This window comes from Lygodium microphyllum, chromosome 2, assembly GCF_053477565.2.
Source record: "Lygodium microphyllum isolate KBCC chromosome 2, Lygodium_microphyllum_v1.1.10, whole genome shotgun sequence".
NCBI lineage: Eukaryota > Viridiplantae > Streptophyta > Polypodiopsida > Schizaeales > Lygodiaceae > Lygodium > Lygodium microphyllum.
Genome location: NC_141136.1, coordinates 151515799 through 151587887, shown reverse-complemented (window position 1 = coordinate 151587887; position 72089 = coordinate 151515799). Strand labels below are relative to the sequence as shown.

General features: G+C 39.3%; 1 protein-coding gene and 1 pseudogene across 1 annotated transcript; both read right to left on the bottom strand.

The window, feature by feature from the left end:
- Window positions 1-16147: 16147 nt before the first annotated feature.
- LOC148040469 (histone-binding protein MSI1-like) lies at window positions 16148-63007 on the bottom strand. The gene is made up of 6 exons (XM_087699656.1): window positions 62479-63007; window positions 61551-61880; window positions 61320-61469; window positions 24688-24812; window positions 24477-24572; window positions 16148-17035 (listed from the first exon to the last, which is right to left on the bottom strand). Exons 1-6 carry the CDS (start codon window positions 62821-62823, stop codon window positions 16816-16818), a joined length of 1266 nt encoding a protein of 421 aa, XP_087555782.1. The 5' UTR covers window positions 62824-63007; the 3' UTR covers window positions 16148-16815.
- Window positions 31203-32426, bottom strand: LOC148040470 (uncharacterized; annotated as a pseudogene).
- Window positions 63008-72089: the final 9082 nt, after the last annotated feature.

Sequence of the window (72089 nt, the reverse complement as noted above, 5' to 3'; positions counted from 1 at the left end):
AAGTGCCAAGAAGCACTACGTTAGTATCAAGAGATACTAGCTTGATGTCAGGATTTATGATGCTTGGTCTTATTGATCTTTAGGTGGGCTACTCCAAAACTTCTGCACTTGCTAGAAACTGACCAAACCTGAATGACAGAGGATTGCTTGAGCTGGGAACCATGAGCGATTGGAGTGGAAAAGAGCTTGAGCTTGGTGGCTATGCAGTCTTTGTTAGGGTTTGTAGGACAGACTAGTTCTTTGTTTTGTGCAGCAACAGCTATAGTGGATCATTTTACCACAATATTTATGTGGGAGGTAGCTTATGTATAGGCCTTCAAAAGCCCTATATGCATAGGGTGAATTGTGGGCACGTTGAGTGGTGTAGACCATACAACAGGCTACCAGTGTAGATTAGGCAATGAGCTGAACTTTCAAAATGTAAGGCAATGAAGCACACAATGTTGACATGTAAAGTAATACAAAGAACCGCATTGAACTATATAGCAACTCTCCAGAAGAAATTGAGTTGAGACATGGCTTGTAGAGAGAGTTATGAAAGCTCAAAGTGATGTAGGTCCTATTGGCTATGGCTGCCAAATAGTGAGTGCAAGATTCAAATGAAGAAATGAGATAATGAGCTGGGACTAAGCCAACCACAGATGGAGAGAGACCGGAGGAGCAAAGAAGAGAGCTAAGCCATGCTCAGTTGAGCTCTAATACCATGCCAAAAACATAGATCTGGAGCATGGCAGCTATGGAGGTTGGAAGATGAAGACTAGACTCGTAGTGACATGGATAATGAATAGACCAATTGTTACACAAGTGAATTAGGTTCCAAGATGGAAGCTTGGACTCATAAATACAATCTTGTGTAAGAGACTGATAATGACAATGATGCTAACTGAAAGTACAAAGCATCACGATATTGCATTACTCATTGAAATTGATGGTCAAGTACAATGCTTTATAGTAGTTGGATAGTAGCATTCTACCTCATTGTGCATATGGGATTCAGGGCATCTCTTCCTACAGGATACATCATTTGTCATATCTTTCAATAGAAATAGCCTTTATAATCTTTTCATATAGTGTAATGGGTTGAAATTGAAGAGGTTAATGTTGGGATATAAGTGGGATTACCAATATAATTAGTGACTCGCTGATCTATCACTTACCACTTTTTACAAAGGATAATATCTCTCCAATTTTTTAATTAAACCAAATTAGAGTTAGGAGTAAAGCAAATGGATCAATGAAGATAACTTTTATATTAGCAAGTAATCAATCGGAAGTTGAGAAAAACCTTTTTTGGTCACTGTTTTACATGCGTGAAGCATTCCAATGATAGAGTTGCAATTAAAGCATGAAGAAGATTCAATTCTTGAATCCCCAAGCAATAGGATTATTGCCAAGAAATTGAATAAGAAGGAGGAATCAAGACTTTGAAGGCTACCGCTATCAATAGTTTTCGACAACTTCCAAGATGCTTTGGATTAAAAAGATTTAGCTTTAGAGAACAACAACCCCAAATCAAGGTGGCAATTGAAGAAGAAAATTCACCCCATAATGCTCTCGGTTCATGAATCTTGCTCAGTGCTTGGAAGTAGCTGATGTAGAAGGCTTCCCATATCAAGATTGAATGCCTTTCTTCAAAAAAATTTCAACATTCAAGTAAAAATTGAAAATACCCTATTGTCCATAGAAGGTCGATGAAGAAAATGGCTCTAATGAAGAGGAGAAATGATTGAATGTTGTCCTATTTTCACATAGCTATTAGTAAAGCTTCCAATGATAAAGTTTAGTTCAATATTGGCCCATAAATCCATGTTGGGGCTAAACCTCAATCCATGTGACCAAAGAAGATCAAAAGCGGCTTGAAATAGTCAAGAAAACCTTCCATTCAATTGTTGACCCTATTCATAATAGTCATAAAAGATGACATCTCATAGCTTCAAAGATGAAGAATAATCTTTAATGCTTGCACAGAAGCTCCAAATGTCCAACAAAGCTTGATAGAATGACTATATGGCAAGAAATCTTGATTATGTCTTAGTTGAATAGGTGTTGTTCTGTTCACACTAGCTCAAGAAATGAAGAGTAAGGTTAATGAGGAGTAATCAAGCCTTGAATTCTTGAAGAGGGAGCTTTCCATGGCTATTTGGAAGGATTAGAAGCCATATAGAATTGGAGCTTGTTGAAGAAGCAAGTCCTTTTTGTTGCTATTCATGGCTATAACAGACGGTGTGAATTGCGCTGAGAGGACTACATTCCACATGGCTATTATCCCCTACAATATGTTTCTCTATGGCCTTCAAATGAGGGAAGGGATCAAGCTTGAGTGGCCATTAGAGAGGGAAAACAATGGGAGAAGGATAGAAGGTAAAATCTTCCATGGAAGCTTGAAGAAGAGTCTGAGAAAGTAAAGATGAAATGTTGTGCTCAAAAGTAGTGACTCATTTAGTTGTCTTCTACTCCCTATAGCCCTCCTTTTGACCAATAACCTCCAAAATGCTTTGGGAAATGGTCATGACTTGCTAAAATGGAAAGGACTCCACCATTTTACTCTAGATCTTATCCATACCCTTTAAGAATAGCCAAATTTTGTTGTAGAAATCCTCTTCAATCATTACGAGGGTATAAGCAAGTACTATGACCAAGTATCTAACTACATTAACCTACCTTATGATTGTAACTAGTTTGTGACATGAAAATGACTCCATTAATAGGATACCAATGTAAAATAGGCCTGCTCTAATCTAACTCAGTGCTCCTAGAAAACAATAAATTGCACAAGAGATTACTCAATCATGGCCATGCCATGGAAAATACTTCCATTAATTCCATAGCACAACAAAGCCATGGCTACTACAAGAAAGTGTAAGAAGAACAACTAATGGTAATGCTAGGTTGAGAACTTGTTGTTTTGTTAAATGAGACAAAAGTCATTTACGATGGCAGCTTGTCCCCTTTTATACTCATCCTAAATCCCACTAATGTTCCCCAATGGATTTCTTCTTCAAATGCTAAAAAGGCTCCTTGAAACCATTTACATGAGCAATTTCTCCTTCATTACAAGTTTTACGAGTCTCACAAATACTTAAAGGTGTTGCTTTGAATAGTGTTTCCATCTTCGTAAGGATCCTATTTTTCACTTAGGCCTTTCATGAGTCTCGTTGCCCTAGTAAATTGTATAGTTTGAGCAACCTTCAAAATCTTCTCTTTGTAAGGGATAAGTGCATATGATCCTAGTCTAGATGGCATGTGCCATATGTAGAGGATGGTACATATGACTACAAAGTAATGTATACAAGCCTACCATCTAATGACCTACAAGAGCATTTCCACGTGTAGCATATATCCATGGCATATATATTGGGAGCTCTACGTCAGTTGGGTTTCTAAAAAGACAAACATATATCAATCTTGTAGATCTGCCTCTTGCAAGGACTCCATCTCTTTTTGCAGATCAAGAAATAAAAACATAAGTATTTACAACTCATGAAAGGAAAGCTTTCTACACATCGTGCTATGAAATTCGAGCCATACTAAAGTACATTTACAAATTCCCCAACATAATAGGAGTAGAGGACATCTCACATGTTAACAAGCCAATCACAAATTACTATAACTATGATGACAAAGTTGTTAAGGTAAGGAAAAACTTTAGAAAACATGTCCACATCTTGTTGTATCTTAACTACGATGACAAATTTGTTAAGGAAAGGACAAACTTATTTAGCAAGTAGTTAAGGAAACATATCTGCATCATATTCTACATTAACTACATATCAATGTAGTTTGTGATTTCCTACGTACACTAAGTTCTACCTTAAGTAATAGTCATTGTACTTTTTCCTTACCTAAGTAGTCAAAAATTGACCTTGCATTTCCATTGTAGTTTTTGACCTAGGTAAGTGTGCTTTTACCCTCAACTACTTGTCATGTAGTCTTCTACCTTAAAGACTTGTCATTGTAGTATGTTATTATCAAGGCAGTCTACAATCTAACTTAACTACCTACCATTGCAATTTGTCATTACCTAGATAGTCTAAATTCAACCTTAGCTACTACTGGTACAATTTGGGCTTACCTGGGTGTACCTTGGATTCTATCTTTACTACTTGTCAGTTTGTGATTGCCTAGTACTCTGTAGAACTTGAAATAGAACATGAACAAGATGTTTTTTTTTTCCTTGCATAACATAGGCATTAACACAGAAAAGAGATAACTTTTACCTCTAGGTTTTGCATATCATGCTTTGCACTTGTAGTGGCATCAATTCCTAATAAAGCTAAGGTTTCATGGAGGGAGGAGATTTTGACATCAATCTTCATTTTGTCTCCTGTCAAGGAGGAAAATGCTTACTTTATTTAAAGTAGCTCTATCTTTGACATCATCACTATAGCAAACATTTGAGACTCCCTCACTTCTCAACACACTATCACATTTCTCGTGAAACTTTACTATTTTTTCTTTTGAAGTAGCATATTGAATTCATGAAGCCTAGCCTTTGATTTTACAGCCTAGTGATGTAGCATATGCCAATTGTGTAGCATTGGATATCTCATTATAATAAGGATATGGCACTTGACCTCTTGTGCTCTTCTTGCTTATTGGCTAACATTACGGGAACATTGTATCTTTTGTCTCACCCCTTGACATGTGAATTGATGAGCTTGTAGTTGGAGTATTTGAAAGTCTCCACGTTTCCATCTTTTCTTTTATGCCCCCAAGTTTACTTTGGTAAAGCTCTAAAACTAATGCTCCAAATACTACCGAAGCAATTTTATGGGAAGAGGGATTTCCTTGGGTTACTATACATCTCTCATATGCAAAAGATACTACAAATTTATGAGTGACTTTGTTGTTCAATGATGGTGCCTAGTAGACCTTGTTGTATAATGGTTTACAATCATCAACAAATTTTTGCATGAGATAATACTAGTCAGCATGAAACTTCAAAGAGACCCTTTCAAAATAAAACTATGTAAGCATAGGCAATGTATATCCCTCTTGTTCTTCCCCCACTAAAGACTCTTCTATTCTAAAGTACATTTGGGGTTGCACTTGTGGGATGGAGTTCTCATGTTGCTTCTTTTTGTGCATAACAAATGAGGTTTAGACAATACAAACCATGTGTGGAGAAGCATGCATGCATTTATTCAAGCAACAAAGTATGTCAATTTATAAGTGCTTTAACCTTAGCAAATAGATTACAAATATGCCAAACATTCATTTATTAGCATTCACCATGATCATGATGAGTGCACACACTAGACTAATAGATTGCATTGGCTAAATTTATATATTGCTCACAATGCCTTTGAATGTAAATATCAAAGTAATAGGCATTGTTCTAGAGCAAATGAGTCACACAAACCTATCAAATCCATTGTGAGTTAAATGGCCAGTATAAAGACAATAAATCAAATATTAATTATAAACATGTGCATGCAAAGTATTCTATTTAAGATCGCATACATGAAAATACTTATATTTAGTGATATCAAATCTTATATGCCATGCAAATTATTCTATATAAAATGTTAGAAATTTCAAAACACAATAGAAAATTAATCTTTCAGTTATTACATGTAATGCATGATCAACCTATACACACACAAAATAAATAAATAAATAAATCTTTCAGTTAATGCATGTAATGCATGATCAACCTACACACATATGCACACCCCTACTCTTAGTTTTAGACCAATGTAAATTTCATTTTTTGCAGCACGCACGCACACACACATGCACGCACGCACGCATGTGCGCACACACACATACACAACTCCAACATACCAGTAACATGCCATCCAATTCTTGTAGACAAAATGTGAGATTCTTGAAATATTATTTTTACTTTAAAAAAATCTTGTCGCCCACTTTTTTGGGTTTAAAAATTCCCACCTCCAAGATAAAAGCACCTTTGTATGCTTTCACCCAAATCTTGATGAAGCTTGATGGACTCAGTGATGTCCTCCCCAATGATGATGAACCCTCCAATAGCACTAAAAGAAGTTCCAATAAATGACTAGTGGTGATAAAAATCACAATTATCATCACTTAATGAGTGAGTAGAGTTTACAACCTTGAAGCTTTATGGAGCTTTCATGGTAGCTTCAAGGTTGTATATCCTTGTTCAAAGGTTTCCTTCTCACACACTCCTTAAGTTGAACTAGGTTAAATGTTTTTAGATATGAATTCCTGCCTATTTCCTTGTCTCATTCCCAAGTAACTTTGAAGAGATTAACACAGTAGAGGGAGAATATCCTCAGGCCGGTGCTTCCAAGAATTACCAATACTAACGAGGTTATCAAATGGCCTTTTTTGGGTCTTTTTTGCAAAACACGGGGATAGGCGGGTGTTGTGAGGGTTTAAATTTGACCGACGGGAAGTTGTGCCATCAGGAAATTAGGCATGGAGCAAGAGTTTTTTAATCTATAAATCCAAAGCTTCTTCAAAAGCATAGTAAAGTGCAGCAGAATGGTTGGTTGATGATCCTCAAGAGGAAGTCCCCCCATTTGGAGATGGTTCTTCAAAGACTTCAAACCCACATGGTTTAAATTTTAATTCTTGTTTGTTATGTTGAGATTACACTTCCATCCGATAAGGATATTAGGTGTCTCTATTTGAAATTACATTTGCTTTTAACCAAGATATTAAGTATATATATTTCGAAAGTCAACTAAAAGCTACTTATTATGGTAGATTACAAACAACAATCTACAAATAAATCAAATATATACGTAATCGCAAAGCACAAATATTAGGTAGAAAATGAAAGATGATATAGTTTGCTCGAAAATGTAGCCAAGCCAAGCCGACAACGGGCAGTTCAAAGAACTGATCAACACGCATCATATTATGGAATAACAACGTTCTCATTGAAAGAATGACGACATTCAGGATGGACGGCTTGCATGCAAGAACCTCACCTTGCCTAGATATCACCATGGAAAATGTAGTGTTTTCGTTCTTATTCCCACTTAGCCATGGCGCCTATGACCAAAAGAAATGTAAACATTTAAAATCACGATTAGTGACTCGAACTACATATGCATACATATTCTCCTTTCGACATCTTCCATGTATTTAAACAACGCAAAAACTTATCTACAAATGTACTCCGCTTTGAAATACAATGCGTGTCTAAACACCATCAGTAAAACTACTACATAACAAACATGCATGAACTGCATATGGAACTTCAAACTCCTTTACTGAGCTGCACATGTCAACCTAGTTGTAGATAGTAGGGTACTTATGGGAATGGAGATTGGCAAATATAGCTACAAAGTTTGTGCATGTACAAGGCATCTATTCATAGCCCACGCTTTTTCTCCCTCATAGCATGAAGTCATGCTACCTTCAATTGGGATGCTTCATTAGGAACATGCAAGGCTAGCAAACAAACGTTCTCCACTTCTTGCCCTTCCCAAAGGACTGCTCTCATGTACTTCTCCACCCCCATAAGTTGTGTCTCCCACTGCTTCCTCTCCTTCCTTCTTTTCTTTTCCTCATCTCGCTTCCTCTTCTTAGCTTCAATGGTGACCATCTTAGCCTTCTTGAGTTCTAGCCTCTCATTTCATCTTTCCTTCGTTTGGTGCTTCAATTCTAGCTTCTTTGCATTTTTTGCCCTCATGGACTCCATGCATTAATTATATGTAAGTATGAACGAGTGAGAATAGTCAACAAATACCTCTCCATTGATCCTATTGATGACAACATCCTCTCTTAGTACATTTAAAAGCTCAAGCAAGTTAGGGTTGATTCTTACATTGGATTATTGCATTGTGCTTGGTTCCAAAGGAGGTTTTAGTGATTGAGGCTATTCGCATCCATGCTTGATAAGAGTTCAATTGCATCTCCTTCATAGTCCTCATGTGTGGGGGTATCGGGCACTTGGCTACAACAAAGGAGTCTTGGACTATTGTATTGCTATCCACATGTGGTGCCCCTACTTCTAAAAACCCCTCATGAATATCCATGTTATGAGATGGCATGTGGTCGTACCCCAAGACATCATGATTGAATGGCCATATTTTCGTAGCATGGAATCCAACTTTTATGTTTGATTCTGAACATGCAATGGCTAGTGCCCTTGAGGCAACACCAGCAAGCTCCCCCTTTGATGCTTGATTGGAGTGTGTTCATAGCTACCACAAATTCCTCTCCTTTGTAAAATAGGACTTAAAAGGGCTTAAACATTGAGACATCCAAAGGTTGTAGCTTGTGTGAGGTATGGGCTAAAAGAGTGATAATATCTATGTTGACATCCTTTGCCCTTGCCACAACTTCAAGTCTTGTGTGGCTACCATGCCCATTCACAATAAGTCAATGTCGAGAAGGAGGATGGTTTGGGACAACCTCCATGAAGTGCTTCAACCACACTTCAAATAATTTCCATTCATCCATGCCTTGCTTTGCATGGACATTACAACCCCTTCTTCGCCGTCCAACAAATAATTTTGCATAGCCTTTTTATCTCTGAAGATGTAGTAGCCTGACAATCCATACCAAGCAACATTTACACAACACAATATAGTTGCTCACACCCTATTGTCAAGAGTCATATTAGAGACGTTCTTGGAACCCTTCCCAATATCGGGGGTAGTGATGCTCATTGTACATGGTGGTGGCCAAGTTATCATGAGATGTTCTTACCACTTCAGACTACAAAGCAATTGCACGAGACCTATCAAGGGTCTCACATACGTGGATAATGAGCTATTGGTGCCGTTTGTGAAATCCATCCTGCCAACCATTTTTAGGGATGCCATTACTAAAGGGTTTGTTGCGGGATTGAACAATCTCAGTAGCCTTCAACTTCATGGTGTTTAAAGATACTCCATGACCAATGTCTTGCATGCAAAGCGACCAGCTAACAAGTGCCTTTTCTTCTTTAGTAGACAATCCAGTTTTGCTAGATCCTTCCTCCTTTTCTTGGTACTAACCATCTGCCCACTTCCTCAATGCCATTGTACTCACTCCATATTGCCTGCTACACTCCTGCATTGTCATGCCATACTCATGAGCTACAATTTCCTTTAGCACATCACCTCTTGTCCTTGTTGGTTGTTTCCTTTTCTTATTGGAAATCTTTGTAGGGGACTTGGGAGGAGTTGGAAGAGACAATGTGGAAGCCTCATTGGATTGGTTGCCAAGTGATGGAGTGGATGGATCACTTTTGTTATTTGTAGGTTTAGAAGGATGTGTCCTTTTGTAATGCAAATCAGTTGGCTTGGGTGGAGCTCTAGTTATATGAATTTGTGCTTTGCAAATAGCCTTGTTGGGTCACCTTCGTGCATTTGTCCTCTTACTTGGCATACTGTATAAGAAGGAGAATTGTGTGTTAAAAAACACAGCATTAAAGAAGACGAGTGTGCATTAAGAAATGTAGCAAAGGATTGATTGATAGCCTTAAAGATGTAGTTGTTGGGGAGTGGCATGCCAAACATAACAAAAAATATTGCATGTTTCTTTATGGACAATGCCAGTCTAAGTAGCCCACTAAGGTTGACTATACCTTAGTCAAGTAAAAAGTGTCGTCACAACATCAAACCCTCTTTTTTGATTGGCTGTTACATGGGCAAATCTATAGGAATTTGATCCTCTCCTTCAGCTTTGGGCAACTTGGTAAGCTAGGTTTTTGGTGGTGGAATGAGGGGCCAAGTTGGTTTGACCTCTTTCTTAACAAGGCAAAACACAAGATATATCACAAGGATTCCTCCACATTGATAAAATCTATGCCCTTTATTATCTAACATCATGTTGGTGCATAAAATATGGGAAATAAAGGGATATCTTGAAGATAGACATGCTTTGCACTCACATGCTCGCAACATGCTAGGATAAGAAAAGCTTTTTGAGTCTAGCAATTAAGAAGTTAGACTTTTGCAAGGTGGTTTGGGTAGTTCTGTGCAAAGGAAAGTACTAAGAGTAGTAACAACCTTGAGTATAATATGCACATAGCATGGTAATTAGTAGCATTAGAATCAAGCACACTACAATTGTGTGTACTACAAGGTGCACAACAACAAGGCACACTCTCAAACACGTGAGACATGGCATAGCAAGGTACTTAGCAGTAGCGAAATTGAGGACCATAAAATTGAGCACACAACAGGTCACACAGTAGCAGGGTATTTAGCAAAAGCAGAATTGAGTACATTAAAATTCTGTGCTATAGGGTACATGGCAACAAGGCACACTTGAGACATGGCAGACTTAGGAATGAGATGATAGTTGCATAGCACTTACCTATCCATGGTAGGGTACTTCAAAGTAAGAAGATTCTTGGGTACACAAGCATGAGATTACAAAAGCAAAGTACTTAGGAAAGAGACAGGCACCATTACGATTCAGAAACTGCTGCAAAAGGCAGGGATTTTATAGGCAAAGGATGGGGTGGACAAATAGTCACATGCTTCAATTATTAAGTTTAGTTTTGAATACAAATAGGGCGGGATTAATCATGATTGGGGGTATTCAATGTGGTATATTTGTGATTCATATGTCAAATGTGCTCAGGAAAGAGAGCCTTTCTTGATGAATTAGTGTGTTGTGTAGGATTGGGAAGAACAAAGGCAGAATCGAAAGAGGCAGTTGTGGAGACCAAAATAAGCATAGGCACTTTGCACAGGTTTCTAGGATGCGATGGGTGTCGTGTATCTCTTTTGGGTTGCTACCTAAAGTCTATTTGGATCATGTGGCATAATTTTGATAAGTAGCCATTTGTTATGTCTTTCGGCCTTGACTGTAACATTTAAATGCCACTCTTTTGGGGACCATGACCTTTTCGGCCCCCTTACCCTATTGACTCGTGCTCCATTTACTCTGTGGACTTTGAACACACGACTTTGTGTCATTGTGTCGAGTCAACACTCTAGTGCATTGTCTGATGTATAGCTCATCCTCTTGCAAGTGGGCTCCATTGAATGAATGAACTTGAGTGTGATCATTTCAATAGCTAAATGGTGGTGGATGGTATTCAAAAGCAATTTTGGTATTTTTTCTCGTTGATATCTTTGAAGAAAGTGGTGCTTACTTGCAAAACTTCAAAAAAATCCTATTGATTAGGCATTGATGGGCTAGTGTGGCTACCTCCAGCGCGTGAAACTTCAATAGTTCTTTATAACCCATTGATATAATGCATGGACACTCCTTGTGTGGGACATTTTCTTAGACCTAGAAAACATCTTCATCCAGATCCTATGCAACCAATGGAACTCAATCCCATGCAATTGTTTTTTGGAAACCAAATTATAGTTTATTATGTTTTGTACATCATGTTGTTGTTTATATATCTATTAATCTTGAGTATGATTAAAATTATGACTCAAATAGACTTAGAAAATGTTTTTCAGAGAGTATAATGAGATTATACTTCTAAGGTTATGAGAGGCTTGTGCTTTGGTTGTAGTATTGCTCATATTATTTAGATGCTATCCAAGCATGCTTCTATGGCTTTATCTCTCAAGCATTGTTAGTACTTAGCAAAAATCATCCAGATAATGCTTTCCTTTCAATCCATCCTTGTTTGTTATTGGCAATCATCTTTTTTATCTTATTTTTAAAAAAGCTAAGGGTATTGTTGGTTTCAACTATGTGGAGACATGCTATTAGGGCCAAGCTTTGGTTGTTGGTACCTTCATGATGGTGAAAGTTAATCAATCGCATTAATATCAAGAACAATATGGACCCACTTTGCAACTCTTTTGCCTCTATAATTAATACTATTTGGAGTAACTCCTCTTTCTGTAGTCTCTTAGAAAATAATGTGCATCCTTATGCAAGGCAAAGTGATGAAGAAAGGTTGCATTTTCATGTTATTAGGTTATCTAGTTGATGCGGATATTAGGTCCCCATAATAGTTCAAATGGCTACTTTCTAAAGTTATGAATTGTTTGGGAAGTTTTAAACCTTGATATTGGAATGCTAAGTTGAGAATAACCTTAAACCAATACTTACCTCACTCTTTTTTTCATTGCTCTTGATGGATTGAGATTATGCCACTTTAAGAATATCAATTCATGATTTATCTATGAGAAGTTGATTTTAAGCCTCATTTTGAGACTTAAAGTTGGCCTAAAATTAGGATGTTTACTTTCTTTTTGCATCTAGGCTCTTGGATTACTACTTTTTATCACTACACCTCTAGCTATTTATGTATTCTACGATACATCCTTATTAGTTTTACTCGAGGTGTAGCAAAGATTTCTCACCTCTAACTTCAAGCATGATTTATGCATTCACCTCTGAAGTGTCCTACTTTATGCATTTATAACATCGATGATTATAAAAGGTTCTTTTAGTAGAAAAAAACTTCAAAGGCAAGAGGGCTCTAATAGTTAGTGCCTTGGAAATTGACATGTTGAGTTGTAACCAAACTCTACAAGTGCCACACAAGGCATCACACTTTGGGTTTAAGAGTACAATAGGATCTCAAAACCTCATCTACTACTCAATTGAAATCTTGGTTTTTTATTTATTTGAAAATGATATGTTATCTTGAAGCAATTCTATGTCCATCCCCTTAAACAAGGTTGCACAAGAATTAGAAGTAAATTGTTGATGTTTGTCAATCGCCATGCAAATGCATTATCTCTTTGATGAAGATCTAGCAACATTGTATGTCTTCTTTACTAGAATAAGATGAGCAATGTAGGTCAAACAATCAACCATAACCATAATAGAATCAAAGCCACCGCTGACTATGCCTAATAATGAAATCCATCCTTACTAACTATCGCCAATAATAAAGTCCATCCCTACATTTTCCTATTTCATTTGAGAAATGTCCAAAGGACATAACTCCCAGGTATCCTAGTAACACTTTCGGTCTGACCTTTGACATATCAAACACTTTGAAACATAACAAGACACCTCATGCTTAGGTCGTAGCTAAAAGAAACTCTCGTACTAAGTGTAGGGTTTTTGCATAACTTGGATAACTTGCTTAAGGACTATCATGATCTTCCTCAATAACAAGTTGCCTTAGTTAACTTATTCATGAAACACATAACTTCAATTGATAATATAAAAGACTAGTGTTAAAGAGACATGTATTACCCTATTCTTTCACATCAAGCTAGGCCTTTTCTAAAAGATGTACTAACTTGGAAAAATAAATTTTATCATACATTCATGTAGAATTTAAGGTAACAAAGGATGATTGAGCACAAAGATTACATAAAAAGTATTGAGATACATCTTAACTATAGTTACCATTGTAGTTGTTCCCCCAAATTCATTTCTTAGAAGTGCATGAGCAACAATATTTGACTCTCTAAGGTTGTATTGTAGTTCGAATTCATACACTTGTAAGAGTTCCATCCAATACCTTTGCCCAATGTTAAGCTCAAGATCTTGCAATTTTTTTCTTGCAAAATATTCATTTACTACTTTTGTTAATATTCGAGAAATACACTCCAAGGGTTGAATTATATAAAATCTTTTCCAAATGTTTCTTCACGTGGTTCAAAAAATATCATAATATGTTACCCTTGTCTTATCCATTAGTGCTTGCACAAAGTTGACATTACAACACATTATAATGAAGATATCCTATTTTCAAGTGCCAAGATCAAGGTGATGTTTTTACTTTCCATTCTATTAGCTTGAGATTCATCCTCAGTATATGTATCCGTACCAGTTTGTGACAACATGATGAGCCTCTTTTAACCATTTTTTAATGAATAAAATTGAAGAGATAGAAGAAAATACTTGGATTCGATTGAAACAAATTCTTATTGAATGGATGAATTGGGCAACAAAGTAAAGCTAGCAATAATTTAGGATCATGGCTAGCATAGTTTTTCTCACTAGGTTTTTAATTCCTACATTTGTATCTAGCAATGCTTCCTGTGTTTGAGACAAAAACCCACTAATTGCAACATCGCTAGTATCAATAGTGACCTCAAAGGTGATGTCAAAGTTTGGAAGATTTAGAACTAGAGCTATGGCTAACGATATCTTAAGTATTGTTGGATCTTGACTAGTGTCCCACACCAATTGTACATGCAACTTGAAAAATTAAGATACAATACAAACACCCTCGATTGATATTGGACTTCTATTATATCTAGTTGTTGAAATAAGATGCTTCTATTCTAGTAAACGAGATTCTCTCTCAAATCTAAAATAGGATAATAGAGCCAAGAATCTAACTAGATTGGGTAATGGCAAGAAATTTCCTGGTATAGAATCAGTTCAAATATGAATCCCAAACACTCAATAAAATCATTAGAAAATGTATATTTTCTCTTCTTATCATATAACTCAAGCTTCATGGGTAGCCCCAAAGTCGCTTTTATATGCTTCTCATATCCAAGTCACTTGAACAAACAAGTGTATCATCAAAGAATAGTATAAAGTCATCTAAATCTAGCCTAAAAATGCATTCATTAGCCTATCAAAGCTAGAAGGGGTATTTCTCAACCCAAAAGACATGACTAGAGATTCATAATGGCTATATCTAAGGTAGCATTCAATTTGTCTTCTTCTATTGGTATGGCCTTGTCTATAGTTAAAGATAGTCTTGTGTTTACCTTCTTCTAGTCTAATAGTAGAAAGCATTGGTATGGATTCTACCTTTGATCTTCCTAAGATGTCTACATGGAATGATGGCATTTTGAACATATACCCAAGTTCACCTATATGGAATGATGGCATTGGACCATGATATGCAAGTTCACTAAGCATGCCCAATTTGTCTTGGCAAGGAAAAACATACAAGTAGATCACATGGTCAAATTGTTCATGCTTAGCAACTTAAAACACACCTTTTGACAAGTGTGCCATATCTTTTAACATGCCTTGGACTTATGCAATACAGATTTCACCAAATGGTATGATCTCACAAAAGCTCTATAAGTGTTCCTTGCATTAAACACTTTACCTTTTATCGTTTGTGTTCTTAAGTGAAGCCAATGAATGGCATGTACTTACCTTGTATATGTATGCATATTCATGAACTACATCTTTCTTTTATTAAGTTAAAGAAAGATAGATTATTGAAGTTGTACATGAATCAAATAAAGTCTTCATGTTTGTGCCTTGCCCCTCATGCTTCTACTAGACTTTCAATAATTTCCAAAGTTTCCATAAAAATCTATCTTTTTACCTCAACCCTCATGAATTGGCTTAGCTTTTGTTTCATCATCCATAAGCTTCAGAAAATTTCCACATGATAACATCCTATCCCTTATCAAGGCATCTCAAATTATACTTAGATGGTGAGCTTCCACGTGCCAATTCAATTTTGTCTTGAACCCTTCACATAATCAACCAACCATTTGCTCTTATATACACTTGGGGGCGCACCTTTTTAATTGAATAACCTTTGCATAGCATTATCCACTTATAAAAGCCCTTGAACTAAACAAAGGGTCATACTTACATCATTACTATAAAAATGCTATTTCCACCATAGTTTGACCAATCTTATGGATATGTAACTTGCTTTGTAGAACCTATCAGCAACATAAAATATTACTCAAACTCAATCAATTTCTCGTCACCTTGCCCCCTTCCCTAAGAAGTAAGGTAGCTTCATCTACTTGGAAGTATTTTCCTCTCTTGAATTGGATCTGAGAGCTTTCTCAATGATTGAAGGCTAAGGGTGAAGTGCTAAGCTAGAGGAGGATGTTGAACCTAAAGGTGAAGTAAATCCAAAGCAGTTTCCCACAATTAAAACCAATAGCAAGTAAGATTTGAAACACCTAATCATTGCATTCAACTTGGCTCGTTGGAGATAGTATTAATCATTCATCTTCATGTGTTCTTTGGGTAGCTTGTTTTGCCACGTGACATAATTGAGATAACCCTTGGTGTGTTAAGATCTTAAGATTAGTATATGCCAATTTTGAGGCTTTAAAAAGATAGCTATTTTTTTGCAGGTGAAGGCATGCCAATGCCCTGAAAGACTACCACAATCACCTAAACACGACGAACAGAGAAACATCTGATGTATAACAAAATAACATCAAAAAGAGGTGACCATGCTTTAAGGGTAGCCAAATATAACATTTCTAAAATATATTCCAAAATGGCCATCCAACTAATGCCATTGTATTCAATCCTTTAAGATATGGCAATCAAAGGAAGAGGACAACCAAATCGATCACTTTAATGCCATATCCTTAACATGCCATATACGTAAAACCAATGCAAAGTCATGTTTTATTATGGTCATACAGTGAGCTGAACCTCGTGGCTTGTGTGACTTATCAGTCCTTTAGAGCCCAGCAATGCAATTATCACAACTATTACATATGCATGTGTTGATAGAGTATCAAACCGTTCTTCGAGAGCATCAAGGCAATGCTGTTAAAGCAAATGCCAGACAACCGTAGCAAATAGTATTGATTTGTGATATCTTGGTCACACAGTGGGACTCCTTCAACTCAGCAACTTCTCTCTTTCCTATCAGTCTTATGATATCTCATTAAGGTCTCGACTGTTTAAGCCCACTCAACCAAAAGTAGAACCCGTGAAAATTGGAAGTAAGATTCAGCGATACTCAGGTCCAGTAGTTGTGTGCTCTTTCTTTCCCCTGCGGAGTGTTAGTTAAAACATTAATATTATCTTGCCTAGTAACCCAGTCCTAGAAACCTTCCAAGCAGCTGACATTTGCCTCTGAAGGAGTATTAGTTAAAACATTAATATGTCCTCCCTAGTAATCCTCAGTTCCACAAGCTGTTCTCAGTCCCCAAATTGATTCAAGAGCTTGTAACACGTGTCAGTAATACAATGGGAAAAGAAATCTTCCCTTTGCTGATGCAGACCTTCTCATCTTTAGAATCAAGCTGTCATAGGTCAAATCAATCAAGATGCTTTTGCATCTTGGATTTCATCTTCATCACGATAAATGTTCTCTGCCATTTGCCAAATTTGCAAGATGTTATCATCTGCTACACTCGCAATCACCCAGTCATCCTTGCAGTTCCAATCAAAATCGGATATTTTGCTTGTATGCCCTCCATGTATGAACAGCAGCTCTGGTGGTCCATCTTCTGCATCTTCAGGACTTTGCTCTTCTCCAACCCTGTGTACACACACAAAGAGTAATAAACTCAGCTATCCTTCCCTTCTCCTGTGTGACAAGAAAAATAATTTGGTCTAAGCATTGACTTTAAACAGTAATTTTGATCCACACGTGTACACACACACACACATCACACACTCACTCTCTACCCTAATGGTAAGCCACTTGTTTTAATAACCCAGAGTCCCGGGTTCAAATCTTGTTTTTTATTCCTATTACTAGATGACTGTATAGGAATTCAACTAAGGACCATCTGATCACCATGCATTCAACCTACCAACAAAGGTACACATGTTTGCTCTCTCTCTCTCTCTGTTTTTTCGTAAATGCTCTCTCTCTCTCTCTCTCTCTCTCAAAATTACATCATTGGTTTATTGACCTGCAGACCCGGGCTTTAGTCCCTTTTATACCTATTACTATATGACCATATGGATGCGCGAATCAAACTCAGACCTATTGATCACCATGCATTCAACCTACCAACTAAGCTACACCTCTTTTGTCTCTTCTCTGAAAATGTGGTTAAAGAATTATTAGATTTACAACAGGCTGTGTGGCAAACATGCACAAGCCCTCCAAAAGCCAAGCAGCAAAGTAAAACTTCATGAAGGCCTAACTTGAACACTAAAAGCATCATGCACTATCACACATGAACAATCAGAAAAGTTGGTGAACAACCTCAAGACATGGGAAATCGACATCAGGGATAACACCACCAGTGATTTCAGAAGCTTGAGTGTAAAGCATTTAAAGTTTGTCACACATGTCAAAGCTCATCTAACAAATAAATAAATAAATTAGATTTTGCAGCTGCATTATGTCAAACAAGCAATCTCTCAAGACCCATACGAGCAATCCTGCAGTGTCATGGAAGTCCAAACCCTAGAAGTGAAATGTCATATCTCTCTAGCCAAAGGACAAGAAACAAAAAGGTGAGTGTCACTACTCATGCAGCACAGAAGACAGCCTCAAACAATGTTGTGTGACTATACCATGTCATCAATAAGAGATCTCCAATAAGAACTCACTAGACAAAACCTTTATCATGATACAAGACCTTTTAAGCATACCCTAATGCAAGATTTAATCCTTATTAGCCTTTTCTACAACTTATAGCATTTCCTTGATCATCTTATACCAAGGCAAAGTCCTCAAATTGAGGAAGCAATGTATACCATGAGTTTCTTGCTCAATCTAGAGCACACCAACCTATGATTTCAGTTTCTTTAGGGACAATTTCAGGCCAACACTCCAGCTATAAAAGAAGCATTTTGTCTAAGCTCCAATGGATGCCAGTAAGTAAAGATCAACTAGTCTTTGGCAAAGAGTAATAAACTAAAATAACCAGTCTTGGCAAAAAAACATTTTGTCTAGACTCTGATGGATGGCAACAAGTAAAGGTGAACAAGTCTTGGCAAAACGCAATAAAGCAAAACCATGAAACTAGACTTGGACTTTGCTGAGCAAAATTCAAAACCTGACCCCCAAGAGGCCTAAACCGTGGATTATCACGGGAAATCCATGCCTAATCTGCATATCTAACCCAAGGATACCACTTCTAACAAATGTTCTACTTGACAACTGATTGAAAAGACAGCAAGTGTTTGCTAAGATCCAGAAAGAGTCACCCCACAGGCTTTGGCTATAGCATGCTCCTAGGACACCCAAGTACAAGAAAACATTGAAAATAAGAAAAGCTACTATGCATAACATTTTTGCACCACTATCCACAATCCACTTGACTAGATGACAGCATGGGAAGATGGGATGGCCTCTACGAGCTGCAAAGAAACAAGGAGCAGATCATTGATGTAAGCCAAGGGGTCCATGCAAGGGCAGATGGCTGGCAGCTGGGGCGACCCTTGATGGACCCCTAGCAGTTGAGCAGAATCTGAAGCAACTGAAGACCACTTTTGTTGATGGCGACAAGCTATGGAAGCAGTGCTACAGCAATTGGCAGCAAAGGGAGGGCTGATCAGGTGATTAACAATGATGATAGAGAGGTGAAACAGCTGGACACACACATGATAAGTAGTGTGCACACCGAGTCCCTTTTACAAAATAAAGTCCAAGCCTGAACAAGTCTAGAGTGGCATACTAGCTATCTATAGTGTTGTACAAAAAAGCAAAAATGCCTTTTTGGGGCTGTTTAATGAGCTTTAAAAATGCCAAAAATATAATAATCCTAAAACAAGTTTTGGTAGCTCAACACCCCCTCTCAAGTCCAAAAAGAAAGATCAAGGAGAGTGACAAGATGGCTCAGCCCTAACCCAAGATATCCTAGATGTGAAGGAAACATAGGGCAGCAAATGCAATATGTGGGCTGAAAACACAGCCCAATCTGACAACAAATGATGGCATGATGATGATGTCAGCTCCAAAGCAGCAAAAACTACAAGCTACATCAAAAAATGCAAGAAGTGTGAAGATATCCTAGGGTTTGCACTAAGGAAACACAAAATGTACAACCATGACTGAAAACAAAGACTCAGACAATGACATGCAAAACTCAAACCCTAAACGCAAAACACAAAACTCAAATCTCAAAAATGCAAAAACACAAACATAGAAAGAGAAGAAGAGAATTCTGAATTGAATAAATCAATGCAATGGATGTAAGAGTAAACAAAATGCTCAAGGCAAAGCAGTGAGTGTCAAAGTGTGACATCCATCGAAGACAGATCTTGAGTGTTGTAACCACCAACCAAAACTGTCAAAGTGTAAAGGAGAAAAAAACACCGATCACCAGAGGCTGTGGAGCACCATACAACAACAAAGGTGATGAAAAATGATGTAGGCAATAGCCCAAACTGCAAAATGCAGCTGTGGAGGGAGTCGTTGGAGAGAGACCTGACACCAGATGTTGGGGCAACAAACGCAAGCAAAAACAGGTGTTGCAGGAGCTAGCGATAGCATGAGGACACCAAACACATCAAAGGGAAGTTGTGAGGCAGCATGGCAACAGCTAGGGGACAGTCATCACGTGCTGGGAGGGCTGATGGAGAGGTGGCAAAGTCGCAAAGGCTGGACAGCCATTGAGTGGAAGACTAATAACTGAAATCCGCACATGAATGCAAGAAACCTGCACAAAAGGATAAGGCTGAATGGTGGGCAATCTGTCTATTTATAGACATGGAAGGATTCTCCAAAATAAGAGTTTTGCATGTGGGACACAAAAACTCTCTAGAACCGCTCCTCGTTTAATGAAACTTCTAATAATATAATGTTTTTGGGGTTGTTTTAATGAGCTAATCAAAGGATAATGAATTTCTAGTTCAACACCCCCTCTCAAACCCAAAACTAGAACTAAGAAGGGACTAGAAGAAAAGCTCAAGCCCAGTTTTACCTCAAGGCATCCCATCCTAAAGCAACCAAGGCATCAAACAAAGGGTGCACATTGGTTGCCCAATGGCCTACCAAGACTACAGAGGCTATGGTTATCTTACCAAGGAAGTCCTAGTAGTCACTCCAAAGAAGACATTGGACAAAGGGTGCTTGTCGACCGCCCAATGGCCTGCCAAGTCCTACAAAGGCAGATGGAACCACATTGAACTTTTTTTGGTTTTTTTTTAATATTAAAAATAGATATGGTTCGCAGCCTATCAAGTAATTATGTCCCCTAGGGAAAGAAGGGATTTGAGAAGAGTAGTTTAGATGCTCAAATGCAATAGAAGATCTAGATATATCGAATGAAGAATGTTTGCTTCGAGACCCCTCTCTATTGAAGATTACATGTTGAAAATCATCCAAATCTTGCATATCAAAAGAGAAACATGAGAGGGTTTTGATTCATACGACTCAAAAGCGATTGTACAAACTTGACATTGAGCCTAGCTAAGATATGTCCACCATGATCGAAGAGTTGACCAGCCACCAACCTCACCAACACGTTCAGATATAGTAGCAAAGCTAGTAGGACGGGTGTAATCGGGTGTAAGCTCGACTATACGTAATGCACAAGTGCTCTTCAAACTCCTCCTCTATCATGAGACTAAAATGTGGAAAAAAAGAAGAAAAAGAAAGTGAAGGTGAGGATGGGATGTCGTCTTCCTCAACGAGTTCATAATGCCTCCTCAAACCTCCAATAATGTAGAAGCCTAATAAGACATTGTGGGATCTCAAGAAGATGTCTAAGACATTATGAATCAATTACATGTCATTTGTGAACCTCACACAAAACCAACCCACCACAAGCGCACCAGCTCTAATACCATGAGAAGATTATGCTAGTGTTTGCATTGAGAATATACGACCACAACTAAAGCATAAAGACTCACATAGAGACATACAGAACTCAAACCCTATATGGAAAATGCAAAACTCAAAGCTCAAAATAGAAAAACACAAACACAAACAGAGAAAGAAGAGAAATCCGAAATGAATGAATCAATGCAATAAATGAATATAAGAGTGTATAGAATTTTCAAGGGCAAAGCAGTCAATGTTAGAGCACCAAAGACTGTGAAGCACCAAGTGACAACAAAGGTGATGGAATATGATTAGGTAGCAGTCCAAATTGCAAAACGCAACATTGGAGGAAGTCGCTAGAGAGAGAAACCCGATGCCAAATGTTGGGGCAGCAAATGCAAGCAGAAACAAATGCTGGAAGAGTTGGCGATGGTAGGACACCAAATGCAACAAAGGGTGAAGCACCAGGTGACGACAAAGGTGATGGAAGATGATGTAGGCGGCAGCCCAAACTGCAAAACACAACTATGGAGGGAGTCACTAGAGAGAGAAACCCGATGCCAAATGTTGGGGCAGCAAATGCAAGCAGAAACAAATGCTGGAGGAGTTGGCGATGGTAGGAGGACACCAAATGCAACAAAGGGAAGTCGCAAGGCAGCAAGGCAGCAGCTGGAGAGCACTCACCACGGTCACAAAGGCTGGACAGCCACCAAGTGGAAGGCTGATGGCTGAAATCCACACATGAACATAAGAAACTTGCACAAAAGGATAAGGCTGAATGGTGGGCAATCTGTCTATTTATAGACATGGAAAGATCCTCAAAAATTAGGGTTTTGCATGTGGGACACAAAAACTCTCCAAAACCACTCGTCATTTAATGAAACTATTGGTAATTTACTGTTCTTAGGGCTGTTCTAATGAGGTAATCAGAGGATAATGAATTTTTAGCTCAAAAAGAAGCTACTCTTGTAGATGATTGGCGATCAGTAGGGAAGCAATGTGGAGCAACTAGCAATGTCCTCCAAGGCAGGGCAGCAGCAACCAGCAAGGTGATCACAAGCTGGGGAGCAAGGCAGCACCACCAGATAGCAAAGCGGCCCCTCCAATGCAGGGCAGCAGTTCCACCAAGGGGCATGGGCACTGGACAGCAGGAGTGGCAATGGCTGATGGCTCAGAAACAAAGTGATAATAATGATCATGGATAGTATGCCGGAGATGCTAGAGGACTATTACAAGGTGGATCACAAGAAAAACATAATCCTTGCATAACTCTCTCATAACTTCCCCTCAAGACTGCTACATATTCATCTTGGATGAGGACATACATTGACCTTGAAGGGAGATATTCCCTTTGAGGGTTTCACAATGGTGGGTCCCAGCACCCTCCCAACCACTTGCCTCATGTGGACAAACTCTTCAAAACACACAATTAAATTATCCTACAATAATCACTAATAATCTTCCCTCTCCCTCCAACTCACGGCAACCTGCTGGCGGCCATTTTTTGGCACCATACTCAGCGCATTCATCTCCTACCTCTTCCCTCACAAATGCTGCCCATCACTCCCCACCTGCAGCCACATTAGCTCCCACTCCAATGCTAGCTCAACCAAATTACCAGGGACAAATTGATCTGGATATGGCGCCCAGGAATCAGCGTGAACAGTCCACGCAGGCAGCCTGCATAATTCCCCCTGTCCCAGCAACCAGTCCAGTCCCTATCTCCTCCATTACTCCATCTCATCCCTGCAAACTTTCCTCTTTGGTTTTGGGAGGAGCTTGAGGATACCAATCCCTTAGAGCCTGTAATGAGGGGAAAACTCTATCTCCTCCATTGCTCCATCTTATCCCTGCAAACTTTCCTCTTTGATTTTGGGAGGAGCTTGAGGATACCAATCCCTTAGAGCCTGTAATGAGGGGAAAACTGCAGCTAGGAAAGCAAGCTCAGAAGGATGATGCTTTGGCAATGGTGATTGAGATATCTCCAAAAAGTGTTTTCATGTGCTCTTGAATGCCAAGCTTTCCGAATCAAGGCTAAGGTGTCAATCAAAAGCACACAACTCTGAAACCATGTAAACAAATTCTAGGGAAAACATAGAGAAGTGCAAAATTATGACACACTTAACACAATTTGATGAATGCTCAACGAAGAAAAGTGTATAGAGGTGAATGAAATGATACAAGAGGCCTTAAACTTCTGTGTCTCAAGGGGCCTCAAACTTCCCTATCTCAAGACCAGGGCAGAGGTAAGTTCAGAGCGCCAAAGATGATGAGAATGGATCCAAGAGTGTGCCATACTCAAAAAAAGGATCCCAAAATGCAGCAGCACCAGTCTACCGAGCAGGCTGATGATGTGGACAGCAGTGAAGGAGCAAAATGCAATCCTCTAGGCAGCAAGATGACAATGTAGACTTCAAGCAGTGAAATACAAGGTCTGCTAGCTAAAACACAGCCTCACAAACAGCTAGAGAGAATGAAGATTATGAAATTGGCAAGTTGTCCTAAGGGGCAGCAAAATGCAGGCTGCAGTCAAGAAAATACAAGCTGCACTGCACCAGCCCACAAGGCTGGCAGAAAAAGAAAAGCATGTACACAGTCTATCTGTGCATGTATCATGCGGTAAAAAGGAAGAAAACTGCTGCTTAATGCTATGAGATAATTAGATCTCAAATCCACATTAAAAACTGAGATACGGTTCATTTTTGTCACAAAGCCCACGCATCATGAAGTCTCTGCAGGTTATTATATATCCAGATCTTGGGACCAAATCGCTTATTTTCAACAATGCAGCTAGTCAGTGGCCACTAGTAATGGACAAAACAAGGTGGCTATGGGAAACACTCCTCAGCCTGTTACTGCTCTCAAGGGTTCTGATTCTAGGTGTAGCTCACAAAAAGGTTTTGATTCAGAAAAGAAAGCCCAAATTGGACACTTGCTGATATGCAGATATGAGTGCATATACAATATTTCCTGTTGTGGAGCTAGACAAAATGATTGTTTGTGTTTTCTTGGGGGTTTCCCACATTTGGTACAAAGTTGGCATTTCACCAAAAGGAAAAAGTGTATCAGTTCCCTTTGCTCATATAATTCGGCTGTTGTCTTACCATAGCTTCATATAGGAATGTGGCCAACAAAATTACCTATTCACATATATTCACCTATTGCCACCAATTAACTATTGACACACATTCACCAACCACATATGGCGGCATGTAAACTTACTAGCAAATGAAAGATAGCATTGCTCACTTACTTGCTTAGATCCCAGATCATCAGTCTATTATCACCCCCACAAGTTGCCAATATAGTTTCATTGTTTGGACTCCAAGCCAACTGAAGTACTTCATCCCTGTGGAAAGGGATACCCAAATTTTTCTTAGAAAATTGAAAAGCAAAACCACAGCGCAAACAATAAACTTAGGAGAAAGGGGTTCCATAAAGAGAGTATTCTTAGAAACTCATACGTATGGTTGCTAAAAGTGTGCAGAGGTTTCGTGAGCTTTCGCAAATCATGCAGCGAGACAGTTTTATCTGTTGAGCCCGTAGCCAATACCCATTCATTAAAAGGGTTGAATCCCAGACAATTGACCTGCTCATCAACAATTTGAACAGATTAAGACTCTCTTCCTCTCCTTCCCTTTCTCTCACTCCCTCCCCACCACCCCAAGGGATTCACAACACTTGATGTGATGTCATTGATAAATGCAAGAGCTTGCTTTCTTTTTCCCTCTTGCTTGTAATGCACTTCAAAGATCCTTAATGAGATGTCCAAGCTATTGAGAGCAGTTATTGCTTCTGTTTCATTTTGTGCACATCCTAAAGACAAAAAAAGTCCAAGAACATACTACCTTGCCCATAAGCTTGATTATCTTCACACAAGCTAGCAAAGCTTGATCTCGAGATTGTTGCAACATCGGGAGGACACCAACTCATAGAAAAATAAGAAGTTGACATTACCCTTTTTTTAATGCAAGTAATGTTGGTATTGTATTTCGGAAGAAATATTTACAGCTCCCTTCTGGAAATACAAAAAGTTCAAAGTAGCCTCAAACTATAATCCTAACAGCAATAACAAATTAAAAGCCTAGCAGCCACCTTGAAGGAGTGGATTCCTTCAAGGTTTTCCATCAAAACTTGCCTCCTTGACATATTAATCAAACCATTTGCCCAGTAAATCATAGGTCATATGAGCCCTTCCAAAGAGGACATCATTCCTTGGCTTCCATATGGCCCTAAGAAACATAGCCCTAAGCACATAACAAATTCTAATTCTTCATCATTCAATCTTGCCTTATCTCCAAAAAGGAGATATCTCACACAAAGCAGGTAAACAATCCTACCTTTTCTAATAAGCGTTTGAGGTTGGACCATATAGGCTTCACCTCAAGACATTCCTAGAACAAGTGCAGAGTCATCTCCTTCTTGCACTTAGAGAACATACACAAGGGGGGAAAATGCTTGAACTTCATCCACCTTTTGTTAAGCAATAGCTTTCCAAAGAGAATTCTCCACAACAATAAGTTCACTTTGGGACTAGGCATTGCTATCCACACCTTTGTCATTCTTCTCTGCTAAGCTTCCGTAGAATCAATTGGAAAGGAGGTGCTCCAAGATGCTACCAATTTCTCAATCCACATCATTGATTAAGGCTGAAAATCCTCTCTCTTCTTAAGTTTGACCAAGGGTTTCCCATTCATTGATTGCCAACTGTAACCGGCCTATTCACTGGGAAGGGCGGTAGTGTACAACCAAAATATATAAATGCTTTCACCCGATTAAACAGTTGCTCACTTTACCTGAACTTAAAGACATAGAATCAAGAAGACATACAAGAAGCTAGAATGCTCTTGTTGCAACACATACACCTTGTTGGCCCCTAAGTTAGGCGCCCCTTGCGGTATTTCTTTATTTTTAGAAAGAGAAAGTACAATGGGCTGTCTTTCACCTATTCTGGGTGAAATTTGACAACATAATAGTACAATTACTGACCCAAATCAAGTTGACCAGGAGGGGAAACTCTGCCCAAGTCTGAAACTTTTGGTTGGAGTGCAAAATTGACCATTTCAGTCTGCTGTAATTACTGGTTCAGACCTGTTCTGAGACCTGTTTTCAGCTCATACTGTTCCCTGCACTATCTTACATCATCTGGGCCAAGTGCCCCTTGATTCTGACATCAATTGGGCTCTGAAATACCCTCTGAACAGTCCAGAATCAGTTCTAGTTTAGTGCTGTTTCAGACACTTGCTTGGTGAGGTTACCACCCTCACCTGTCCCTGCTAGGACAACATACAACTGCTCCTGTTCCTAGAGAAAGGAGGCTCTTGCCTCATGCAAAAACAGCATATTCCCACACAGCTGTACCTGAATCAGAAGAAAGGCCCTTGATTCTGCAGCATAACCATATTGTCAGGGAGAGAGAAAGAGAGTAGGAAGCAAGCTCAAGCCTCTGTGCATCATAGACAAGGTAGACCAGCTCTCAAGAGCTCTCCATTTGCAGCAATCCATCTCCCTTTCACAAAAAATGAGCCCCCCATGCATTGAAACTCGTTTTTGTGCTGCCCTCTCTCTCTCTTTTGGGAATTTATGCCCAAATTGTGCCACATGGCATACATGTAACAATTTTCCTATTTAAACCTTTCGGTCTAAAATTCTCCATCCTCGGTTCAAAATTTGACCTCGACACAGACCAGAGGATTAATCCTCGTACAAAAATGAAGATAATGACGCGAACAGATTCTGGGGTCCAAAAACAGTAACTCCCTAAATTTTAGGAGTTGCTTCCATTGCATCCCCACTAGTCTTCTGACCATCTTTGCAGACTATGGCTACATCCAAATCTGTAATGTAGCTCAACTGAAAGTGAATTTCCACTGATGACCCCACATGGACTAATCTCTTGAAGATTTGTCCATCTTTACTTTGAACTAGTCTCTTCCAGGCTAGTTCTTCAACACACTTGTCCATATACACTTTCACAAGTCTCTTCCAGGCTTGTCAATCTACAGTGCCATCAGTCTCTTCCAGGCTTATACTGGACCTTAACCGTCTAGTCTTGACTCATTGGACATTCCTGTCCCTTTCACATACTGCCCATGCAACTTGGACGTTTAGCTTTCAAGAGGGATCCTTCCAAAAAGAAAAACCAAATAAAATATGTAATAAAGAAATCAACAAAAAGGCAATAGTTGTCACAGTCTTGTGACATACCTCCCTCTCGAAATCGCAAACGTCCTCGTTTGCATGAATGTCATACAAGCTTCTAGCTAACCCAGTGAACTTACACTTGGCAGCACATGTATAACACATACATGCTATCAGTCAACATTGTGAACTGAACACACTGTTAACACATGTATGTTCTAACTGTGAAACATGGCAGACTATCATCATGTGACTCCACATCACTATTTCTAGATATAGTGGCCGGTACACCACAATGATATCCCCATAGAGGCAGATTCTCATTTGATGACTCCACATCACCTTGACTAGAGATCTAGTGGCCGGTACATCAAAATGATATCCCCACTAAGTCAATTCACAAAATGCATGCCCGATCGAGTAACCATTGTTACAACATGTATTCAATTCAATAGAAGTAAAAATTGTAGTCTTGCAAGCAATACTTACTTCTTTAGCACTGAGAAAACCATATGGACACAATAAGTGTTAACCCATACAAAATATGTTTCTGTACATAATTTCTTTCTTAAGCAATTGTCATTTTGACAATCTATTTCAGCTTAGAGATACAAGGGGTCAAGGTAGGTTGCAAGCGAAATCCTTCAAGGTAAAGTTCCAATACATTAGGTGACTCTGCAAGTTCACCTTCGTCCATCCACTTACCATCTATAGCTGGATAGTTCTTGAACTTAACCAAATACCTTCTAACAACCTTGCCTTTCACTTTCCTTTCCTTGTGTGCCAGTACCCATTCTGGGACAAGAATTTCATCAAGTTCCTCAACTTCGGGCTATTCCTCAGCTGGCATATCTTCTGGCACATCATTCACATAGGGTCTAAGAAGACTTACATGAAAAGCATTATGAATCTTCCAATTGTCAGGCAATTTCAGCCTATAGCTGACATCACTAATCTTCTCTATTACTTGAAAAGGCCCATAGTATCGCATACTAAGCTTAGTGAAAAGACTTTCCTTGCCTTTCCGCTTCTTTAAGCATGCCTTTTCAAACCGCAACAGTACCCAATCACCAAGTGAAAATATCAATTCACGACGGTGATGATCAGCAACTTTCTTTTGCTTTGCCTGAGTCCTTTCAAGGGCATGCTTAACTTTCTGATACATTTCATCCATATTCTGCACATAATGATCTGCCTGAAATATCTTATCCTTTGTATGCAAAATGGGAGGAACCTTTTTACCACCTTCAACAATTTCAAAAGGGGCTTTGCCTGTTGACGAATACACAGTATTATTGTATGCATACTTGACCAAAGGCAAATATTGCTTCCACTTTGACTTGTGCTCTAACACATAGCACTTAAGCAAATCCAAGACAGTAGAATTTGCCTCTTCTGACTGTCCATCAATCTGTGGATGAAATGACGATGAGAACTTAAGCATTGTGCCCATGTTCTCAAATATTCCTCTCCAGAATAGACTTGTCATCCGTGGATCACAGTCACTGACGATAGAATGTGACATACCATGATACTTGAAAACATTGCACATAAACAAACATGCCATCTGATCTGGTTTTATCTTCTTCCTCACAGGAATGAAATGAGCCTGTTTGCTAAACCTGCAAATAATAGTCCATATCCCATCATTTCCTGTTTGTGTCCTTGGAAGATCAAAGATAAAATCCATAGCTATGCTTTCCCATGGTTTATCTGCAATAGGCAATGGCTGTAAAAGCCCTGGTGCTTTTTGCCTGTCAAACTTGACCTTCTGGCAAATCAAACACTGCCGCACAAAAGCATCCACGTCTCTTCTCAAAGTAAGCCAATAAAAGAATGTCTCTACTGCTTTGACTATTGCATCAATACCACGATGCCCTGCATACGCTGGAGAATGACTCTCTGTCATAACTTTCCGTCTCAATGGCATAGTCACACATAGTCTACCATGCATCAACATAAAACCATCCTTGAGAAGATAATGCTCATGATGTTGTCCATTAACAAGCTGATCAAAGATCCTTGCAAAATCTTCATCATCAGCATATTGTTCCTTCATATCATCAAGCTCATGATGATAAGGAATTGGCACAGCTGAAATTTGTGGCTTCCTTGACAAAGCATCAGCCACAACATTCTTTTTGCCTTCCACATGCACAATCTAAAAATGGAACATTGACAAAAAGTTTGCCCAACGCATATGCTTTTCTGACAGCTTAGTCTGAGTTAAGAAATAACGCAATGTCTGATGATCTGTCTGGACAACAAAATCTGCCCCAAGTAGGTAGTGTTTCCAGCAAGAAAGCGCATGAATCACAACCAGCAATTCTTTCTCATAGACTTGCATAGTCTTCTCTGCCCCTCGCAAGATTCTGCTTTCATAAGCCACTACCCGGCCATCTTGCATTAACACTGCACCAATGCTATTGCCACAGGCATCACATTGGACAACAAATGACTTCCTAAGATCTGGCAGAATGATCACTGGACTAGAAGTCATCTTTTCTTTAAGAAGATTAAAAGCTGAAATCTCTTTTTGTGTCCACTGGAAAGGGATTCGTTTCTTCTGTAAAGCATGTAAAGGTGAAGCAATCTCTGCAAAATTGCGAATGAACCTCCTGTAATAAGAACACAAACCCAAGAAGCTTCTAACATCATGGACAGTCTTCAGATCTAGCCATGTTCTAATTGCTTCAACCTTAGCAGGATCCATTCGGACACCATCCTTTGACACAATGTGCCCCAAGAACTGGATTTCTTCTAAGAAAAACTCACTCTTCTTGCCATTGATAAGCAACCTATTACTGAAAGCTCATCAAAGACTGCTTTCAAGTGTTCTCTATGCTCCTGTTCATTCTTTGAAAAGACAATCATGTCTTCAAAGAATGTACCAACAAACTACCTGTATGGACGAAAAATCCTATCCATCATTCGATTAAACGTAGCAGGAGCATTAGTAAGTCCAAATAGCATTACCAAGAACTCATAGAGACCAAACGTGGTCCTAAATGCAGTCTTATGCACATCCTCTTGCTTAATCCTGATCTGATGGTATCCACTCTTCAAATCTATCCTGCTAAAAATTGACGCTCCTTCCAAACAGTCAAGGATATTGTCAATTCTTGGAATGGGGAACCTGTTCTTGATGGTACTCTTATTCAGCGCTCGATAATCTATGCACATGCGCCAAGAGCCATCCTTCTTCTGCACTAAGAGCACTGGTGAGCAAAAGGGAGATGAACTTGGCTGAATCAGCCCTTTTTCCAACAGCTCATTCACCTGGCTCAATATCTCTTTCTGTTGGGCTGCACTAACCCTATACGGAGGTCTATTTGGTGGGCTACTTCCTGGCACCAAATCTATCGCATGATCCTCAGACCTCTCTGGTGGCAGCTATGATGGTAATGAGTCAGAAAAACAATCACTGAACTGAGACAAGAAAGCTGACATGTCTCTATTTAACATAGAGAAATTTGACTCATCATTATCCTTGACATCACGTGCAAAAATCAAGTACACAAAAAGATGATTATTTATTACAAATGTAATGGCAGAAGCCGATACAACAGGTACAGACTCTCCTTTAAGCTTCACATCAAGCACATGAGTCTTTCCCCTATGTTCCAAAGTCAGTGTCTTGTTAAAGGCATCCATCACACCATGCTTTCTGAACATCCATGGCATTCCCAACAAGACATCACAGCCTTCAAGTGGCATGATATAAAATTCTTTTGCATCAACATAAGACTGTATATGAAGACACAGCTTTCCAAGAATGGGTGTCACAAACTCTAAGTGGCCAGGACATGCCAACCCTGCCTCTGTTGTGTAGCCCATCTCATCTGCTCTGATGCCCAAAGTAGAAGCCAACTCTGGTGAGATAAAGTTTGCCTTAGCTCCAGGATCAAAGAAAATAAGTACATGTTGATCCCTAACTTTACCCCAAGCTCTGCAGAGCTCATTAGCATCCGAGTGTGGCTTGTCTCCCAACATATCTGGCACTAAACCTGCTGAAGGTTTGGGCTTCTTTCCTTTCCTATCCTCTTTATCATCATCAACTGATCTCTTATTCTTGTCCGGACAGTTAGACGCAACATGACCAATCTACTCACAGATAAAGCATTTCCTCTCAACCATTAAAGCCTTTCTCTCTTCAAGAGACTTGCACACAAAAGGTTTCTTCTGGTCCTTTGGCTGTTGTCCAAAGAACTTGGCTGGCTTCTTCTTGAACTGCCAAGATTTACCTGTGCTTTGAGAAATCTGAGAAACCTGTTTACCAAATGGCTTCTTTGCTGAAAATTTTTCAGATTTGTCTTGTTTAATGCTGCCCCCAAAACCACTTGACTGTCCCAACAATAATGCATTTCCTGTGGTAGCATTCTCAATTAACTGAGTCAAAGTGGTGACCTTTGTCTTTGTACAATAATTCCGGAGTTCCTTGGGCAGCTCACAACAATATTTCTCTATCTGCTCAGTCAATGGCACAACCCTATAAGAAGTGACTGGAAGCAAAGCCTCCCAAAACTTCTTGTTATAGTCTTCCAGATCCTTGCATTTAGATGCATCCAAATTGTGCCAAGCTGACATAACATCGATCTCAAATTCATTGGTCAACCAAGCAGAAGCAAATACTTGCTTAAAGTAAGTCCAAGTGGCAGGAGCCTGTCCTTGCGTCAACAGTGTACTCCACCACTGACTAGCATTGTCCTTAAGAAAAGTGGCAGCTTTCCGGACCTTAGAAGGCTCTGTAAAGTTCCCTCCTGCAAATGCGGCATCAAACTACTGTAAGAAAGAGAGAGCCTTAGTCCTATCTTCAAATCCTCGAAAGATGTCAAACTGTACAGCTGCACCACCTTCCTTGTATGGCTTTGGCTTCTCATGAGCCATCAAAGGGTCAGTAGGATATGCCTGTAACATAGGAACACTAACAGATGGCATGGAAGTTGCCGGACCACTAACTACAGGGCTTGTAGACACAATACTTGCTTGCTGATTTTGATAACCAGCCATACCAAAAGTGCCCTGTGGCATGCCAAAACTGCCCTAAACTCCCTGAAATCCAGGCTGCATGCCTATATTGCCATACATGGGGTTTGGCATAAAACCCTGTGTACCCCCAAACACTGTTCCAGGTACATAAATCTGGTTTCCAGGCACATAATCAGCCATATTCTGAAATATAGATCCACCTCCAAAGTACCTAGGATGTATAGAGGTCGGTGGGAAAACCTGTGGTAAAGCCTAAAAATTGTTTCCCTGTCCATTTAGGCCAACATTTGGCTGCTGTAAAGTGGCAGGCTGAACTAGCAATGCCTGTGTAACTAGCGTTTCCACCATCTGTTCCTGGACAATCGGAACCAATCTTGGAGTCTCCATTGACTCCGCAAGCTGTCTTGGTGTTTCCACTGGATCTGCAGCATGCTTAGCCTTATCCTGGACCTCTACTAGATCCAAAATCTTTGCAGATGGCTGCAAAAATGCCAAAAACCTTGGATTCTGCATCACTTGAGTAAACATACTCACACAGCAGCAACTAACTGAGTCTTGAAAATGTCTTCATCCATAGAAAAAGCCGTAAGAACTTGTGGCTCAACCATAACAGGAGGAGTAACAAACTATGAAGGTCTAGAAGACTCTCCCACCTCATGAACAACAAGGATCTCCTGTGATGAAGACGCTTCCTCTCTGGTGTCTTCCTTTCTATCAGCCATAATGCACAATTCTGTGTCTTACACCCAAACAGACCCTGGCTCACTCTTTAGGGAAAAAGTGATTCGGTCCCAGCAACGGAACCATGTAACCGGCCTGTTCACTGGGAAGGGCGGTAGTGTACAACCAAAATATATAAATGCTTTCACCCAATTAAACAGTCACCCACTTTACCTGATCTTAAAGACACAGAATCAAGAAGACATACAAGAAGCTAGAATGCTCCTGTTGCAACACATACACCCTGTTGGCCCCTAAGTTAGGCGCCCCTTGTGGTATTTCTTTATTTTTAGAAAGAGAAAGTACAATGGGCTGTCTTTCACCTATTCTGGGTCAAATTTGACAACATAATAGTACAATTACTGACCCAAATCAAGTTGACCAGGAGGGGAAACTCTGCCCAAGTCTGAAACTTTTGGTTGGAGTGCAAAATTGACCATTTCAGTCTGCTGTAATTACTGGTTCAGACCTGTTCTGAGACCTGTTTTCAGCTCATACTATTCCCTGCACTGTCCTGCATCATCTGGGCCAAGTGCCCCTTGATTCTGACATCAATTGGGCTCTGAAATACCCTCTGAACAGTCCAGAATCAGTTCGGGTTTAGTGTTGTTTCAGACACTTGCTTGGTGAGGTTACCACCCTCACCTGTCCCTGCTAGGACAACATACAACTGCTCCTGTTCCTGGAGAAAGGAGGCTCTTGCCTCATGCAAAAACAGCATATTCCCACACAGCTGTACCTGAATCAGAAGAAAGGCCCTTGATTCTGCAACATAACCATACTGTCAAGGAGAGAGAAAGAGAGTAGGAAGCAAGCTCAAGCCTCTATGCATCATAGACAAGGTAGACCAGCTCTCAAGAGCTCTCCATCCGCAGCAATCCATCTCCCTTTCACAAAAAATGAGGCCCCCATGCATTGAAACTCATTTTTGTGCTGCCCCCTTTCTCTCTTTTGGAAATTTATGCCCAAATTGTGCCACATGGCATACATGTAACAATTTTCTTGTTTAAACATTTCGGTCTAAAATTCTCTATCCTTGGTTCAAAATTTGACCTCGGCACAAACCAGAGGATTAATCCTCGTACAAAAACGAAGATAATGACGCGAACAGATTCTGGGGTCCAAAAATAGTAACTTCCTAAATTTTAGGAGTTGCTTCCATTGCATCCCCACTCTGACCATCTTTGCAAACTATGGCTACATCCGAATCTGTAATGTAGCTCAACTAAAAGTGAATTTCCACTGATAACCCCACATGGACTAATCTCTTGAAGATTTGTCCATCTTCACTTTGAACTAGTCTCTTCCAGGCTAGTTCTTCAACACACTTGTCCATATACACTTTCACAAGTCTCTTCCAGGCTTGTCAATCTACAGTGCCATCAGTCTCTTCCAGACTTATACTGGACCTTAACTGTCCAGTCTTGACTCATTGGACATTCCTGTCCGTTTCACATACTGCCCATGCAACTCAGGCGTTTAGATTTCAAGAGGGATCCTTCCAAAAAGAAAAACCAAATAAAATATGTAATAAAGAAATCAACAAAAAGATAATAGTTGTCACAGTCTTGCGACAGCCAATAGCAAAGGGGTCTTCAATATTACCAAAAATGAAGTCAACCATTTTTCATCAACCCGATCCAACACCCACTGTCACGGGGACGTAAAAATTTTTAGATGCTTTGCTCTTGCTAGTAACATTTGATTAATTTAATAATCAAATGTGCAATGTTGTATGGCAGAACCTCGAGGAAGCAATGGGTGTCAAAGGCAAAAGTTGTGCCGATTGGGTTTTGGATGTGAGTCGGTGTCAATTTTAGCCCTAGGACAATTAATTGACCATTAAGTGTCAATGGTGATACTAGGGACTAGGCATTAATTATTTAATTTATGCCTATCCATGGGTCAATTAAGGCTAGGGACCACCTAGGGCCCAACACACTTGGGGTTACAAATGGCTTAGCCAATTAAAGTACATTTAATTTTGGGCAATGTCAAAAGTGCCGAAATTAACTTTTAGAATTCATTAATTCTAAAAATTAATTAATTGACTGAAACTTGCTGGAAAAATGAGATTAGAAGGCTGCCACTTGGCAAAAATGCCCATGCAATGCAGAAAAAGACTGTTTGGGGGCTGAAAGAGACTCATTGAGTGTGTATGTTGGCTGTGAGAGAGAAGGACACTAGTAACTGCAGGCGACAGCATTTGCAGCATCAAGGACAGCAGGCGGCAGAATTTAATGCAGGTGACAACAGGTTTTGGGCTCTAGATTGCAGGTGACAGCATTCGTGACTGCTAAGTCAGGGCAGCAAGCAGTTTTGAAGCATTTCCCGCAAAGAAACTTTGATTTCTCTCTCATCTCAGCATTCTCGCACCTCCTCCAGCTTATCCTCTGAGTATCTCAACATTTTTGAGCCAATTGAAGGTGCTCTCTGTTAGATTTGGTGGACAGCAATGAGAATTCTGCTGTAAGCCCTAATTCTTTGCAGAAATCAGGGTTTACAACCACCTTGGGACCTATGCCAACAGATAAATGTGTCATTGTCATGAGGACATGTATTATTGAAACCTCACTTAACATGTGGATTAATTTTTAATCACATGGTTAAGTAAATGTTGCACCTGTGAGATGTAACTAGGGTTAGAGTAAATTTACGAGCCTGAAACCCGACAAGATGTCAAAGGCAAAAGTTATTATAAGTTATGCCTCACAAGTACTTGGTGGTATCTAGTGCCAGTTGTTCACCTAGGCCATTCAATTGGCCATAAGTTTCGGTTGGTGACACTAGAGAAGTAGCTTTTAATGGTACTTACTGCCAATCTGATGGTCAAAGATGACGCAAAGACACTCGAGAAGGAAGTTGCCTAGCCAATTTAATTATTGGCCAGTCTGATTATTTTTCAAGTCACCAAAATAATTATTAGATTGATTTTCAGTATTTAAATATTGAAAATTAGTATTTAATTATGGATAATGCTAGAAAAACCATTTGGGAAGGTTGTCACTTGTCAAAAATGCCCATGTAAGATTAAAAAACGTCTTTAGAGGTTGGAGAGAGGTATTTTTAGCGTATTCAGCCTGCAAGAGAGAGAGAGAGAGAGAGAGAGAGAGAGAGAGAGGAGATGTTGGTCTAATTTGCAGCCATTATAGGACCTTCTGAGGCAACTAGGGATAGGAGAAGACCAATCAACAACAAGTGACATAATCTGCAAGCTGTTGAGACAAGGTAGCAACAGTAAATGACTAATTTTCTTCAGCTCTTTGAATCTATAAGCTGTTGAGATAGAGCAACAGCAGTAAATGACATATTGTCTTCAGTTCTTTGCAAAGAAAGTTTGAATTTTCTCTCTCCTCAATGTTCTCTCTCATCTCCTAGCCTTTCAACAACCTTGCTCCGAAGATTATAGCATTGAGATCACCAGAGATTGAGAAGTTCCAAAATTCTCTGCTGTAAACCCTAATCTGCAAAACAAAAATTAGGATTTAGCAAAACAATCTCGAGAAGCGCGCCAAAAATTGGAAGCTCCAAGACTTGGATTCAACAGGAATGAAGCTATTTTTAGCCTATTCAAATGAAGAGACCAACAAATCATTGAATTTGGGGTATTTTTCATCTCCATCAAAGCGGATGAAAGCCAATTGATTGCCCGAATCAAAAGGCAAATCAGATTGAAAACTTGCGAGTCATTTTGGACAGCAAGGGGAGATGGAATACTGAAAGGGATTAGGAGAATCCCATTGTACATCAACTTTTTCTTCAATTAAGTTAAATAAATACCAAAAGAGGCACTAGTTTTGGGACCAACAAGGTGTCCAATATCCAAGATTATATGGTAAAGTGTGCATTTTAGTTTTGTGAATTTGTTAATTGCTATAAATAATGCTTAATCCGATTATTTACCACCTTAACTGAGGAGGAAGGCTAGTTACATGGTTCCATTGCTGGGATACAACTCAATCCCTTGATTTGGTGGGCCCAAGGCACTTGATTGCAAGCCAAAGCTTTGTGGTAATGCTGATTTTTAATCTCAGTTGAGAAATTACAACAATATATCTTCATACAATGAGATGGACTCAAGCAGTGATGATACCTCTAAGTATGAACATTCACATGGGAATGAAGAAAATGTAATGCTTAACCTTGGACAAGGCTAAGACCATGGACAGCAAGCTGAAAATGTTGTTCTTGGGCAAGATGCACGGCATTCAAGGCATAAAGAGATTGATGACCAACAAAGTGAAGACGAATTTGATGACCAGTTCAAGAATCGAATGAGGACAGCAACAAATCTCTTTACTGAATTGGCAAAGAATCCTCAATTTACCAGATATTTGAATGCTCCAAAGAAGAATAGCAAAGGCAAGAAGAATAAGACATCTTTTACACCTTCGGAACAACAAGATGTACCAAAGATAATGCCAAACCCTTCATTTGACAAAACTGTTGGTACCTACAGGGCAAAAAATGCAAATGCAAGGCCATCACAGAAGTGCCAATCCAATGGATTTTGGACAACCGAGCATGCATACTATGATGGGGCAGCCATGATATTTTGGTGGAAGCACAATTTTTCATGCTATGGTTGAACAAGGACCGCATACGGAAATGTATGGCACAAATCCCTGTGGTATGCAGCAACCAATGTATGATGTGCAAGGCCTAATATATTTGGGTATGGTTGGAAATATGCAAAACCCTATGTATGGCAGCATTGGCTTGATGCCTGGGGCACAAAGTAGCATATTTGATACTACATCTACACCCTCGAATGCTTATAGGGCTCAAGGAATGAATGTTGGTCATGCAAATGCTCTGCTTGGCGTTGGTTTTGATGTAAATTCAGTAAATGCACCCTTTTTGCAGCAACCAGTGTACGACAACTTGACACCCAAAGGGGCAGTAAAAGACTAAGATGAGGGTGAGAAAGCAGTGAAGTTTGAGTCCTTCAATGGTGTACAAGACAGGCTGAAAGCTTTGACTTTCATTCAGCAGTTTGATGCAGCTTATTCAAGGGAAAACTTCACGGAGTCCTTGAAGATTCAAAAGGCAACCACTTTCTTGAAAGGGAATGTATTACAGTGGAAATTTGAGCATTTGAAAAGTTGAAGGAAAAGATGACTTCAGATCCTGTGCTTGTATTGCTCGATCTAAGGAAGTCATTCATAGTTCAATGTGATACATGTTTAACATTGGGACTGTTCTTACACAAGAAGACCAAGTCGTGGCTTATAAGAGCCAAATTCTCCACGGTGCAAAAAAGAATCGGCAAGTCTATGAGAAAGAGCTCTTGGTTGTAATTCATGCATAGTCTACGAGGAAACATTATTTGTTAGGGGCAGATTTTATAGTGCAGACAGACCATCAAACTTTGAGGTACTTTTCTGACGCAAATAAAGTTGTCAGAGAAGCATATGAGATGGGCAAATTTTCTCTCTATGTTTCATTTTCAGATTGTACATATTGATGGTAAAAAGAATGTTGTGGCTGATACATTGTCACGTAAGCCACAAATTTCAGCTATTAGCATGGTTTATCACACTGAGTTGGATGCCATGAAATAGCAATATGTTGCTAATTCAGACTTTGCTAATGTTTATGATCAGCTTTGCAATGGCCAAAGGCATGGACACTTTGTGCAAAGAGATGGATTTCTAATGATGCATGGATGATTGTGTGTCACAAAGCAGTTAAGGCCTAGAGTTATTACTAAAAGTCATGCTCCTCCATATGCAGGGCACACAGGTATTGATGCCATGGTCAAGGGAATGAAGCATTTCTTTTATTGGCCACCTTTGAGGCATGATATAGAACAGTTTCTTTAGACATGCATCGTATGCCAGAAGGTAAAGCATGATAGGCAAAAGATGCCGGGTTTGTTGCAGCCCTTGCCTATTCCGGATAGGCCCTTGCAAAGCATTGCAATGGACTTTATTTTTTAGCTTCCTAAGACACCTACAAGGAATGATGGGATATGGACTGTCATTTGCAGGTTCAGCAAACAAGTCCATTTCATTCCGATGAGGAAGAAAATAAAGGCTGATCATATGATACAATTGTTTTTGTAGCACATCTTTAAGTATCATGGTATACCAAAGTCGATCATTAGTGATCGAGACCCCCAAATGACCAATTTATTTTGGAAGGGATTGTTAAAGAGTATGGGTACCATACTGAAATTCTCATCATCCTTCCACCCGCAAATAAATGGTTAATCTGAGGAAGTAAATTCCACAATGTTAGATCTTTTGAGGTGCTATGTTCAGACCACAAGACACAGTGGGAGCAATATTTGCCCTTGGTTGAGTTTACTTACAACAACACAGTGCACAGTTCTACGGACAAAGCTCCATTTGAGGTGGTTGAGTGTGGCAAGAAAGTACCACCTATTCTGCAAAGTAAGAATAAGATCTTTGAGGTTGCTTGTTATGTGGAAAACTTGGATATAGCCTATGCAAAGATAAGATATGTACTTCAGAGATCGCAAAAAAAGTAAAAGAGGACAGCGGATTGCCAGAGATGTGCTTTGAAGTTTGCAGAGAGCGACTATGTATAGTTGCGTTTTGAAAAGGCAAGGCTGAAAAAGATAAAAGGAAGAGAAAGATTGTATCCGAAGTTGAGTATGAGATACTGTGGCCCTTCCAAGTGTTGAAGAAGATCAATGATGTAGCATATCGGCTGAAATTACCTCCACATTGGCGGATACAAAATGCCTTTCATATCAATTTGTTGAGGCCTTTTCATGGTGATGTGTTAGAGGATATGTCTGCTGAAATTCAGCCTCAAGTTGAGAAGCTAGATGAGATTTTGGTACCGAGCAGATTTTGGCACACAAGGAAAGAAAGGTCAAAGGTAAAGTTTCCAGGAGATACTTGGTGAAATTTCAAAATTATTCACCAATGGATGCCAAATGAATGGAAGAGCATGACTTGGCAAGCCATCCTCAGTTGTTCAGCTTTACCTAGATGCCTTTCAATTAGAGCCGACTTTAGTTCAAGCTCCATCAGGTTCAACAGAGCAACAGTCCGAAGTATTGCCTGATGCTCAAGGGAGAGGTAGCACTTCTACTCCTCCAGTTATGGACAGCTCTCGTATGTAGTGGATCTTGGATGTATTCAACATGCATCCAAGATACTGTGCTGACAATACGTTTGCCATGAGGTCACTACTCAGTGTACTAGTCATTGTGAGATATATGCAGATGAGTATGAGTTTCACCCGGGCACTAGGACTATACTTTTACATCAGCTTATGATCAGTTTGGCATGAATTTTGCCTCAATTTTGAGACAAAATTCTGATCAGTTTCAGCTCGGTTTTTAACTAGCTTGAGAACTGTTTATGGTCACTCTTTGGATCAGTGTTTGCATTGATTGTTGTTTAGTTTTTGCGATGAGTTTGTAATCAGTTTGGAATCACATTTGCAGCAGTTTGTGATCAGTTCTCAAATCAGCAAGTGATCAGTTTATGATCAGATTATGCTCAATTTTCAATGGTTTACATTTGGTTCCATGGACAACAGCATATGTTATGTTGCCATTGATGTTTCAGCCATAGTTTATGCTTGGTTATGCTATGCTATGGTTTGGTTTTGCCAAATGAGTTGGGCTCATGAGTCATATGATATTCTAGCAATGTTTGAGATTCTTTGTGAGTCTTATGTTATGTTATGATTCGCTAGTAATTTTCAGCATGTATTGGGCATATGGAATGGTTATTGAGCAATAGTACGCAATGTTATGTTAACTATGATGCCTTGTGGAAATTCCAATCCACTATTTTACTTTTGATGCATCTGGCAGTGCAATCAAGGACGATTACAAGGATTTTAAGGGGAAGGGCTATCATGAGAACATGTATTTTTAAAACCACTTCACACGTAAATTCATTTTTAATCACATGGTTAAGTAAATGTTGCACATGTGAGGTGTAACTCGAGGTTAGAGTAAATTTACGAGCACGAGATCGAGAAAATCACGGAATGTCAAAGACAAAAGTTGATATAAGTTATGCCGCACCGGTACTTGGTGATATCTGGTGCCAGTTGTTGACCTAGGCCATTCATTTGGCCATAAGTTTCAATTGGTGACACTAGAGAAGTGGCATTTAATGGTACTTAATGCCAATCTGATGGTCAAAGATGACGCAGAGACACTTAGGAATGGAAATTGCCTAACCAATTTAATTATTGGTCAGTCATTATTTTTTAGGGCACCAAAATAATTATTAGATTAGTTTTCAGTATTTAAAGACTGAAAAATAATATTTAATTATAGATAATGCTAAAAAAACTATTTGAAAAGATTGCCACTTGTCAAAAATGCCCATGCAATATTGAAAAACGTCTTTAGAGATTGGAGAGAGGCATTTTTAGTGTGTTCAGCCCGCAAGAGAGAGAGAGAGAGGAGATATTGTTGGTTTGATTTGCAACCATTGGAAGACCTTCTAAAGCAGGCAAGGGTAGAAGAAGACCAATCAATAGCAGGTGACAACACATCTACAAGTTGTTGAGATAAGGCAACAACAGTAAATGACCGATTTTCTTTAGTTCTTTGCATCTACAAGTTGTTGAGATAGGGCAACGACAATAAATAACAGATTTTCTTCAATTCTTCGTGAAGAAAGTCTGAATTTTCTCTCTCCTCAGCATTCTCTCTCATCACCCAACCTTTCTACAGCCTTACTTTGAAGATTATACCATTGAGATCACCTAAGGTTGAGAAATTTCTCACCCAACCTTTCTACAGTCTTACTTTGAAGATTATACTATTAAGATCACCTAAGATTGAGAAATTTCAGATTTCTCTAATATAAACCCTAATCTACAAATAGAAATTAGAGTTTGGCAACAACCTCGAGAAGGGTGCCAAAAATTGGAAGCTCCAAGACTTGGATTTAACAAGGCTGAAGTTGTTTTTAGCCTATTTAAGTGGAGGGACCAACAAATCATTAAATTTGGGGCATTTTCCATCTCCGTCAAAGCAGATAAAGACCAATTGATTGCCCGAATCAAGGGGTAAATCAGATTGAAGACTTGCTGGCCATTTTGGACAACAAGGGGAGTTAGAATACTGAAAGGGGTTGGGAAAATCCCATCGTGCATCAACTTTTTCTTCAATTAAGTTAAATAAATACCGAAAGGGGTGCAAATTTTGGAGCCAATATGGTGTTCAATTTCCAAGATTATATGGTAAAGTATGCATTTCAATTTTGTGAATTTGTTAATTGCTGTAAATAGTGCTTAATCAGGTTATTTACCACCCTATCCGAGAAGGAAGGCTACTTACAGTCATACACTAAAATCAGCAACTGAAATTCAAGGAATTATCGGAGATTTCAGATACCAGCCCAATTGTGGTCCAATTTATACAAGACCTGGATAAAGATCAAGGGACAATTTGCCCGAACGGCTTGCTGATCCATTGTGATAGCAAGGGGCTTTTGGATCAATGGAGGAGAGAGTGAAATCTCAATTGTACTCCATCCATTAGCAATACAAATTAAAGAAATATTACAAGGGACACCAATTTTGAGGCCAACAGGGTATCCAATGTCCAAGAATGTTTTAATAAAGTGTGCATTTCAATTTATGTTTATTTATTAATTGCTATAATTAAGTGCTTGATTAAGTTTTACCACCCTCTCTAAGAAGAAAAGTTGGCTTCACCCACACTATCATCATCGTCTCTACAAAATTCCCTTGGCACTTCTTTAGCTGTTTTAAAGTTGAGCACCCCTTCATTCCATAAATGTCTATCTATAAATACATATTCTTCTAGTACGCCTTAGATATATGCAGTTTAGCTTGCATAGGACCCAACCCTTCTTTGAAAACAAAGGAAGACAACCAGATTACTATGGAGAAGGATGAGTCCCCTTTGGCTCCCCTTGCCATTTCAATCCACCCCTAGTGTGACCAACCTCTAGCTATTAATCAAAGCATGAGCCATTGAAGAAGTTGGTATCTTAATCTTCCCTTCAATTAGAAGTAACTTCTCCCACCAATCAAGGCAGCCTGACTAACTAGAGTCAACAAGAGCAATCTTTAACCAAAACATCATGATCAAGGCCCACGGTTAGCCATCTCTTAGCCTCAAGAGACAAGAGTAATTCGATATAATCACTTTTTGATCAAGCAACAGTCACTCTATCTTATTCTACTAGGACCATGAGAATGGGAAGAGGCTCCCAACAAAGATCACAAAAGAAGAGAAAACAGACTTTGATACTACCAATCTTGCTACTAAGCCATAGGAAAACTTAGCCCTTTCTCCATCTTCATTTGTATTTGCTAATATAACAAGTCAAAAGGGGTAAATAATAGAGGTGCAATAAGACACCCTTGTCTGATAGAATGCTTAAAACAAAGGGTTCAAATAGAATGCAATATACTACAACACATGCTAAAGCATTTTTTAATAAGGCCCTAATAAGATTACTAAAACTTTCTCCAAATCCAGCCCTGATCGACACTTCTAGGATAAAGTCCCACCTAACCCTATCATAAGCCTTGTCTATGTCCATATTTAAAAGGATAGTCTCTTGGTCGGAATCCACTACAAAGTCCATGATCAATCTCAACTTTAAAACTACATCCTGAATTTTTCAACTATGAATGAAGCCATATTGTCACACAAGGACGTGTATTTTAATGCTTAGCATTGGTGCTATTAAGCTATACACATGTGAGGTGCACATGTGAGAACAAGTCAATTAAGTCACAATGATGGCCTAAGTGATCCAAGAGAACAATGAGTGACATTGGCAAAAGTTATACAAAGTTATGCCCGACAAGTACTTGGGGGTACTTGGTGTCTGCTTGGGAAAAGCTTGTGTGACAAGTATCCTAATACTTGTCTCTTCTCTATGGCCCTCCTTTTTGGGCTGAGTACTGTAAAGAATAAAAACATCCAAAATTAGTTAGTATTACCAAAATACAAAACTTAACTATTTTTTTAATGCCATCCCTATTTTTTAGAACTAGCATTTCTAGACTTGGCTAAGGCTCCTAAAATTTAGAAACCCTTCCAATGTGAAACTTCAAAAGCATATTACAAAAACCATGTTGAAATCTTCACATGAGTTTTCTATGCAAAGATATATGCATTTTAAGCCTTCAACCTACACATGCATATTGTGTGCGAACATTCCATGATCATGCCAAATTGTTGATTCTGACTATTTGTTCTAGCAAATCTAGCCTACACTCCAAGGCATTAATCCTTTGTGTGTACAAGCTTGACCTTGATATGCTTGAGTTTCAATCATGCAAGAGTCCAATCGGGTCATACACGTGAAGGTATATACTACTTTTTATAAAACCCACTGTGTGGATCCACCGTAACTTATGGCCACTCATCAATGGCCAGCTCTAATGCACTTTTCTTTCTACCTAGTAAGTGCAAAGAAAACAAATTTGATAAACAATTAAATATGCAAATAATAAAAAGAATACAAATTCTTTTTCTATTGTGTTATAAGTGCGCAACAGAAAGAAAAGTGAACACAGAGAGGAGATAGAGAGAGAATGCAAGTAATAGAAAAAACAATCTGACTGCAATGGTTAAAGGATACAAGGCTGCAATAATCAACCCTAACATGCAACTCTATGTGTCAATATGGGTGTCCGACGGTAGCAGAGGACGTATAACCCCTTTGAGTCATATGAATAAAAACCGTCTCCTTTTTTCCTTTTGGTGTACAAAATCCAAATAATTTTCAATATATAAGTTTTAATTGAAAAGACTCTAGACGCAAATATACATCTAAACATACACCTGGAATTGTATCTTCTATTTCTTCTAAGCATAGAGTTCACATTTCTCAATCACACTTACCTTTCGTCCCATCCACATCTCCTAAATCTCTTTCTTTTGCATTCAGTAATTTAGGATTGCACTCCACCTCTGCATCCAGCACATCGGAGTTGGGTCGTCCATCTTTGCTCCTAGTTCCTTCTCTTTCTCTACACCCCATGTCTCCTATCCTTAGGTGAATGCCACTTTGCACCTTGGTACATCATTAGAGGGAATGGGAAACATCCCCCCTAGGATCCAACCTAAACACAAGACATGACGCAAGCCAAACTCACCATAAAAGGAACTAGGCATTAAACTCGCCTCCTAACCATAGAGCCAAACAAGCTCACCCCCTAGCCTGAGAGCTAGCAGCACTCTAGGTCATGATCGTACCCCAAGGATTGGCGTCCCATACTACCAACCGACACCATCCTGGTATACAAAAGCATCTACTAAAATAAGCCAAGAGTCCAAGAGTGGCAATCACACAATGAATGTGCTCAATAGGGCCTTGAGTCCTATAACTAGGACTCGATTGCCCTAACCCCAAAGTGTCCTTAGTGCATTCACGCTAAGTCACTTTGTAACCATCGTGACTAATGCTACTAGCACCCATCTAAATGCCCAAGAACATAACACTTCCCCCCTTATGAATAATTATTGTCCTCACTAATATCCTTAGGAAGGAAGTGAGGAAAACGATTCTTCAATGAACGTACCAACTCCCAAGTAGCCTCCATCTCTAAGAGATTTTTCTACTTGACCAAATACTTAGGATAAACAATCCAACGAGATTGTTTAGTCCTAAGGTCAAGAAGCTCAATTTGGGTTTGAGTGGAACATAACAAGCAATACCCTCAAGCCTCCAGACTTCCTCGATCGGACCAATCAGTTAACCTTGTTCCAATTGTTCTTTTAAACAGCTCACATGGATCACAAGGTGAACTTGGATTTCCAAAGGTAAATCCAACTCATAGAATACACTATTTATCTTCTTAAGGATCCCAACAAGAGACACAACACAAGCCAAACTCACCATGAAAGGGACTCGACATCAAACTCACCTCCCAACCATAAAGTCAAGCGGGCTCACCCTTGAGCCTACGAGCTAGCAGCACTTCGAGTCATGAAAGCACCCCAAGGATTGGTGTCTCATACCACCAACCCACTGTCAAGATTGTGGGAGAGAAGGAAGGAGTCTCACTTGTAGCTTTCTTGCTTGCACAATGGGAGAATACACACAAAGATGGAGGCTGAAAACAGTTTTCCTCTTCTTAGTTGTGTAAGCCAAAAGAATTTAAGTACATAGAAATAGAAGAACCCTATATATGGGTCTCAAAACCAAACTCAACTAACTAAGGTGGCATACTAACAGAGCCACGAACTAGAGTAGATAAGGATAGATGTCATATAGCTATTATTCATGGGGGGTGTACCAACCGCATTTGCAACTGACAAGTCGGTAACATAAATGCACAACGGTCACCCTGGCATATCACGAGTCGAGCTCGATATCTCAACACTTCCCCTCGAGCTCAATCCCAATTCCTACACACCAAGCAGGTCTCTGAACTTGCGCAGCTTCTCTACATCCAATGCCTTGGTAAATATATCAGCTATCTGATCCTCTGTGCTGACATAAACTAGATCAATAAGACCTAGTAAAACCCTCTCCCGCACATAGTGATAATGCACCTCAATGTGCTTTGTTCTAGCATGATAGACTGGGTTATTTGCCAAGTGCATACTACTCATGTTGTTACAATAAATGACAACTAGCCCATCTGTAGACTGATGCATATCATAAAGTAGCTTATGCAACCAAGCTACCTCACATGCAGCCATTGTTACACCCCTGTACTTAGCCTCTGTGCTCGACAAGGCAACTGTAGGCTGTTTCTTGCTGCTCCAAGTGACTGCAGCACTCCCAAAAGAAAACACATATCCACTGGTAGATCGTCTATCAGAAATACTACCAGCCCAATCAGCATCAGTGTATCCATGCAACTGTATCTGAACCCCAGTCTTATAAAGTAGTCCATACTGCAATGTGGACTTCACATACCTGAGTATGCGTCTAGCCGCATCCAAATGTGGTTTCCTTGGAACCTGCATAAACTGACTTACCAATCCAACAGCATAGCTCAAATCTGGCCTGGTAATAGTCATATAAATCAAACTTCCTACTATGCGTCTGTACATAGTAGGATTTTCCAGAAGCTCACCTGCATCTGCGCTCAGCTTCACATTCTACTCCAAAGGAACTGAAATAGGCTTACATCCTATCATCCCATATTTGGACAGCATGTCCAATCCATACTGCCTCTGCAAGAGCCGTATCCCACTTGGTGATCTAATCACCTCAATGCCCAAGAAATAACGCAGCTCTCCCAAATCCTTCATCTCAAACTTCTGCTTCAATAGTATTTTCACGTGAAGGATATCTTCATCACTGTCACTTGTCATAATCAAATCATCAACATAAATGACAAGTAGCATAATACATTTCTCTGTTTTTCTCACATAAAGTGAGAAATCTGCCTTGGAAATCTGAAAGCCAATAGTGACAAGATACTGTCCTATCTTGTCAAACCATGCTCTAGGTGCTTGCTTCAAGCCATACAAGGCTTTCTTCAACCTGCAAACAAACTCAAGATGAACAGCATGCACATAACCTGGTGGCTGCTCCATATAGACCTCTTTTTGCAAATCACCATACAAGAATGCATTCTTTACATCCATCTGGTGTAAAGACAATCCCTTTGATGCAGCCATAGCAATGACTGCTCTTACGGTTGCCATCCTTGCAACCGGACTGAATGTTTCTTCATAATCAATGCCATATGTTTGTGCATACCCCTTGACTACTAATCTTGCCTTGTATCTATTCACAGAACCATCTGCATTGTGTTTTACCTTATAAACCCACTTACAACCAATTGCATTGGTATCTTTAGGCAAAGGTACCAATTCCCATGTAGCATTTGCTTCCAAGGCATCCATTTCTTCATCCATGGCTTTCTCCCATTTTTCTTTTTCCATGGCCTGCTCAAAAGAAATGGGTTCTGATTCCTGTATCACTTTGACCATATATGCATAGTGAATAGCTGTAAATCCATCATATTTCAACCTATCCACAGGATACCTAGCTCTGGTAGACCTGCGCAAAGTAGGTTCACTCCCAGGTGCTCTCAAAACATCCCTGGTCTTCCTTACTCCAAGTGTAACAATAGAACGAATATCCAACTCATCATCAATGCTCTATTCTGAGCCACTGGATTCACCATTCACATAAGACTGACCTGCATTCACATCAAACATGGGCTGATCAACCTTCTCTTTTCCTTTTCGTGATACCTGCATACCACTATCTGCATTGCTTTGAGAAGATTCTCCTGATCTCAATCTGCCTATCCATGGCGAAGAATGTGAACCACTGCTAGAGGACGCTCCAGGTCCACTAATATCTTGTGATTGCTGCTGTGAATTATGTGCAGCATTACCATTTTGTGCATCTACATTATCAATCACATTTACTGGTTTATACCAGCTACTCATCTCATCAAAAACAACATCTCTGCTCACTGTAAACTTACGAGTAGAAGAATTATAACATCTATATCCTTTTTACTGCAGAGAATAACCAATAAAGATATACTTCTCAGCTTTTGGATCCAACTTGGATCTCAACTCATCTGGCACATGAACATAGACAATGCAACCAAAAATCTTCAAATGAGGAATATATGATTTCCTACCAGTATACCTCCTTCAGCCCAGTAAAAATCTGACAAGTCTTTTTCGTTGAGCATGGTACGAGATACCTCTCCAATATGCCTGTTTTTCCTTTCTGCAATTTCATTTTGTTGTGGGGTATGACTGCATGAATATTGCTGCTTTATGCCATGCTCCTGCAAAAACCTTGCAAACTCATTTGAAAGGTACTCTCCCTCTCCATCTGACCTTAGGCATTTTATTTACAGGCCTGTTTATTTCTCAACCATAGCTTTAAGAGTTTTGAAATGCCCAAACACTTCACTTTTCTTTTTCATAAAATACACCCAAACTTTTCTACTATAGTCATCAATAAAAGTGACAAAATAATGACAACCTCCGAGAGATGCAGCTTTAGTAGTCCACACATCAGAGTGGATTAATTCCAATGGCTTCTTACTCTCTTGAACATGTCTAGGAAATGATTTCCTTGCCTGTTTTCCAAATTGGCAGGCTTCACATACCTTATGCATTTCTGCAACCTTGAATTTAGGCAATCCTGCAACAATATTTTGGGCCTGCAATGATTTAAGTCGTTGTACATTAACATGACCAATGCGTTTATGCCAGATATCAATATCTGCAACTACACCGGTCCCATGTACAAACATTGTTGCACTCAATTCAGACATGTCTGCATCCAATGTAAACATTCTGCCATTCTTCTTTCCTTTTGCTATCAAGCGATCTTTATTTTTCATATCCTCAACAAAGCATCCATGAGGATTAAATCTGACCTGTAAGCCCTGCTCAACCATTTGACCAACAAAAACCAGATTCTTTGTGATATTTGAGACATGAAATACATCGGACAAATATTTCTTTTTCCCATCCTGCATAGACAAATGAATTTTTCCAATCTGCACAATAGGATGTGCAGTATCATCACCAGTCTCCACAAATCCTAGTTTTTCCATTTTCCTTACATTCTCCATCCATTCTGCATGACCTGTCATGTGGTTTGATGCACCTGAGTCAACATACCATACATCGTTGCTTTCTTCTGCACTTGTCACAGAATTGTTTATGTGCTGTACCATAAACAAATGCTCATTTCTGTCATCACCCTATCTACTAGAAGATGTATAATTCCCTTGTTGCGATTTTCCATTCATGATGTCATTCTGCTTTTTATAGCAATCTTTAGCCATATGACCCATTTTACCACAATAGTAGCATTCAACATTGTTGTTTGCATTTTGGCCTCTTTACCATCCACTACGACCTCTTTGGCTCCCCCTGCCTCTAGAGTTACCACGTCCTCCTCCATAGGACTGGTTTTCTTGAGTTTGCTGCATATTCTGATTTCTACCACGGCCTCCTCTACCTCTGCCTCTACCTTTGCCTCTACCTCTTCCAGCATTTGAGTAGAAGATAGCTTCTTTTGAAGTTCCTCCTGAAGAAGATGAACCACCATTTCTCTGCTCCTCAGAAATTAGAAAAACAATCAACTCCTCAAAATCAGGAAATCTTTCACGAACGAAAATGGATGTTCGGAACTGTGCATAATCATTTCCTAGACCATTCAAGGTCACAAAAACTAAATCATCTTCCACTGGTGACCCAATGGAAGCAAGTGCATCTGCAATCTTCTTCACATTCATATGGTAGTCATTGATGCTCATACTTTCTCTTTGCACATTATGCAACTCTTGCTTGAGTTGCATTTTCCTGGCTTGCGTATTTGTGCTATACATTTTTGACAAAGTATCCCATGCTTCTTTTGGTGTACTTGTATCCTGAATATGCACAATCAGAGTCTGAAATACTGATAGACAGCCAGTATATAACTTTTCTAGCTCTCTCATGTCATACTTTAAATGCCTGCATTTATTGTTGATTGGGAACATCAGGAAGGACTGGTTCTTCTTCATTTCCTGCAACAAATTCCCAATATCCTTTTCCCATAAGGAAATTCGTCATTCTAAACTTCCATGCTTGAAAGTTGTTCTTGTCAAGCTTTTCAGTGACAATCTGTGAAAGAGAATCAGACGCCATTACAGAACATTGCAAAAAGTTCTGTCACTATAAAAAACACAGCTTCAGCCTCCCAAGGGCAAATCTGCAAAACTGACGAAAGTGGTATTTGACCACACAGTCATTTCCTAGTGACAATTTTGCATCAACAGGCAACGAGTTTGATTCTATAACTCCCAATGTCTCTGTACACAGGCATACGATGCAATTTCTACAGTAACTTTTCACCGACCTATAGAACAGTAGTTGCACAGCATAAAACAGGGCATTTTCCTGAGTGCGTGCAGAAAACTTCCGCCTCCAAAACAGACCCCGAAATGGCCTCAAATCAAAAAAACAGGGTCACCAAGGGCTACAGCGCTGTCCCGCAGTATATACTGCCCTCTTGCTTCACCGCGAAAGGCGTCTCAACCTGAGACAATACACTCTTGCACTTTCCGGCTGTGCTACCTGCAGAGACTTGCTCCCAAAACAAAAAAATGGAAGCAACACTCGTCCTCTTACCAGAACACCGCGAACTTGGCTTGCTTTCTTGAGCTCCTTACCACGAACAAGGCTCTGATACCATGTCAAGATTGTGGGAGAGAAGGAAGGAGTCTCACTTGTAGCTTTCTTGCTTGCACAATGGGGGAATACACACAAAGGTGGAGGCTGAAAACAGTTTTCCTCTTCTTAGTTGTATAAGCCAAAAGAATTTAAGTACATAGAAATAAAAGAACCCTATATATGTGTCTCAAAACCAAACTCAACTAACTAAGATGGCATACTAACAGAGCCACGAACTAGAATAGATAAGGATAGATGTCATATAGTTATTATTCATGGGCAGTGTACCAACCGCATCTGCAAACTGACAAGTCGATGACATAAATGCACAACGGTTACCCTGGCATATCACAAGTGGAGCTCGATATCTCAACACCCACACCATCCCAGTGTATGGATGCATCAACCAATGGACTAAGAGTCCAAAAGTGGTGATCACACAATGAATGTGCTCAATAGAGCCTAAAGTCCTATAAATAGGACTTGACTACTCGACTATCCTAGCCCCAAAGTATCCTTAGTGCATTCACACTAAGTCACTTCATAACCACCATGACCAATATTACTAGCATACATTCAAATATCCACAAACATAACAAAATGCCACGCTTTAATACTATGCCTTACCCACACCTACAAGTGAGCACATATATTTATCCTGGAACGGCGATGATGGATATATCTCTCAATTCTTCCTAACACTCACCTCCCTCATCTACCAACCTCTCAGATACAAGGATTTTCATCCTCTATTTATGATGCACCGTCACATACTCCATGGGTCACTTCTATGCAAGGATTTCCATCCTTTGCCCCACGTGTTTCTATCTCTCCTCCATGAGCTACTCATGCGATCACCAAGCCCATGCCTAGTCAATCCATTCCCACTTTTGAATCCATTGTGTACACTTCACATGCATGGTGGACACTCTAAGATTCATTCTCAAGTGTACTCCACTTCCCCACGCTAGTGCACTATCCACCCTACCTATCTTTCTCATCCTATAGTACTACCACTCCTATTGCTATGGCCAAGAATGCCTTTACAAATAAGACTCATTTTAACACATTGAATTTTACTACTTGGTCAAGTTCATGCAATGAATTATTAAATCTCAAGGTCTTTAGAACCTAGTCGTTAGTCTAGAGTCTATGTTGGCTAGCTCACCTTGATCACATCCATCAATGGAGAGCCCGCAATGCCATAATCAATGTTAAGCTAATGCAAGGGTTGCTTCCTAAGTTCCACTCTCTGTTATAGCATTTTCCCCTCACATCTAAGCATTAGAGTCATCTCATTGACTACTACGCAGCGCGAGATTGCACTCCATGTATCAATCTTGAATCTTGACTTTCAGCTTCAAGAGTATTCCATTAAGAAATAGGATTTTTCACAAGTCGAGTTGGCCAAATGTAGGCGATCACTCACCAAGTTTACCACTACTAACTTTCCAAAGTGAGGAGATGACGATAAAGTTATATTTCTTTTGAACAAGCTACCTAAAAAGTATTTCCACTTCATCCAACACATCATCTTATTGCCCAAGTTCGAATGTCAACTCTTGTGTTACACGAGACTGCATGATCACATCTACAAGAAGTCCTCCCCATATTATTATTGAGAGAGGGATCTGGTTACCTCTTCTTCGCAAGGAAAAACTAGAGATGGCAAGTACTCACAAGATAAGATGGCAACCCAAAACAAGGGTGACACCCCTTCCTCGGACAGAAACAAAAAAACCAAACCCATCCGCCAACAACTCAAAAAGAATAGGTTTTGCCCAAATTGCCAAAGATCGGGCCATGTGGACGAGGAGTGTGGTACCAAGACCCAAGGTCTCCCGCTAAGAAACCACAGCACACAGCTGCGATTACCTCCACTCTTGTTGGACAATCCCGTGGGGCTACACCTCCCACTATTGCCCCATCTACTCCTCCTAGCCCAATTGTTGCTGGGGATATGTGGCACACGAACAACCTCAACAGCCCATATCTTTCACTATCCCTAAAGGATTAACTAATTGGTCTACTGGTTCCTCACCCATTGCACTCTTTGCATCCATTTCGTGGTGTCTCCCTATACCCCACCCTAGGCACACTTCGCCACCTCGTCATGCATTTCATTGGTAGACTTGCTAATGGAAAAACGCGATGGTGGCCATATCCTTCATTTTTCCTTCTTTAATCTTCCATTGCATTCACTCATACACACACACTATATATCTTTCATTTAGCTTTACTTTTCTATTTTAGTTTGCTTTGGAGCATCTTAGTACTAACCTCTGTTTTACAAATCCCGATCTCTTTTGCAAGGTTTTTGCAATTCCATGTAGGCCTAACATGCAAGTTTGCATCGGTCCTTCCTAGGTTGGAGACTTGGGATGTGCGCCATTTCTTTCATGGTTTCATCCTTCTATGAGATTTACTCTTCTACTAGCATGGAGCCTTCTGCTCTTGAGGCGAATCATGCAACATCTCTCTTGATGCTTTCATGACGGTGACTTCTACCTAACTCTTCCACTCAAGGTACTTCATCCTCATCTTTATCTATCATCATGATTCTCAACATCACACATAGACCGACATCAAACTCCTCTTCCTCCTTCAACCTTGACATCCAATCTTAAGAGGGGGTTCCTACCCTTTCTTGATATTCTACAAGATTCAACACTTGTCTTCGACATCAACCTCCCTTCCATATTTTACCTCCCCTTTGCATTGCATGATCATCATCATCTTTGTACAAGGGCGCTTGGGCAAGTAAACAATTTTCCCACAAGGAACACTATCCAAGTGGCACCTATTGCATACACATTCTTATCATGTAGCATTACTCTAAACATCTCATTGCGCAGAGACCAAATCTCGAGTTGTCTCCACCAACGGTCTTTATCACCTTACCACCACCTCAGCATCCTTCATCACCCTTTCCCTCATCATTGATACCCTTGAGTGGTTGGGCTAGCTTGTTTGTTTTGTGATGTGTTAGATCTAACCATCCCTTTCATTCTACTCACAAGGTGTAGTTACTTAAAATATCACAAACTATATATTCTCCAAAAAGAAAAAAAAAAGGTTCGGTGTGGTTTTATCCTCCTTTGCAAGACTTGGTAAGCCAATAGGTAGTTGTCATAAGTAAATTTACGAGCTCGGGACCTGAGGAAATCACAGGATATCAAAGGCAAAAGTTGCTATAAGTTATGCCACACAGATACTTGTGGTGGTATTCGGTGTCAATTGTTGGCCTAGGTCATTCATTTGGCTATAAGTGTCAATTGGTGACACTAGAGAAGTGGCGTTTAATAGTACCTAACACCAATCTGATGATCAAAGATGGCGCAAAGACACTCAAGAATGGAAGTTGTCTAACCAATTTAACTATTGGCCAATCATATTATTTTTTAGGGCATCGAAATAATTATTAGATTAATTTTTAGTATTTAAATATTAAAAATTAATATTTAATTATGATTAATGTTAAAAAAACCATTTGGAAAGGCTGCCACTTGTAAAAAATGCCCATGCAAGACTGAAAAACGTCTTTAGAGACTAAAGAGAGGCACTTTTAGTGTATTCATCCTGCAAACAACAAAGAGGGAGGAAAGACTGATGATCTGATTTGCAACCATTGAAGGACCTTCTAAGGCAGCCAAGGGCACGAGACGACCAATCAACAACAGGTGACGGTATCTACAGGCTGTTGAGACAAGGCAACAACAGTAAATGACTAATTTTCTTCAATTCTTTGCATCTACAAGCTGTTGTGGCAGAGCAATAGCTGCATTTAACTGATTTTCAGTCATTCTTCGAGACATAACTCTCAATTTTCTCTCTACAACTTTCTCTCTCATCTCCCAGCCATTTCACAACCTTGCTCCGAAGATCTCAGCATTTGGACCCTTGGAGGTTGAGAAATTGCAAATTTCTTTGCTATAAATCCTAATTTACAGCAAAAATTAGAGTTTAGCAACAGCCCCGAGAAGCATACCAAAAATTAAAAACTCCAAGACTTGGATTTTTCAAGGCTGAAGGTGAAATTCAACTAAATTCAGATGAAGGACTAGCCAACCATTGAATTTGGGGCATTTCCATCATCTATAAAGTAGGTCAAGGCCAATTAAGTGCCCGAATCAAGGAGCAAATCAGATTGAAGACTTGCTGGTCACTTTGGACAGCATGGGGAGTTTGGATTGCAAAGAAGATCGATAGAATCCCATTGTAAATCAACTTTTTCTTTAATAAAGCTAAAAAAATACCGAAAGAGCACCAATTTTGGGACTAATCAGGTGTACATTGTACAAGATCAATAAGTAAATTTGTATTTTCAGATTTACATTTATTGTTTGTTGCTGTAATCAAGTTGTAATCAAGGATTTACCACCCATCCACGGAAGAAAGGCTGGTTACAGTAGCCAACGAGCAACCATTATTCGATGCTTGTCCTCTCTAGAACAACTACTTGAACTCCCTTAGTAAGATAACCATAGCCTCTATAGTCTTGGTAGGCCGCTGGGTAGCCAACATGTATCCTTTGATGCCCTAGCTGCTTTGGGGTGGAATGCCTTGGAGTAAACAAAAAGGGCTTGATCTTTTCTTACAACCCCTTCTAGTTTCGATTTTGAGCCTAAGAGGAGATATTGAGCTAAAAATTCATTACATACTCATTAGCTCTTTAAAACAATTCCAAAACATGTAAATTACTAAAAGTTCATTAAACAAGGAGCTATTTTAGAGAATTTCTGTGTCCCACATGTAGAACCCTAATTTGGCAGGATCTTTCTATATCTATAAATAGACAAATTGCCCACCATTCAGCCCTATCCTTGTCTTGCAAGTTCAGCCATCAAGCTTCTTGCACTAGCTATCCAACCCCTAGTGACTACTCCCACATGGTCTACATTGTCACCTTGAGAGCTACTAGCTATTAGACAGCTCTGCCCTTGAGCATTTTGTACATTCTCTTATTCATTTACAACATTGATTCATTCACTTCAGAGTTCTCTTTCTTCTTTGTTTGTGTTTTTGAGTTTTGTGTCTTGCATTTATTGCATTGTGTTTCAACAATATTTGTACATTCTATGTTGGGTAAGCTTGATTGTCCTCAAACTCAAACTACCACTCTTCTATGCAACAATGACTCATGAAAGTTGCATAGCTCTTTCGCAGAAGTGCCAGAAGTGGTGCAACAATGGAAGCATAAACATGTGCTGAAATAAACTGCTGAACACAAGACAAAAGAAAAGAAAGAGATAACACAATACAAATGAGAACTCAAATGTATGCTCGGGAAATGGAATCCATATACCAAGACATGAGACAGTACAGATACAATGTGAATCACCGGCTGTGAAGGCATTGGCACCTGCTCCCTCTCTCCAAGAACCGACCAGTGATGAATGAATATGTGGAGGGAGCCAGACAATATATAGAACAAAGAAATGCCTAAAATATGAATGGTTAATGCCAATCCACAATAAACAATGGCAAATAAAATGCCTAAATAATCTCTGATGCCAGCCACAAGTCCAGACTCAACCATGAACTGACTAATCTGCTAGCACCCTCTCTCAGATCATGGGTGATCTAATACAATACAAAATACAATGATAATGCCACATCATGGTAGAACAATGGATACCCATCAGAGTAGTGGGTGCACAAACCACCACCAAGGTGCCTCGGAGAAAACCCGATATCAATGTTGATCGTACCAGCTCTTGAAGATAGAGAAGATCATAGCAACTCTCAATGTCTGTCAACAATGCCGTTGAAGTAGCACATGTGACCATCCTGTCACCAATGCCGAAGCGCATAAATAACCATGGATTTCCCTTCTTTGGCCAAATCGCCAAAGTGTCCCCTTGTATGAGCTCCAAACAAAAGCCACCCGCTCTCTGTCAAGTAACCAACCCATCATGAACCTGGATGTCAATCCTAGCTCCAAGATTTATACCTGCCAGACTTTGGTCGATGCGTCAGGGATGTCCCTCTCTGGAACCTGTACATCTATATAGAAATATAGATGAGATGCGGCCGCCCCATCTCACCACCCTCACACTCCCTCTCTAGCACTAGAGTCATGAGGGATGACCTCATCACCACCACTAGAAAGCAGCTGAGGAAGGGGCCACTAAGCCCTTCCCACGATCTGAAGAAGAGGATCCCTTTCGTGCCTTAGACTTTGCCTTGGCCAGAGGAGGATCGGAATCGAAATCTGAGGCTGATGATGACTCGTCGGAGGAGTCCACATCCTACTTCATCTTCTACTCCTTTTTCTTCCTAGAAGCCGCTAACTCTTTGCAGTCCTTCCTTAAATGACCTTTCTTGCCACAGTGGTAACACTGGGCCTTCGACTTCTTCATCTTCGAATCTCTCTCAGAAGCTACAAAAGCCTCACGGGAATCTCCATATAAAGTATCATCAGTGGATGAGCACGAAGGAGCCATCTATAGAGGATTTAGAAAAAAAGTAGAAAAAAGAAAGAATTGGAAAAGGGAACACAACCAAACCACAAGCACAGACTGCCAAAAACAAGAGTTCACATACAGTATAGCCCAAAATCTGAGCAAAATAAGACAAAAGTTGCTGTTAGAAGTCAAAAAATCAATCAAAAACTACCAAAAACAGCAAAAACGACCTGAAAATGCAAGTGCCCAGCCAATAGAAGGGCTACGTAGAGGCATCAAAACGCAAGCTGAAACACATACACAAGCTGTACGGATGCTGACGTCAGTAAAAAAAAACGCAGGCAAAACAAAACGCCTGGTTGGAGTAGCAGCTGCCTTATCATAAGAGTGAAAACAGTCCTGAAATCAGCAAGAAAACACAACAGAAACACAAATCCTGAAATCTGATACCATATCAAAAGTGGTGCAGCAATGAAAGCATAAACATGTGCTGAAATAAACTGTTGAACACAAAACAAAAGAAAAGAAAGAGATAGCACAATACAAATGAGAACTCAAATGTATGCTCAGGAAATGGAATACATATACCAAGATATGAGATAGTACAAATACAATATGAGTCACCGACTATGGAGGCACTGGCACCTGATCCCTCTCTCCAAGAACTGACCAGTGATGAATGAATATGTAGAGGAGGGAGCCAGACAATATATAGGACAAATAAATACCTAAAATATAACTGGTCGGCTGGCTACAAATAATGCCAATCCACAATAAACAATGGCAAATAAAATGCCTAAATAATCTTTGATGCCAGTCACAAGTCCAAACTCAACCATGAACTGACTAATCTGCTAACAAGAAGCACATCGAGATCTAGTGCTATTTTATTCAAAAGAAAATCTTGGATGGTCCAATTACCTAAGTACTATAAAGACAGAAAACAACTTTGTGGATCTCTACACCAAAGCTCTTCCTCAACCCATTCTACAATCACATCCCAAATCCGTAAGCTGCATGGTGCATCCAAGATCTAAAAGAGGGGATGTTAGCAATCACCTCCTAGATAGGCAAGGCGGGCTGCCAAGTGGGCAAGCGAGGCAACATGAGTACTGCAGCTTGAGCAGATTGCAAAAGGCAACATGTACGCAGATAGGTGGCACATTTTTGCAAGCCGACTTGCATATTTTGAGCCCCTACCTTAAATCTTTTTTATAGATGCCCCGTTGTTGATCACAATCCACTATAGTTTTGTATGTCTATACTCAAAGAGAGTGAGGTTTTGGCTATTTGAATACATGCATAGCTTGTTGTACCATTTTTGCCCTGATTGTTTCATTGTTCAACATTAATCTTCTCAATGTTCACTTTGTTTCTCTCTCTCTCTTCTCTTTATATTCAACATTCACTATCAATCTATGCATCTACTTCCGCATCGTTGCACTTTGACATAAGACACCTCCATCATATTCTGAGAAAAGGCCCATGATAACACATACTTTTCTTCTTTGTCCATTTCCCTCTCTTAAGCCTAGCCTTTTCAAATCACAAGAGAACCCAATTACGTTCTATAAACTCAAGCTCTATGATGACAATTGCCTTCTTTTGCTTGGTCTAAGTCTTTGGAGAGAAAGCCTCACTTTCCAATAGGCTTTATCCTTATTCTTTACATAGTTGCTAACTTTACAAAGATTTATATTTTATATGTAAAATGGGTGGGACCTTTTTGCCCTCTTCCACAAACTCAAATGATGCTATCTAATGAAACTAGGTACAACATATTTGTAAGGCTTAAGCAATCTCCACTAATGGCAAGTGTCATTTCCACTTTGCCTTGTACTCTCAACACATAAGATTTCAAAGATCTAGGAAAATGGAATTAGCCTCTTCCGATTCTCCATCTATCTATAAAAAGAAGATAAGAAGTTCAAGGTAGTTTCCATGCTCTCAAAAAGTAAGACTCGTCATGTACAGATTTCTATCATTGATAATAAACTATTACATACCATGATATTTAAAGATGTTCAACATGAAGAATCTTATCATGTGATTTGCTTTTGTCTTGTTACTATAGACGGCTCAGGAAGATCAAAGATAAAGTCCATGGCAATGCTCTCCCATGCTCTATCTAAAATAGGCAATGGCTATAAAAAGCCCGATGCCTTCTGAAAATCAAACTTAGACCTTTTAGCATACTATGCATGTCCTTATTTATTCATCCACATCTCATCTCAAAGCTAGCCAATAAAAGAGTCTCTACTACTTTCATTGTGGCATCAACATCTCGATGCCTTACATATCATGGTGCATGAGTTTCTACCACAACCTTAGGCCTCAATTGCTTTGCAACACAAAGTTGGCCATGCATCATGAGGGAGCCATTTCTAAGAGTATAATGTCAAATATTTCATCACAAAGCCTCGCAAAGTCCTCATCCTGTGTATATTATATCTCAATTTCATCTACTCTTGATGACATATGAAAGCCATTGTTGAAACGTGTGGTTTTCTTGAAAAATAAATGTAGTTGTAATTGATCATCCATAATGCATAATGTATGAACAGCTGTTTTTTATATAATGGTTGCATATTGGTTCGATTCACAAGGTCTATATAATTGCATTTTGTATATCAATTTTCCTAGGTTATTGGCTCGGTATTTCTCAACCCAATTTAAGTTTTTTTGTATATCAATTTTTTTCCTAGTTGATTGGTTTGGCATCTCTCAATCCAATTAAGGTTTGTTAGGTGAGTCACTCTATTCAAAAGAAATCTCATCAATTTTGAGTATTACTATTAGTTGTAAAAGTTACATAGCATAGTGTACAAATTTGAGCAAGGAATAGAGAGTACACATCAAATAAGAGAAAAACAAAAACTTCTTTAATTCTAGACAAGCTAATACGAAGATGGCTCTATCCGCCCATGCGCTTCCATTGTGAAGCTTAGATACTAATCTAAACAAATGATAGGTGAAGAGCTTAAGGCTACCTAGAATAACTCTGACTAGGTAAAAGATAGATTGTTTATGGCTTTGGAGGGTCTTCCTTTTATAGTCGAGGAAGGTGGTCTAGTCAATCTATTCAACCATATTATGAATCTTAACTAGTCGGCCAAAGAATTTTCCCTTTACTATTGGGCCAAGGGTTATGAGGGCCGCTTTCTCGGTCCCCAAACCCCAAAATAGGGATCCTTGATAACTACCATTCCCCACAACTCAATGCAATATACCTGGACTCCCTACCAACCTCACTATTTTATCTAACCCAAAGGCTAGACCTACAAAGGCCACCTTTTGCCATCTAGTCGTATAGACCTCACCTAACATACAAGTCGCTTGATAACTACCACGCTCTACAACTCAATGCAATGTGCCCAAAGGCTAGACCTACAAAGGCCACCTTTTTGTCATTTGGTCACATAGACCTCATTTGAGATACAACAAGTCAAGACCCAACCAATGTCCGATTCACACATGGCTTCTCCTCATACTAGGGGCTTACAACTTTGAGCACCATTGATCATTGGTGGCACCTTACACATGGGGCATTAAGCATTTCTAGCATACGAATGTCATTTTTAAACCATTGATTTTTCATTTCATCTGAAATGAATAAGTATCTTAACTATCAACAAATAAATTGTAAAGCCAATTTATCCAAGTCTAATATAACTAATCGACTTGTGTATGTCACACTTAAGAAAATTTAATACTATCCTTTTTCTAAGTGTTTTAAAAAACCAACCTCTGCAGAATGAGCATTAACTGAATGCAACGGCATATCACCACTCTTGCGAGTATCCCAAATCAGCAGCTTATGATCATCTCCAACAGAACCAAATAGATACTCATGTTGCAAATGCCAAGCAACATCTCCCACTACCCCGTCGTGATACTGAAATTCATAAAAACAATAAACATCCATAAAATGTTCCATAACTTGTATGTGCTCAGAAAAAATTTCCAGAAAAGACACCTTGAAGATCTGCTTTGCTTCCACCATGTTTTGGCCTTTTGGATTTGCACTGAGATCCCATAGACAAATGCAAGCATCATCTGATCCACTAAGTAAATAACCCTCTTTTATACTATTCCATGATAAGCCATATCCTTCTTTCTCGTGACCCTGTAATCTGAAGTCTGGATTGCAGTGACCCTGTTGAGGTGGCTTAGAAGGGTGCTTACTGTAGTCAAAAACATACACTTCAGCACTCACTGACTTAGTAGCAATAAGAAAAGGATTTTGAGGCATATAGCGAGCCCGATTCACCTCCCCAGTATGATTTATTCGCTGAGTGATTTGCACCTGAAATGCAAAAGAAACACATATAATTCTATTCTTAAGAAAAAAGCTGGAAAGAATATGCAAAAGGCAAAGCACAACTTCCTCGTGTCTTTCTTGATTCAAAATTAAACAGATTGAAAATCTTATTCCAGCAGAGATATTTTCTTTAGATGCATGAGCAAGTATGCCAAAGGCCTACTTGCATAAAGTAAGGAATGCATTGTTGAGAACTCCACATGTGATTATGTGTACCCATCTGAATGTCATTGCTGTATCCATCTGCATGTGATCATGTAATCCATTTCCATTCTTTGACAGAAAAGCAAGAAACTAAGTACGTGCGTAAGTGTATCTATCTTAATGTATTGTGTATCTCTCTGAATGTGATATTGTGAATTTTTCAGAATTCAATTTGCGATTACTCATGTTATAAGGATGTCATTTTGTCATTGTGCATACCCATCTGAAAGTAACTGCATGATGATTGCAAGTATGGTCATAACTTATTACACTCATGCTGGGTTTTTTGGCAGATGGAGGTCCCAAGTCTAGCCTAGGATAACTCGAGCCTACGACTGATGCACTACCTGCACGGACATGATAAGGGCTCACAATTTACCTTTCCACAAGCAGAACCGAATCCTCCGACCTCCCCTCGCTCTTCATCATACTGCTTCGCGTCCATCTCCGGCTCTTCCAGAGGAATCTGGACCTCAGCAAGCATGAGGAAATTGGGCTCGTCATCGGCGGTATGGGTGCCAAGGATGAGCTTCTGCAGAGAGTAATCTTTCCCCTGGGGCTCTTTCCGGTCGGGGAGCCACTGGACGGTGAGGGAGGGCCACTCCAGGGCATGCGTGACCACCAGGTCGTAAAGGAACGGGGTGTTCTTCTTCCAGATTTTGTATTCCTCACTGATAGTGCGCCTCTCCATCTCCTCCCGGTGAAGGTCATCTGCGGAGGACATTGTGAGAGAACGCAGGCACACAGAGAGAGAGAGCCCGCCAGTTTATTCAATTTGATTTGTTACAGCGAAAGAGTCTATATGTATATATTTACTTCACACAGTCCCCAGTACACATTCACAAAAAGACAGAAGGTCAACAGATCCCATCTTAGGCAGTAGGTCTATTAGAGCCAGCCAGGACATCCAGGTCCCGTAAGTCATCAACTTTCGACTTGTGTGTGTGAGTTATGGTAGAGATCAATTCACCCTCCACACACAAGTCAATAACTTACAACTCAGCAGGGAGAATATATTGAGTAGGTAGGAAAAAGAATATATCTCCAGTAGGAGTGAGGAGTTGTACCAAGCTCGGAATGGGAATGCGTCGACCATCCATGCAATTCCTTGTCTCTAAGAATTCTGTTAGTTAATGGAGTACCTCTATTTATGAAGGTGCTCCATTAACTCCAACCAATTCTAACATTTGAATTGACACAGTCAACCCGTGATCCACATGGCTGTTAACTTGATCGTGTGGACTTGCACAAGTAAATTTTACCTATAGGTGGCCTTGCTCTTAGCATTATTGAGCAAAAACATTTTGATAGCAAATATAAAAGCTTTTAATATGAAATTTCGAATGGATTTTTCAATCTAATTACAAGAATTTATTACTCTCTATGGTGCAATTTTTTTTATTCTCAAGGATTGAAATATACTTCAAATTCACAATTCATTTCATACTAGCCCTCGATTTTCTATGAAGATTGAACCTATGTTTGTGGACATCAAAGGATCTTTTGGCATGTGAGCCTAATTCTCAAGAGGCCATAAAAGTAAGAGGGCCAATTATATGACACATAGGGAAATGTAGCTCAATCTCTATCCACAAAGAAAATTTGTTAAGTAGATTTCTATGCACAATTGTGGAACATCTTAAATAACTCCATAATGAAATCCAATACACAAGTACTCTCAGTAAAATCTATTGATATGAATGCAATTAGTAATAACTGAGATAGAGAGATATAAAGAGCTTACATGTTCATTTAGTTTGTTAATATTCAAAAGAATGTAACTTTCCTTCAACGTCCAAACACACAAGGAGCTAGAAGGTCAAGCAACAAACCATTTGCAACCTAGGCCTATGTTTTACAAAGGACTTGTTTTGAAGCCGCCCACGCAAGAAGCCATAGGGTTAAGACGGGTCCCCTATGACATTGGAAACATGGGAGTTGTCTAGGATCAAAGGAGAGAGAGAGAGAGAGAGAGAGAGAGAGAGAGATGTTATCAATCCACTTGCTTAATTCCATATTTAATATCTTGCCTTTTAATAGGTTTCAAATACATCACTTTATGGCATAGTTGGAGACCTTCAAGGGTCAACCCACAATCACATGGCACCTCCCTAAATGGTGGATGTACCCCTTCATTCTCTTTCCCTCTTGGTGGCTTTGGAATGTCCTATTTAGATTGAAACTCTTCCAAATTTGTGCCAGTGCTTGCATCATTGATTTAGTACTTCAATCATGCTTTGTATCGTGGTTCTACTAAACCAATTTGATTTAAAACCCTAATCTATTATGGCATATTCTCAACACCCTCCCCCCTTTAAGGATAAGTTATGTTGATAAGTTACATATTACATAAATAAACAATCCCCCCTTTCATACTAAGGCTACATGAGTGACTACATAACTTGATAGCTTCCATAGAGTTCAAGAAATGGTGGACAAAGAGCAGCACCCCCCCCGCCCCCCCCAAAAGAAAAAGTGGATGGCCTTTTAAGAGATAGATATTTGAGATAAGTTGCAAGGGTTTTTGAAGTGTATTTGATTTTTATTTAATTCAATTCGTGGTCAATATTCGTCTCATAGCTTAGGATTTTTGCTTGCTTTACTTCCATTCTTTAACTCCTTGGATCTTCATGTTGCTACTTGTCTTTTTATTTTTGTATTCTTGGTGACCTTAAGTTATATCTTGGGTTTTGTCTTTGTCGTTTGTTCTTAGATTTGGCTTGTTGCTCTTGCTCAAGCTTGACTTCTAGTCCTTAGGCCTTCTTTTGTTGTAGACTCCAAGTTTGTCTTCTTGTACCTCTTTATGGACTTCACGATGGTCTTCTTGATCTTCATGCTTTTCATCTTCTCTTGGGTTTAACCCTATAACTTGAAAGCAAACATCACATTTTCTTATGATTTTGAAACAATACATTCTGGAAGTGCAAAGATTGACGTAGATTTGGGGAGAGATTTTGTTCATGGCTCAATGGTGTTATGCAATGTCTTGACTTTTATGAAGGAAAATTGATGCCTTGGTTGGATTTTCAAGTTGAGCTAAGCATCTCGCTAAAGGATCAAGTGTGGAGGCAAATATCTTTGATTTCTAAGATTTGTAGGAAAATGAAACTTGGATGCAAGGCTTTAGATTAACTTTGGTTATGCTTATATGAGTATCTCAAAGGACAAGTAAAACAAACTTGATCTTAAGTCTAGGAAATAAAAATTTATTCGATGTGGAGATTTAAGTGAGATGGGGTACTATCTTTGGGATCCTAAGGCTAAGAAGATAGTTTGCAACCATGATATTATATTCAATGAGGAGAAGATATAGAAATACCCCATCAAGACAATTAAGAGACACAAGGTAGTATTCAAGAGGATGGAGAATCACCATATGAGCAACATGCACAACTTGTCCCACATGATGCAAGGCTTGGATAACCAAGAAATGTTAAGGTAGTTGTACCACGACTAGGTGGACAGCCTCACATACAGTAGAGTAGACATTTGGGACAACCACATGCTTAAGTTGAAGCATTGTTAACATAATCTATGAAAGTCTCAAGACCACCAAAGAGGTACACTCCATCTTTTGATTATGCCACGGTGAGATTGTGGAGAGCCTTCATGTTATGTTAATGGCATGACTAAGGATGATAATCATAAGTAGAAGAAGGCAATGTAGTCAAAGATGGACTTTTTGGTTATGCTACTTGGAAGTTTGTGCATTTGCCTAAGGGTGATCATGAAATACCATCCAAATGGATCTACAATTTGAAAATTGTATCCGTTTGTTGCATTACCTAAATACAAGGCAAGATTGATAGCCAAAGGGTTTAAGCAAAAAAAGGATATAGAATTTTATGAGATATTCTCACTAGTAGTCAATTTGTCCACTCTTCTTATGGTGCTTGCATTAGTTTCCAAAAAAGGAGGATATGGAGCTTATATAGATGGGGTTAAGACAACTTTCTTGCTTGGAAAATTTCACGAGGATATTTATTTGCAATAGCCACAATATTTTGTTGTGCAAGCTTCACAAGAGTTTATATAGATTGAAACAAGCTCCTAGGGAACACTATCACAATTTTGATGTTGTTATGAGGTATTGAGCATATACTAGGAGTGAGGCCTATTACTGCTTATAGACATGGAATACTATAAATAATAGCCTTGTGATCTTGATCCTTTATGTGCTTATTTAAAGACTTAGGAAATGCAAGTCACATTCTTGGCATGCAGATTACGAGGGGCTAAAGATAAAAAACTTTTCTATCTATCTCAAAAAGAGTACTTTATGGGAAGGTACTCGAGTGTTTTAATATGGAGAGGGGGCCATTACCTCCATATTTGAAAGTTAACCAAGAGGACAACCCTACGTCTCATGAATAGAAATATAAAAATGGCCAAGCTACCTTATGGATTCACTATTAGTAGCTTCATGTATGTCATGGTTGCAACAAGTCTAGACATTACTTATGCAGTAAGAGTGGTTATAAGTTTTATGGCAAGCCCTAGCAAGAAGCATTGGGAAGCAATGAAGACTATCATGACATACTTTCATGGCACTAGAGCTATGTGCATTTGCTTCAAAAAGAAGGATGCATCTATTTATGGGTATGCAAATAGTGATTTTGCAAGGAATGTGGACTCTAGGAAGTCTACAATTGTTTTGTCTTCACATTCACAAAGGGTCCAGTCTCATGGTTCTCTCGATTTTAGCCATGCACGGTCTTATGTACCATTGTGGCTAAATATATTGCTACCATTGGGGTATGCAAGGAAGCTAGATAGCGTATTCGTCTAGTGCAAAATCTAGGCATTATTGGAGAGGCATGCATTTGGATTGTGATACTCTGAGTGCCATCTAATTTGCATAGATTCCTGTCTTTCTTGCAAAGACAAAGTACATTCAGGTAAAATATCACTTTATTGGGGAGGAGCTTGATAAGTGGATTGAGCTTGTCAAGATTCATATGGATGATGACCTTGTAGATATTCAAACAAAGAGTTTATCCTCCATGTGTTTTGCACATATATAGAGTGTTTATGGAGTTAGATAGTAGCTTCACTTGCTATTTTCCATTAAAGGCACATTTAAAGTGGGAGGTTGGTAGGGTGAAGTCCAATGGCCAAAGGCCAGGTGGGTACCCCTTGTACAAGTACACATTGTACACCCATATATAAGTGAAGATAATGCATATTAAAAACTTATTGTGCTCTCTCTCACATAAACACTAATTTACTTACACTAGGTAGTATAGTCATCTTGGGTTTCTTCAAGCTCCTTGTATCAAGGCCATTTAGCATTACTCTATCAACTATGAGGCCTTTACCCTCGTCAATACCTCCAATAACACCCACTATCGCCCTTTCCTCCAACCCCATGACCCAAATGCCATGTGCTTCATCATTGTTGACACCTTTCCAACTACAAGGGGACATATAAACCTCTTTAAACTAGCTAGATGAGAGCATGGCCAATAGAAGCATGCTTGCAAAGTGGACAAGCTTGCACCATGCCTAATAGTAGGGTTTCCATGAAGTGACATATGGATACTTACTCAAAAAACTATACATTGTGTGTGCATGTGCACATGCACACATAGATGCACGTGTGTGTGACATTATTTATTGGAATGTGAATTCATAGATAGAGATTACAAATTAGTTAACACAAGGAAACCAATGAAACTCCCATATTTTGCCTTCGCCTTCCCACATTACCTCTAACAAAAGTTTGTGTTGGATGATGTTGAAAACTCACCCTTTACCTACAATGGATGTTGTTAATTGACTAAACACAAGAAAATAGCCATGTGACTTTTGTAAAAAGAAAAAAAAAGGGTTTAGCTTTGTAGAATATCATGTGCATGGAAATGCAAAGATTCCCCTAGTTTCATAGTTAAGATTATGAAATAACACCATGTATAATATGCAAGGGTAGATCATAGGGTTTTAGATCAATTACTGCTTCAGTCCCTGTTTCAATCAAGCCTTGGTGCAAAATGGTTGAAGCGCTAAACCAATGATGTGAGCATTTATGTAAATTTGGAAGATTTTCAATCTAAATAGGACTTTCAAAAAACCATGAAGAGATGGAGAAAATCAAGGGGTGAATCCACCCATTTAGGAAGGTTCCATGTGATTGTGAATTGACCCTGAAGGTCTCCAATGATGTCCTAAGTGATGTATCCAAAGCCTATTTAAAGGCAACATATTCAATAAAGTGAGTGCATAAATGAACACACACACCCACACACACACACACTCTCTCTCTCTCTCTCTCTCTCTCTCTCTCTCTCTCTCTCTCTCTCTCTCTCTCTCTCTCTCTCTCTCCCATTTGATGTTGGATAGCTCCTGAATGTCCAGCACAGTACTAAAGTCTACTTCTCTCTATCTCCTCCACTTGGATGTCAAATCATAATATCTATCCAATAACCCATTCTAGGTTACTTTCACTATAGATAATAGACAATCCTTGATAGGCATATGTATATTAACATCATATCTCACCACACAAATGTCCAATCTTCAATGTATCACTCACTTGCAAATGACCATAAGAGAGTTTCTTGCCAAATCACACATCAATGGCTTACTAGGTAACCAATTAGTCAAGTAAAGAACTATCTTAATAGCTTCAACCCAAAAACCATAAGTGAGACCTAAATTAGGTAACATACTTCAAACTCTATTCATATTTTTAGCCACCCCATTTTGAGCTAGGGTTTTAGGAGTATTCAACTCCTTCTTGATATCATGCATCTCATAAAAGTTCTAGAATACACGAGAAGTACAGTTACCACCATTATTAGTCATTGAGCATTTAAGCTTCCTACCTAACTAATTTTTCACATAAGCCAACAACTTTTGAAATGCATCACTCTTCCTATGAATAGGATGATCCCACACTTTTTGAGTAGCATCATAAGATGCTCCTCCCAACTAGTGGCATAGGTAGACACACATCATTATGAACTATTTCTAATGATTCAAATTTCTTCATACCAAGACCCTTCTTATGTGACATTTTAGTTTGTTTTCCATGCATGTAGTTCTCACACATAATCAAAGAAATTAAACAATAGAAGATACTACAAATGAGAAAGAGCTTTCATTCTAGTCATTGACATGAGGCCCAAACAATGATGCCAAATAGATACTGATGGAACAACTACAATGTGAACCTTTACATTAGATACATGTAAAGAGTACAAAGCATAGACTTTAGCCCTCTAGTAATAACAAGCAACCCTTTACATTATCTTCTAAGCATGACCACCAAATATAACATGGTAACCACGATCATCTAGGTTTCTAGTACTTATTAAGCTTTTCTTTAAGTTCAATGCATCTCCCACTTTAGCAATACTACATGCAAAGTCATTTTCTTGATTGAACACATCCCTTTATATATATATATATATATATATATATATATATATATATAATTATAATTTATTACCATCTTCATAACTCTTTTGTTTGCCTTTGTTCTTGTTCTTCCACTTGAAATAGGCCTTCTTGATGTGGCCCTTCTTGTTGCAATAAAAGCATTCCACATATTTGTTGTGCTGACTTACTTGTTGAGTTCTCTCTATCATGGGATTTCTCCCTTGTATTTGACCTCCCTCTAATTGTAAGTATCGTCGCTCTCGCTAGCACACCGCCAAGACCCATGGATTGCTTATTGTTTCAAGCATTTCAAGCTAAGAGCTATGGCTACATCTCACATAGCCGTGCACACTCTCCCACACACAAATGTAGTGAATTTACCTTTGAATTTGATCGAGTTGCCTCCTCCCATGAATCCACCGGTAGGTCCATGATCCAAGATGTGCTGTCATGCAAGCTCCATCTCCAATCTCTAAGCTTCAACCTCCATATCCATGTGCCTGAGATAGGAGAAGAGAAGAAGATGATGATGAAGAGAGGAGAAGAAGAGCTTCTCCAAGGTCCCTCACACACACACACACACACACACACACTCTCTCTCTCTCTCTCTCTCTCTCTCTCTCTCTCTCTCTCTCTCTCTCTCTCTCTCTCTCTCTCTCTCTCTCTCATACACAAGAATGAAGCAAGAAGAGAGCAAGTTTGGCCACACAATAAGAATGAGCTTCTCCATTCATATTTTGAATTTTATACATGCCCTAGCTTCGTGAGTAGCTCTCTCACTATAAGGTTTGTGTCTAAGGCTCTCTCCCTATCAGCATTTCCTCTCATTCTATTTCTACATGAGATGGTTAGGATCCCGTGAATCTCATTGAGTTGTCTTTTAGTGCAACCTCTAAGTCCTTTGCTCTTGGCTATAGCTTGCTATGTGCTATAGTGCTATCCTTCCTAGTCTCATCTCCTCCTTAAGGTTGGCTATGATATTAGCTACAGGTCTTCCTTGATGCATTATCCTTGTCTGTTGGTCATACATACTGAGTGATAAGTCGTTGGATGTCGTTTGGGTATCCTACCATGTTAAGTGTGCAAGATAGCAGAAGAGAGGAAGAAGATGATGAAGAGAGGAGAAGAAGAGCTTCTCCAAGGTCCCTCACTCTCTCTCACACACACACCCTCTCATACACTCTCTCCCTCTCTCATACATAAGAATGAAGCAAGAGCAAGAAGCAAGAAGAGAGTAAGTTTGGCTGCACAACAAGAATGAGCTTCTCCATTCAATTTTTGAATTTTATACATGCCATATCTCCTCCTTGGGTGGCCATCCCCTTTCTGGTCCTCCACTCTTTCTCCTCCTTCTTTCCTATTAATTAGCATGGCCTTAGATTTTTTTTTTTCTATGTTTCATGTCTTCAGATTTTCTTGAGTGCACCTTTGTCCTTCATCTTGCTCTTGCCTTGGAACTATCTTCCACTTTTGATTTTTCAGATTTTTTCCATCTTGGTCTTTTGAGGGTTAATAGCAAGTCATTAGACCTCTTGGAATATGCACTATTCTTTTTTTTCACCTCTTTTGTAAGTAAGTTGCTTTCTAAATTAGCACTAGTCACTAGTCAATCCACTAATAGGTGCCAAGTTACTATTTGCACTCTTGAAAGTATCCCAACTTTCAAAAAGGTCATAAGAAAAAACATTACTATTTTTTATGGAGACAATAAGCTAAAGATAATGCTTGACTTATTTAAATGATTAGATATGGATGTCCCCTCCTCCGTATGAAAGGTCAATGAGTTTCTTTAGCTAGTAAGCTTGTGATTCAACACTTTACTTCTCATAGAGGTTGTACTTCTTCCAAACTCCATATATGCACCACCCTTAATATTATTTACATTGAAATATACTAAATTTTGAGGTCAATATAATGGTAGAGCATGCAAGCTCATCCATCTCATCCCATATATCTATGTCCATGTCCTTATGTCTTTCCCCCTTACATTTGATAGGCTTAACCTAATTCTTTTGCACCAATACATTATATATTTGTTACTTCCAATATAACAAGTTTGCACCATCTAACTCCTTAATGTTAATCAAATCATCTTTGAAAGCATAAGACAAATCCATAGCCACTGTGTCCAAATCAATAAACAATCGATATGGTATTAACTACACATTTAAGAAGACAAATATAGTTGCAATTTGAGCGCCATTATAATAGCTAAACAATGGCCCAAATTTGATGTCAAAATGCTATCCATGTAGTTCTCAAGACCTAAAAAAATTTCAACTATTCTTCAAGCATAAGATTGCCCCCAAAAGTTGCATAAAATAATATGCACCATCTCCATGAATGCTCATGCCCGAAGAGGTTGCTACAATTAATCAAAGGGTACAATCCCTATGTCCACCCATAGGATATGATTCATCACTTGGCAAGTTTAGTCACTATGGATGACTCAAGTCTATCTAACTTACAACCACATGTTTAGTATAACTTTATCAAGGTAAGAAATTTTGTAATCACACAAGATCATTGCTTTCTAAAAGTTTTTGTAGACAACAAAATGCTAATGTGATTTTTGTAGCATGTTTTATTACTTGTTATCAATAGTTGATT

Coding starts and splice junctions, on each gene's coding strand:
- LOC148040469 (XM_087699656.1), bottom strand. CDS start 62,823: ATGTCCTCCGCAGATGACCTTCACCGGGAGGAGATGGAGAGGCGCACT. Junction 61,470..61,550: donor AAGCAAAGCAGATCTTCAAG/GTGTCTTTTCTG, acceptor TATGAATTTCAG/TATCACGACGGGGTAGTGGG. Junction 17,036..24,476: donor ATGATCTGGGATCTAAGCAA/GTAAGTGAGCAA, acceptor GTGTGTACACAG/GGTTGGAGAAGAGCAAAGTC.